Source organism: Pimephales promelas, chromosome 10, assembly GCF_988280905.1.
Source record: "Pimephales promelas chromosome 10, fPimPro1.hap1.1, whole genome shotgun sequence".
NCBI lineage: Eukaryota > Metazoa > Chordata > Actinopteri > Cypriniformes > Leuciscidae > Pimephales > Pimephales promelas.
Window position 1 is genome coordinate 16,106,803 of NC_142778.1, and position 59,930 is coordinate 16,166,732.

General features: G+C 40.5%; 2 protein-coding genes, 1 long non-coding RNA gene and 1 pseudogene across 4 annotated transcripts; 1 reads left to right on the forward strand and 3 right to left on the reverse strand.

Moving 5' to 3' along the window:
* Nucleotides 1-14,144: 14,144 nt before the first annotated feature.
* LOC120461513 (uncharacterized) lies at nucleotides 14,145-19,399 on the reverse strand. Its single transcript, XR_016145433.1, has 4 exons — nucleotides 19,058-19,399; nucleotides 18,750-18,845; nucleotides 14,673-14,821; nucleotides 14,145-14,186 (listed from the first exon to the last, which is right to left on the reverse strand). It is a non-coding gene; the product is annotated as an uncharacterized LOC120461513 (long non-coding RNA).
* A 450-nt stretch (nucleotides 19,400-19,849) lies between these two features.
* Nucleotides 19,850-24,681, forward strand: LOC148977356 (uncharacterized; annotated as a pseudogene). Its single transcript, XR_016145434.1, has 4 exons — nucleotides 19,850-20,267; nucleotides 20,457-20,543; nucleotides 21,134-21,202; nucleotides 22,552-24,681. The product of XR_016145434.1 is annotated as an uncharacterized LOC148977356 (transcript).
* Nucleotides 24,682-33,626: 8,945 nt separating this feature from the next.
* Nucleotides 33,627-37,074, reverse strand: LOC120486010 (extracellular calcium-sensing receptor-like). The gene is made up of 6 exons (XM_039681846.2): nucleotides 36,860-37,074; nucleotides 36,369-36,660; nucleotides 35,367-36,158; nucleotides 34,957-35,184; nucleotides 34,709-34,832; nucleotides 33,627-34,534 (listed from the first exon to the last, which is right to left on the reverse strand). Exons 1-6 carry the CDS (start codon nucleotides 37,072-37,074, stop codon nucleotides 33,627-33,629), a joined length of 2,559 nt encoding a protein of 852 aa, XP_039537780.2.
* Nucleotides 37,075-49,817: 12,743 nt separating this feature from the next.
* Nucleotides 49,818-55,043, reverse strand: LOC120485910 (extracellular calcium-sensing receptor-like). The gene is made up of 6 exons (XM_039681704.2): nucleotides 54,835-55,043; nucleotides 54,394-54,682; nucleotides 53,547-54,302; nucleotides 53,208-53,435; nucleotides 50,850-50,973; nucleotides 49,818-50,734 (listed from the first exon to the last, which is right to left on the reverse strand). The coding sequence occupies exons 1-6, from the start codon at nucleotides 55,041-55,043 to the stop codon at nucleotides 49,818-49,820; spliced, it is 2,523 nt and encodes an 840-aa protein (XP_039537638.2).
* Nucleotides 55,044-59,930: the final 4,887 nt, after the last annotated feature.

The following is a 59,930-nucleotide window of genomic DNA, read 5'->3' on the forward strand; positions in this document are numbered from 1 at the left end:
AGTTTTCAGCCCAGCTCAGAAACACTCGATTTTTAATGGGCGTCTCACACTGAAGACTTGGAAGTAAACGCCCACTGCTGTGAGTGGATAACCGTTTTGCATTATAATGAGTTTGAACTCACCTCATCGGTGTACGTGGGGAAAACTGTTTTGAAAACTCCAATGTTGTAAAATGGCAACCGGAATAATTCTCCCATACATGTTCGACCCAGAGTCTGTGTGTTACACAATTGCTGTCAGATCCAATATAGACGGCACACCACCGTTCTTTACTCTTAATCGGTCTGCAAATCCAGTCTTGTTTACAATCCTCAGTGAAATGAAGCGAACAGACGGACAGTGTTTTACCTCATCAGCTGGAACGTCATGAAAAATATAGTTTATCCTTGCAGTCGTATTGGAATCCAGAGGAAGCTTATGCAGCGACTGTCTTCCACAACCAGGCACTGTACAATATTTTGTATTCCACTGTAGCTCGATCCGGTTTGTCATCACGAGGTAGGCCTATGTTATTTAGCTATGCGTATAATGCGCGAATCGGTGGGCGGGGCTAAACCGGCCGTGTTAAAGTAGGAGTTGATCTTCTTCTGCGGGGGTGGTGTTTTATAATCTTTGACGTCATATTTCGCCACTTTTTAAAATGAGTCGTTTGTGGGGCTGGTGTCAATAAAAGCTTTTATTGGACTAACAAGGACGTTTTCAGTTCTGAAACTTACAGGATACCCAGATAGCAGACTGACATTGAATCAACGTGGAAATATGACATCGAAACAACGTTGATCTGACATTGTTTTGCTCATCGAATTAACGTTGAACCAACGTCAGATGCGTCATTCTTTCAAAACTAACGGAAAATCAACTTGAAATCAACGCGTTGTTTCAACGTTATGAAAGCAAACCAATTTTCGATTTCATTTAGCTTTGAAGAATGCCGCGTCTGACGTTGGTTCAACGTTAATTCGATGAGCAAATCAACGTTGTTTCAATGTCATGAGAGACGTCGTTTCCACGTTGATTCAATGTCAGTTTGCTATCTGGGTATTCTTAATATGATGACCTTTTAGATGTTAAAAGCAGTGGTGGTAAGTAACGAAGTAAAAATACTTCGTTACTCTACTTAAGTATTTTTTTTAGGGATCTGTACTTTACTTGAGTATGTTTTATTTGCATCTACTTTCACTCTTACTCCACTACAATATTAAAGGCAAAATTTACTTTTTACTCCGATACATTTCCCCGTGCCCGCTCCGAGTATTTATTACACTTGGCTTTCCAAACCAATGAAAAACATGGTTTTCTTCTGAAAAAAAAAGAAAAAAAAGCACGCGCTCGCGCTCTTTGCCAGCACGCTCGCTCACATAGCAGTTCAGTTCGTCAATTCAGTGGATATTATTCAGTACAATAATATGTCAGCAACACGTATAAATTTTATAGTTTTGAGATAATCACGTTTGCGTGGTTTGTGAAAAAACAAAAAAAACAATTGTCACTGAAATAAGGTCATAAAACCCATACTGATTATTTAAGTGACAATACTTTTGAAAATTGTATCACATAGCCTAGAGTATTTGCTCCAGAACTATGTAAAAATCTTCCTGACTACTCATTGAGATAATACTGTACAATAAAGTATTTTAAAAATTTGCATGGTGTTTTGGGGAGGCCTTAACCACCCATTAATATTACTCCTTTAAGTCAAGTCAAGTCACATTTATTTATATAGCGCTTTTCACAATACAGATTGTATCAAAGCAGCTTCACACTGATAACATGAAAGTAGCACAACACAGATCAACAACATTGCTAAACACTAAATAACCCCAACTGAGCAAGCTCATAGCAAGCCAAAAGCAAGGCGACAGTGGCAAGGAACCAAACTCCATCAGATTGGATGGAGAAAAAACCTTGTGAGAACCCAGGCTCAGTCGGGGGCCAGTTCTCCTCTGGCTTACATTCATATTGTTTAAATATAAATATTAAATATAAATATTGTTTATGAATAAAACGGCGCCATAACATATCGCAGGCGTTGAGTCGTCTCCTCACTGGCGTTGGTCCTCTCATCGCAGGCGTTGAGTCGTCTCATCACAGGCGTTGGGGCATCCGAAATCCCCGTGAGAGGCTGGATACAAAACTGGACCTGACGAACGCCATTTTTTTCGGGACAAGCGTCCCGAGATAACAGCAGAAAGGCAGATGGGAAATAATTAGCATAGCTGATGTTCATAATGATTTCCGTTATAACTCACAAAACTCTCTGTAACCTGAACTCTCCGCAACCCAGCCATACTACCTTTACAAACACGAGAGAGACTAAGACCCTCCCTTAATGGCCCTATTAAGCCCTGAACACACCAAGCCAACGCCAGCGAACTAGTGCTGATGAAAGCCAACTGTGTTGTCGCCTCTCGTCGAGGTAAAAAGCTGCACTTGAACACACTGAGAGAACTGCACCCGACTGTCAGCTAGAATGTGCGTTCTGCGCCTGCGTTTAAATGGTAAATGGACTGCATTTATATAGCGCTTTCATAGACCTAATGGCCACCAAAGCGCTTTACATATTGCCTCACATTCACCCATTCATACACCAATGGCGGTGTCAGCCATACAAGTCGCCATCCAGCTCGTCAGAAGCAGCTGGGGTTAGGTGTCTTGCTCATGGACACCTCAACACTTGGTCAGGTGGAACCGGGGATTGAACCACCAACCTTTCGGTTTGTAGACAACCTACATGAACCACTGAGCTAACTGTCTATTTCTGCAGACATATTAGTCTATATTTGTCATTCAAAAAGGAAAACCGACGCTGCCGGCTGCAGATACACATAACGTAAACAAAGCAGTGCGTGCTTACTGTTTTGAATATCAATCCTGCTGAACACTTTCTTTATTCCACTCCACTCATGTTAACATTGAAATATTCGCCAATGAACACTCGGGTAAGAAGACGTAACATGAGAACAGCCTTCTATCTTTACCATTTTGACTTCTTTGCTTGCTGTTTTGCGTTTATTCTCATGCACTGACTCTTTCACTAAACTGAACAGCCAATCCGAGTTCTCACTTTCCCCAATGCCGATTCAACATGTCGAATCGCACGAAACAAAGCCGACAAGGATTATTTTCAGTCAACGGTACGGAACCCTGCGTAACGCACCGAGGAAACTTAGTTGGCCAACGCACAAAATCTACCAGACGGCCAACCGTCGGCTTGGTGTGTTCCGGGCTTTAGGGGCTATGGGGCCCTACATCATTATAAGTGTTACGAACACACAGTCATCAGCGCTAGACCTCGTCACTCTGCCCACTCGTTCCTCATCCCCGGAGTATTGATCACGGCCATTACTAAGCTTACAGTAAGCTTACAATTTTATGTAAATATGAACAGAATAAGCTAATAACATGACAGCAATTATTTATTTTCAACCTGTTTCATCTACATACCGAAAACTTCACGGCTGCTCCCTCCACTTGCTGGCAAAAAGCTTGCTGGCTAGTGGCGAACATGACTTCTTTGTCAGAAAGATGGGGCATTAGTGTATAGACACTTGTCAATCAAATGTCAAATGTCTGACCAATAGAGAAGCACCCGAACACTGCGGAACGTTTGTGTCTAAATCAGAGCCATATTTTGAGAGAGTTGCGACACGCTTTGATGTCGCCGACAGGCTGTCACATGGTTCATGGAAGCCCCAATAGTTCCAAAACATACGCGGGCTGTCATGTTCTCCAATGGACAGACAACAGCGATCACATTATTAAAGGGTTAGTTCACCCAAAAATTAAAATTAAGTCATTAATTACTCACCCCCATGCTGTTTCAACCCTGTAAGACCTTCGTTCATCTTCGGAACACAAATAAAGATATTTTTGATTGAATCTGAGAGCTGGATCAGTCCTAGATAGACTGCCTAAGGGACTGGCTCTTGACGGACCATAAAGTCATTAAAGAAAAGGTTTAAATATTCCATGCCTACAGCGGCTCAATTAAGCGACGAGACTACTTTTTGTGCGAAAAAAAACATAAATAACGACTTTATTCCACTATTCCATTACTTCCTTATGGGCGCATGCGCGAGAACTGAGACGAGGACGTTCTCATTCGGCTACTTCTTGTTACCGGCTGCTCACCGTTTAGGAGTTTTACCGCCACCTACCGTATAAGATGATGTGCTGATATAGCTGGAAGCGCAAAACTTTCTGTTTACAAGCAGAGGAAGATGTGCGCTGTGCACTTAAAAGCCTTTAATCTTCTCAAAAAACGACAGCGGAGCGCCTTATATATGGATCATCATTTTATACGGTAGGTGGCGGTAAAACTCCTAAGCGGTGAGCAGCCGGTAACAAAAAGTAGACGAATGAGAACGTCCTCGTCTCAGTTCTCGTGCATGCGCCCATTAGGAAGTAATGGAATAGTAGAATAAAGTCGTTATTTATGTTTTTTTCCGCACAAAAAGTAGTCTCGTTGCTTGATAAACTTATAATTGAGCCGCTGTAGGCACATGGAATATTTAAACCTTTTCTTTAATGACTTTATGGGCCGTCAAGAGCCAGTCCCGTCTATCTAGGACTGATCTAGCTCTCAGATTCAATCAAAAATATCTTTATTTGTGTTCCGAAGATGAACGAAGGTCTTACGGGGTTGGAACAGCATGGGGGTGAGTAATTAATGACTTAATTTTCATTTTTGGGTGAACTAACCCTTTAAACGGTAAACTTAAAATAAAACACACATCCAAGTACTTTTTAAGCTGTTATTGCATTTGGTTAATGTCAGTGTTGCATTTGGAGTGGCAGGGTGACAACTTCGATACATTTTAGACTATATTTTTGGAGGGAAAAGCCTAGTGTTCATGTTCGCATTGGTAGTTGGCTTTAGCGGCTCTAACTTAACTTTTCCATGTCATTCATCTGATGATGGACGTCTCATGATATGTGACCCGCTCTGGCAAAATGAGTCGGAAGTCGCAACGTTCCATTTTAAGATATGGGCCGATTATGTGGAAAAACAATGAAATAACCAAAAAAAATTTTTTTTTGCTAATTTCAAAGAACAGACATTCAAAAATAATCTCCTAAAGTTTCGTAGTCCAGATAATTGAGTAAAGGTATTTAAATGACGATTAAATTTGTCAAAGCTTTAAATTCGCTGAAATAAACATTGCTCTTCTACTTCACTTTTACTTGTTCCTATGTTCTAGCAGTGGGTGGTGACTCTGACATTACAATGAAAAAAGCTATTAATTATTTAGAAATGATTAAAATATAAAAATATATACTGTAATAAGTGATAAAAACATCTAACTACAAACTTAATTTGTCTGCTACTTTTTTGCCGACTCTTTCTCCTGGCTTTTGCACACTTTAAGGTGTTTCCTGCGTTTTCATTAAGTTTTCAAATTCATCTTATCCTTCAAGCAATAACTCTTGCTCTTCTGTGGAGAAAAAAACTGAGCACACTCTTTGGCCACGGCGAACAGTCAATATCAGCGTAGCTGATCAATGTTTCTACTATCGATACATATCTCCTTTTAACCCAGCGCATGAACGCGCAATTATCTCAGATAACTCAATCGAGCTATACTAATCATAACCGGCAGGAGTGTTCGAAGAACCCAATTAGCCGGATCATGATGAGCACGATAATATTATCTTGGATGTCTCATTTGATCTCGGATGTTTTAAGCAACGTACGAAGAACGGGCCCCTGGAACGGTTTTCCTTTTTTTTGAAAGGCATGCGCGTGCGATCGGTATTTGTGTTTGTAGCTCCGGAGAATTTCTTCACTAATCCTTGATTTTCTTCTTTACCACTCATTTAGAAACAAACACTATTTTTATGTCATGTGAACTTATCCTCGATACTATTCCTTATAAAAAACCAATTGGATTGCTTTGATATCGCTACTTATATCCAACCTTCCGAATCTCGGCTACTAGCCTTTAGCCCGCTAGCATTCCACGCGTGGCCTATCGGCCGTCTCATTTTACACCCGTTTCACTGAAAGGATACGGGTTATATCCGGCATTTCAGTCCCAAATTAGTAGTGATATTTGTATTATCACTACTAATTTACTGTTCATCTGTTATAATGGCGAACACATCAGATGCGTGTCTAACGTTACCTCTGAGTGCAGGTTAAGACACATTCGAGCTCTTCACCGTGAAGCAGGAGCTGGAATACGTCGAGAAACAGATCCGTGGTCTGCTGGTGAAGCAAGCCGAGCTGTTGGATCGGCGCTCAACGCTTGAAGCATCACGCGCCGGTGCTCACAAATCAGTGGTTAGTAACGTTAACTCTTTGACTCCCACTTCGTCCACTCCATGTGTTCCTCTGCCCAGGAGGACGCGATCATCTCGGGCTTCATTCACTCCGGCACCGACACAACACCATGGACCATGGATCACACAGCGGAAGACACGAGACAGGACCAGAGCTGCCTCTCCGCCCCTCCTGGTCTTCGAGATCTCCACTCGGAACCGCTTCTCCCCTCTTCGCGAGCCGGAACGCGACGACGCCGTGATCATCAGCACATGCACATCCATGGTCCGCCATGTCCGCGCTATCTCGGGTAAAGGTAAGGTGCACACTGTGGTGAGATCTGGTATTACCTCAGCCCTGAAGAGCGCCTGGTATCGAAGTGGTCAGGTGCCTTTTGCTGTCAGGTCAGAATTCTTGGATAAACATCCCCTCTAGCTCATTTATCCTATAGACCATTTCACAAGATGTAAACAACACTGGCCCAGAAGCACTTCCTGTTTCAGTTTTTGAACACTACATAAAAGCTAGGATAAAATACAACCAACAGAACACTTAAAACTGAATCAAAAAGTTAAACAAACATCTTTAAGATGTTTTCTTTACATGTGAAATAAAGAAAACAGTTACAAACTGAAACAGGAAGTGCTTCTGGACCAGTGTTGTTTACATCTTGTGAAATGGTCTATACCAGTAAATCTATGTGTATCCCTACACTCACGGGAACCAATAACTTATTACTACCAACAACCATCAATACAATTCATACTCACCCTCCGTGGAGATGCTTCCGTGGAGTCCTGGTGACCTCTTGCTCTCGCAAGAGTTGATCTAATGCTCTTACTATTGCTTATAGAACTGGTATTGTGACCTGAGGTAAAAAACTATACCACTTTTGTCTTTATAAAATGAAAATGTATTTATACAAACGATTATAACACTGGTTACAAAATAATTGGTAATAGCAGCAACAAAGGAAAAGGTTACAGATTATAATTCCGCAGTATCTCCCTCTAACTTAACAGGGCAGTCCTGTATAAGTGGTTCAGTCACAAAGACAGTTCAAGTCTCAAATGAAAACTTTGTCTTTGTTAAGAGCATGTTAGGTTAACATCATACAGCTAAGCAGTTAGATCAATAACTATTCCAGCAAGCTGGACTGAAGAATGATTACCTTCAGGGATGCACGCAAAAATCTTGAATCAAGATGCAACAACTAACACTGAAAAAGCAGCCTTATTTATACTGGCTGTGTGACACAATCTTTTAGACCAGGGGTTCCCAACCTTTTTTGTGCCAGGGACCGGCATATTCATTAAAAAAATTCCAGGGACCAGCTGTCAATTTGAATACCTCAATTTTAAGATGCATCGTTTGGATTCGTAACATATCACTGTGCAAAACAGGATATCATTTATTTGCATATAATGAACTAGGTGGCAACAAAGGCTCCTTGCATACCAATCTTTTTCAATTTTCAGAACAGTTCACAAAAAGTTTTTCTTTTCTCCCATTCAATTAGGTCTACTTCAAAAGCCACTCACATAGGACTCACTCACTAGCAGGTGCATAGATGTTGGAACCCTCACCCCCGGCCGCCCCCTAAATTCACATAAGGATTCAATAAGGATTATGCATTAACATGCATTGTGTATTATCATGCAATTTAGAGGCGAAAATTACTTTTTACGTGCATTTGATATGCAGAAATCTTAATAATTGGTCAGAATTATGTCGACCCATTCCAAATGTTTTCCGATATATGGTGACACAATCACTGATGGACCAAAGAGCGCACATTTCGACATGTGCAGTAAAAACTTGAATTATAAATACTCAGAAAATGCATTTAAATACTAATATATTGAAAAGGCTTTTTATATACTCCATTAATAAAGCAGTTCAGACAAAGGAAACATATCAGTCGACATGCGTTTTTATATTTAATATGAGGGAAATAGACATGCATGCGTGACACAAAAAATCTTTAACTTTTAGGTAGCAAAATATTTTTTTAGAAAATTCTAGACTAACATCACTCATAAATCCTGAAATTTCACACATCTCGAGTTTTATTAAATACCTCTAACTTTTAGGTAGCTAAATATTTTTAGTAATTCTCTCAATAAGGTTAGATTTCATTGAAGGTAAATTAGACACTGACGTGAAGTGAACGAGACAGGCTGTCCGGTACTGTCAGAAATAGTTAACTCTGTGGCGATGCATGTGCAAAACTAATAATAAAGTCAACCAGGATAAATAACACAGCCTACTAGGCCTATTAGTAACAGTTTCAGAATACAATAGCAAACACACCTTGATTTGGATGTTTGGTGAAGTGAGTTTTGACGGCTTCAGTGCTTGATTGGAGAGTTTTTCACTACAAATTACACATAACGGATTTGACGCCACGGAATCGCCTGTTGTCGTGAATCCTACCTAATGTATAAGGTATCGTATTTACGATTGAAGCTTGACTTTTTCTTTTGCTTTCTCTATATTTCACGTTGGTCATCGCCTTTCCTTTCTTTCCTTTTAATGAAATTAGCCATTAAAGTCTGCTGAGCCCGCGCTCATCTCTCCGCATACTTCTGTCACTTCAACTGCACGCATCCATGCACGCGCCGCGCTCAGTCTGTTTTAGATATGACGCGTTGCTAAGCAATCGGAAGGCACTCAAAGAAACACGTTTTAATATTTTTACTTATTTGTATTTATTTATTGTTTGTCCCTTACAAAAAATTACTGCAGTTTTGTAGAAGTAATACTACAGTTTTTTTACATGTAAAAAAAATGCAGTTTTTTGGACACGAAAAAACTGCAATATTGGAGTATGCTGTAATACTACAGTAGATGGCTGAAGTTTTACTGGGGTACAACTGCAGTATTACTGGTCCAATAAATCTAAAGTACTAGTGAAATAATACTGCAATACAACTGCAGTTTTACTGCAATACAGCTGAAGTATTACTTTAATACAACTGAAGTATTACTGCAATACAACTGAAGTATTACTGCAATATAACTGAAGTATCACTGCAATATAACTGAAGTATCACTGCAATACAACTGAAGTATTACTGCAGTATAACTGAAGTATTACATAAATACAACTGCAGTATTACTGTAATACAACTGAAGTATCACTGCAATATAACTGAAGTATCACTGCAATATAACTGAAGTATTAGTGCAATATAACTGAAGTATTACTGCAATATAACTGAAGTATTACTGCAATATAAATGAAGTATTACTGCAATATAACTGAAGTATTACTTAAATACAACTGCAGTATTACTGTAATACAACTGAAGTATTACTGCAATATAACTGAAGTATTACTGAAATACAACTGCAGTATTACTGCAATACAACTGAAGTATTACTGCAATATAACTGAAGTATTACTGCAATACAACTGCAGTATTACTTAAATACAACTGCAGTATTACTGCAATATAACTGAAGTATTACTGCAATATAACTGAAGTATTACTGCAATATAACTGAAGTATTACTGCAATACAACTGCAGTATTACTTAAATACAACTGCAGTATTACTGCAATACAACTGAAATACAACTGCAGTAGTACTATAATACAAAATACAACGACAGTAAAATGAAATGCTACAAATAAAATGCTGTACAAGTACAATATTTATTTTCACACATATGAATTAGTACAGAAGAAGAACAGTGAAACTGCAATGTAACAATTGCAACCAATTTTGGCATTATTCAGGCAGGTTTCGTTTTTTGAATAGCTTGTCCTCGTTGTTAAGCTTGGTTCGGATGACTGCCTTGAATATTAGATGTAGACACATTGAATTTCTTTTGGATGTAGTCTGAAAAAGAAAAGAAAAAAAGATTCAGAGAAACTCTCAAGTTTCAGTTACACTCTTCAACACAGGCATTAACCCTTATGCTGCATTAGGGACATTTTTGGTCTTTTGCAGTTTAATTTCTTTGACCATTTTGGCTGTTTTAATGCAAATGGTATGAAATTTGGCAAAATTTTGACTTTTTGGATACATGTAAAAAATGTGATCCCATTTTGCAAAATATGTATAACACACACTGTGTAGATCAAATAGTAACACTCAGCACCATAAAGACCAAAAATGGCCCATTGAAACCCATTAAAATGTTTAAATCTGAGGCTGTCAGTAATACATGAAACATGATTTTTGCACAAACATCCTTTCATTTTGAAGCAAAAGCATTATATTTGCATTATATAGTGTATTCCACCAGATGACGTCACTACATATTTATTCCCTATGGGTGGAAATGCACCTTATTTTAGGCAATAGGCAATGTTTAATAGGTGGCCATTTTTGGTCTCTAACGCGCTAAGTGGGATTTTTTGCAAAGTGGGACTGTGATAATCCAAATCCAAAGTTTTCTCTTTGCATTTAGTTTATTGAAAATAATTGAATTTTTGTGTGTTTTCCTCTTATACAAATCGATGGTTTCGCAAACAAAACTGGTAATTAAAGGGTTAAAATCCTGAAATTGAATACATTTTTGGTAGTTATGATGAGGACTGATGCTGGTTAAAAGATTTAACTTGGTAAAAGTGGAAAATAATAATAATATATAATATTTTAGGCAATGTTTAATATGTGGCCATTTTTGGTCCTTAATGCACTCAACGGTGTTAAAAATCTAATGCAGCACAAGGGTTAAACTGAATCTTGAATGCTGGTGTCACCAAGCAGGGTTCTCAAGTTTGAGCAAAAGCTTGGAGTGAGATCACACGTGGTTAGGGGAGGAGCCATAATGAAGCCCCGCCCCACCCATCCCCGCCCCCAATTTTACCCATTGTTCATAATTAACCAGAACAAATTAAAATTATAACAATTAGTAAATCTGATAAATGACAGAGCAATTCATCACATCAAATACTCTTTAATGCAGTATTACAAATATAGCCAACCAAAAATATAACAAATCGCTCCAAACAGTTCAAACAAATCTTTAAAAATTGCATTTTGATTTTTGAATGCGTCTTCTATCTAGACGAATGATTTATTGTGTGGTGGGACATTGAGAACAAATGGACAGATTAGAGTGCACCACCTCTTCCACTGTCTCCTCCTATAATCTGGCAACCTTTTTAGGGGGCTTACCCTTTGGTGCCCAAAATGACAAAATATCTTTCTGCATTTTTCCTGACATCTTTGAAAAATACAAATTCAACATTATGACAATGATTAAATATTACCCAGAGCAATCTGCTGTAATACATCCTTATGTAACTAGAAAGACTATTAATATTACAGTATAATATAATTTAAAATAAAATCAGTAAATCTTCATTCCTTTCCATACCCACTAACATTTCTCTTAGTTTCAGATAAAGCAAGATAGCCAAACTGAGCCTGGTTGCAAAGTAGTTGTAGAGTTTTTGACTGCATCAATAATAATGTACGATGGGCTACATATTAAATGTTCTAGCCCAAAAATGTTAGACGAGCTTCTTCCAACTTATCTTCTTCTCCATCACGACACATGTGTTCGCGCGATGTTGTTGGTTACCTAGTAACGAACGTACGGTGGCCGAGGATGTTCCGTCCATTTCCGTGTGTTCGCGCTACTGAATGACATGTCATGTATAGATCAGTGGTGCACGCAGCGCGCATATATGTTGCCTAGTAACGAACGCAATCTGGCGGAGATACGCGCTGGCGGCAGGAAACTTCACTTTGTTTGCCTGCGCCTCGTATACAACGTTAGAAAGCTTTCAGCCAGGACAACTTGGTTGGCATTGCCTTCAGCATGAGAAAAACACAGTGTGGCGTGTGAGCGTGTGAACCGGTCGAAATGCGTGTGTCTCACGGCCAATGCGTGAAACTTGAGAACCCTGCACCAAGTGTTTGGGGAAAGTATTCATACTGTTCCTAATTATTCTTTAATGGCATATTGGTCAACATTAATGCCAGGCTATGAACATTTCAAGTAAAAGAAGTTAAGGTAACACTTAACTTCTTAAAGCCTTTAAGTATAACATTAAAATACCATTCAAAATGATGGCAAGATTTTAAAAGAGTGTCTTGCAACACAATCTTAAAATAAAGTCTTCACAAAAATAGTTTTATAAACTGATAAACCTCACATATTTCAGCCTTCAAATAATCTTTTATAAAAAGATTGAGTCAAAAAAGATAAATTACTGACATTCACGTGCATCTCCCCTTATCTTTTATTAATAATAGTAAAATTCGGGCCGATTTTCCTGTTGCATCTGTCGTTGCTATGCAACCATGTACTGCGCTCTCCACAACGACGAAGAAGTTTTTTCACCACTGAGAAACGCTTGCTGTAAGTCTCCTACAAAATTTATTCACGGAGAAGAGAAAAACACCCGTGTTTGGGTGCACCGCGATCCTTCATGTTGACTGAGCTTTCAGTGTTGTTACGGAAGGGGCTGATTGGTTGGTTCTTCATGACCTGCGGTTCGTTTGCGGCATTGTGAATCTGAAATGGTGAGATTTGCGCAGATCATGCGCAGTCGTGAGCAGGAAGTAAAGCCGCTAAATCAAGGCCGCGCCCTCCTTCGCGCTGAATCAAACGCAAGCACACGTCCTTCGTTCTTCTCCAATAATGTCTGCTGATTGCAAAACCTCGTTAAAATAAGGTAAATACAACTACTAACCACATAATCAACATTATTAAAAAAAGTCCGCTGTTGGTTTCAGTGACTACCTCGCACAGAGAACCTGTCAATCATAGCTGTCAATCATGTCAGAGCACCGTTTTTTATCATCAAATAACTAACTAAAAACAAACTTATTTTAAAAACGAACACTTGAAATTACATCAACGTGATAGAAACTACAGTAAATGACAGAAACTATCTTTGGAAAAAGGATATGTGAAGTGTAATTTAATTGTTTAGTTGGTCTCGCGTCCCATTGAATAACATGGGGAGGCGGGGGTTATGAGCTATACTAGGACCGGTCACAGGGGGGCGATCGAGACGTTTTGGCTTCACTTTTGGGGGCTTGTGCGGCACGCTTGGTTTGAACCGGTTTGAACCCCTGCTCTAGAGCTCCGCTTTGTAGGCTACGACTCAATACTTTTTTGCTAATTTGTAATAACTTTCTGTGGCCAGAGTTTTGGCAAATGAACGAGGGTAAAATCTTTTTTAGACCTGACTAAATCAAATTTAAGACCTTAGTTTTTAAGGCCTTAAATTCAAAGTTGAGAATTTTAGACTTTTTAAGACCCCGCAGATTGACAGTGCACATTATAATGCATTACATATTTTCATAAATAATTGTGACTAAAGATAAAAGCTGTAACGACTCAGGGGCGGGTCTGATCAAGGGGAATTGACATGCATTATAATATTTGCAGATTCATTGTTACATCTGAAATTGGTAGTTTGTCATGTGTTTTAATGCATTTCACATTATAAAGACAGCATAAGTATTTTAATTATTATAACTGTGGTTAAATGGAAACACTTTCTATGAAGACAGTTCTTTCAACAATTCTTTAAAGGGTGTAAAAACATTGAATTAAAGTGTTTTTATTTTAAATCTTGATTTAATCCCTGCCTTACTCTAAAAGCTATTAATATACCAATTAGTAATTATATACTTGGACTGAAATAAAAAACATTTTTGAAAAATAATAAAGCAACTGATAAAAATCCAAAATATCTAGTCTTTAGAAATACATGACAAGTTAAGTTACCGATTAAGATGGACAATTTGTGAGCTGGAAGTGCCTCCTTGCTGGTCTCTGCATTGGATGCCTTTCTTCCATTTAGAGAGTGGGTGGCAAGAGTTTCTCGCCCAAAGATTACAAGGAGAAGCTCGTTTGTAAATTTTTTTAAATCTTGGGGATTGATCTTGTCAAACTGGCTTTTCTTGATCCGCACTCCTTCACCCAAATTGATGTAATCGTCTTCCTAGCAGGGAGAACAGATTTTTTAATTTTATTTTCTAAAACAGTAATTTTAATGAAAGTTGACCACCACAGTGACAGATTGTAGGCTGGTACAATCTAAAACAAAATGGCTCAGAAATGCCATTTAGAATAAATTTTCAAGCTACAGAACCAACCATAATTTGGACAATGATTCTTTTTTTTTTTTTTTTTTTTCATCACTTCTGTTTCACTTTGAAATGATACTATTTCCTGATACTACTGTGAATATTGACTCTTAGTGTTTTAATTATGTTTCCATATTTCAGAAGCTTGGTGTGTAGGGTCTAAACAGCAAAACAATTACAAATACTTATGGTTTGCCCTGTATAGAGTTAAAAACAACAACAGCAACCACAAGTTGTTTTATGCAAAAGAGGTAGATTTTAACTCACCTTTTCTCCAGAATTGAAAATTCTGATAGAAAATACAATACAATACAAAAACTGCATAATTGGGATTCACTTACCTGCCCACTTCCTTGAGCAGAGCATGGTTCTTGAATTTGAGAACCGATGTTCTGAGAAGATGAGGTCTGCGGAGTGTCAGGCTTCTGCTTTGACATCATTTTTAATTCGGCCACGGTGTCTTTTAGTTCCTGCACAACATCATGCATTTCTGGAAAACAGCAGAGCAACACAATCATGTTTAAATACTGTACAGTGAAACAAGATAACACGCTCAGAAATTACAGGCAGTCGCAATGTAATACTTCGCACTGGGTGAGTGTAAGAGTGTGGCTTAAATAGAGAGTCTGGTGAGGTGCAGGTGTGTGTGTAATCAGTCACTGGGATGAGGCATTATGGGAAATGGAGTTCTGGAGAAGTGATCAGTTCTGATGTGGAGTGCCCTCTGGTGATTCTCTGGGGCACTCCAACTGGTGATCGTCACATAGCCCCACCCCAAAGAGCGGCTTCCAGACGCTCAAAACAAACAAACAAACAAAACTGTCCAGGTGGGCGGTGGAGCAGAGGCGGATCTGGGGGTGGGATGGAGGGCCAGGTCCGTGGAGCAGAAGAGGAGCAGGTGACAAGAGCGTATCAGGCTGAGCAGGCGACCTGGGCGGAGCAGGCTGTGTAGGCGAAGGCCAGGGCGGAGCTGGACGAGGCGAAGACCAGGGCAGAACTGTCGGACCCTCAAACGTCCAAGGCGAATCAAACTGTGGGCATGACCAGGGCAGAGCAGGCTGTGGACGTGACCAGGGCGGAACTGTGGGACCCTCAGGCGGCCACGGCGGTGACGGTCCCTCAGGCAGCCACGGCGGTGAAGGTCCCTCAGGCAGCCACGGCGGTGAAGACCCCTCAGGCAGCCACGGCGGTCAAGACCCTTCAGGCGGCCACGGCGGTGAAGACCCCTCAGGCGGCCACGGCGGTTAAGACCTTTCAAGAGACTACGGCGGTGACGACCCCTCGGCTGCCCACGGCGGAGAGGACCCCTCGGGAGGCCACGGCGGAGCAGGATGAGATGAAGGCCATGTCTGTATCGCCTCCATGGCCCTCACAAGGTACCTACTGCCCCCCCCCAAAAAATACTTTGAGAAGTCCACAGGGAGTTGAAGGGCACAGCTTGAACAGAGCTTGAAGGACACCGGCAGGGCGAGGCGCAGAGGCGGGGCCGGCAGGGCGAGGCGCAGAGGCGGGGCCGGCAGGGCGAGGCGTCCTGGTATGCTCACCGAAGCCTGGCGAACCGAACGAACCCTCCTTTTCCTCCTGCGGCGGCGTTTCACTTGAACTGAAGACTTAATCACATGAACTGAAGACTCATCGTGACTCACTTGAACTGGATACTCATAATCACTCACTTGAACAGGAGATTCATCACCCGTGAGGCTTGAGTGAAGTGCAGGCTCGTCAGGGCTGACGGTGAGCGCAGGCTCGGCAGGGCTGACGGTGAGCGCAGGCTCGGCAGGGCTGACGGTGAGCGCAGGCTCGGCAGGGCTGACGGTGAGCGCAGGCTCGGCGTGGCGAGGCTCTGGAAGCTCTGCTGAGACATGGCGAAGGTGAGCGATGGTTCTCTTGATAGCACGAGCTGACATCAGCGGGGGGTCAGCCACGCTGGAAACAAGTCCTGGATGGCCATATACCGATCCGATGGCTGGATTGGTGGGTGTAGTGTGGAGAAACTCAGTCCGAGGGGATACTGTGGGTTCACGGGGTTCCTCATCTACCATACCCACCGTATACACTGAACCGCTTAACAGAAGGGCCAGTTCAATATAGCTCTCTAATGTCCCGTTAGGCTCATGCAAGGGCATGAATGAACTGAGCGGTTCTGATAGCCCTCCTCGGAAGAAGATCATCAGGCAGTCCTGGCTCATAGAGGTGAAAGGTGCTAGTTTGATAAAATCTTCTACGTACTCCTCAATCAAACGATTCCCCTGACGGAGACACAGAATTTGGGCTGATGTGTCCATGGCTGGTATCCACAGGGAAAGCCGCTGGATCCTAGTGTGGTGAAGTATTCTGTTATGAACTGGAAGACTCAAGGGGATCCATGTGCAGCTTACATTTATTGGTCAGAGTAGTCAAACAAGCTTGCGTCAGAACCAGCAGATACAGCAGTGAAGACAGGGCTAAATCGAAGTACAATACCAGGCAGATGATCAGGGCAGGCAGCAAACAATCAAGGTCATAGAACAAAGCAGAGGTAACGTAGGCAGGCAGCAGACAGGGAGATATCCAAAACAGGCAGGGTCACAAAACAATCAGGCAGAAACAAGATAACACGCTCAGAAATTACAGGCAGTCGCAATGTAATACTTCGCACTGGGTGAGTGTAAGAGTGTGGCTTAAATAGAGAATCTGATGAGGTGCAGGTGTGTGTGTAATCAGTCACCGGGATGAGGCATTATGGGAAATGGAGTTCTGGAGAAGTGATCAGTTCTGATGTGGAGTGCCCTCTGGTGATTCTCTGGGGCACTCCAACTGGTGATCGTCACAATAGGCACCATTTATTCCCTTGGTCTTTCATTAAATAGTCTAACCTTAAATCAAAATAAAATAATTGGGGAAAATATGAATATGAATTGATAAATATATTATTGGAATACAGTATATGGACTATACTGTATGTATACCAAAGTTATAACCTTCACGTTTAGGGCTAATCAACTGCTAGGTGTGCATTACATGATTTTAATACACGAGGTGGAGATAAAGAACCAATTGTGTAATGCACACTGAGCTGTTAAACCTGTGCACAATTTTACCAGAAGAGTAAAACTAACAGTTGCTTTTCATTAGTTTTTTGGCCTATGGCTCGTTAGATCTAGCTTTCTGCGCACTTTAAATCAGGCACAGCATCTTTCTAATGAAGCTGTCAATTTAATTACTCCAAGAATAGTGTCATAAGATCTTGTTGCTTAGAAATGTAATGCTTCAGTATGTGAGAGCCCAGACAGCAAACTGACATTGAATCAACGTGGAAATGACGTCTCTCATGACATTGAAACAACGTTGATTTTGCTCATCGAATTAACGTTGAACCAACATCGGACGCGGCATTCTTCAAAGCTAAATGAAAATCGAAAATTGGTTTGCTTTAATAACGTTGAAACAACGCGTTGATTTCAAGTTGATTTTCCGTTAGTTTTGAAAGAATGACGCGTCTGACGTTGGTTCAACGTTAATTCGATGAGCAAAACAATGTCAGATCAACGTTGTTTCAATGTCATATTTCCACGTTGATTCAATGTCAGTTTGCTATCTGGGAGTGCTACACGATCTCTGTGTCCGAGTGACTTGCTGTGTTTGTGTGTGTGTTCTACAATAAAAGCAGCACATCATGTTAGAACAGTGATTAAACTGACTTGTAACTACCTGCACATTCATTGTTTTAATGCACACCTTCCAGCCAATCAGAATTGAGAAGTCCAACAGAACATGGTATAATATAGACAAAGAAGAGAGTTCACAAGTAGATAATTGAGAATATTTGCTACGGTATAGCTAGATTTCATTACCTTTCGACTCCCTCATATTTTAAATCTTCCTTTAGCACTTTAATTTCATTTTTTAACTCCTCTATCTTTTCAGCCATGTCTGAACTCTTACATGGTTGAGGAGACAAAGGACTTGGTCCACTTGATTCCTCCAGCACTCCCACAGAGGTTCTTGGTTCCTGAAGTACAATATCAGTTATGTATTTTAGCTGTAACGATAATCTGCTTGTTTACATCAGGTGTCTTCAATAATGCTCAATCATCACTCAATTATTCACTTAATAATCTCATTAACTTTAACTGCTTTAGTGTTCATTTAACACTCAGCTCAGAGTTTAATTGGGCCGTTTAAAAAATTACTTAACTCCATTATGTTACAAGAACAAATTGTTTGTTTAACGTAACCCAGTTATGTGCATCCTGACCTGTTGACATAAAAAGTTAATTAAAGCCAACATATCAGAACCTGTTGACATAAAAAGGTTAAAGCCAACATATTGTTTGAGTGTGTTGAAGTTACATGAACAATTTATTTTGTTTAACGTAGCCCAGTTATGTGCAACCTGTTAACCTAAAAAAGTTCATTAAAGCCAGCATCCTGCTCACCGGTATTTGAGTGCAGCTTTGTTTCACTGCAGCCATTATCTTCTGTTGAATGATATTTTTGGTCTTCTTTTTTTTGTTTGTTACCGGTGCATTTTCCTGAAAATAGCAATCACAATAAAAAAGTATTCCAGAGAAATGTCCTTTTCTTTTCTTGCTTGTGTACAGTGCTATGGAATTAAAAAAAACTGATCTGAAACAATTTAGTACATGTACAGGCCTACATGTAACTGGATTACTTGATCTCATTTAAATACGATCTAAAATCAGGATGATATTAGTAACAAATTGTGAGTGAGCTTTGCATTTACCAGGTCCAGAAATGAAGTCTCGCCAACATCTGTTGGGGGCCTTTTCACTTTCTCTCTTCTGCCCTTTCCTAATGCTTCCTCTGTAGCAAAGAGCGGTATACTGTCAAAGGCACAGCCCTTTTCAATTTTTTTCCTCAAGTCAATTAGGGGCTGACGCTCTCCTAGAAACAAACAACATACACAATACATTCAGTACAGTTTTGTTTATTCCATTATTATAAATGTCATAGGTTTTCACTTGTATTTTAATTGATGAGCTTCAATGACAGCATATTACATTTGTCTATACACAAAGGGTTGTAACTGGTTGGAATGAGATTTTAATGATATCCTGCGATTAATGAGTCTAACTCTGTCTCACTTTATTTCTCACCATATTTGAAATTAGTACAATGGAAAGAATGGTTAGTTTACTTCTGGTAATTGTATTACAAAAAAAACATATAGATTACAGTGAATTGAATTGAACAAAATTGACTTCATGATCAGCCCTCAAACGTCTCTGTGCTCGTGCAGCATCAGAATCAGCAGCTCACGTCACGCCACCTGGTTGCGCGCTACAAAGTACAAATCAGTACAGAAGCAGCATTTTCCCCTATTTTCTTAACTGTATTTGAATAAAATTTCAATTAATGTGTTTGTACATCTCTTTAAATTAACTAACTAAAGATATGAGGACATACAGCCTACTCACCGCTAAACTGGATGACTCGACAAGGCCAACACTGCAGCTCGGCTGACGAAGTTTTCTTCCAGAAAACATATGCTTCCTCTCGTTTGTCCCACTTGTGAATGACATTGGGGTGTAGTTTGGTCATATCTTTGTGTTTTAGTTTTGAGAGTTCACATATGTGAACGGTGTTGTCTGTGAAAAAATCTACCAAAACGTATTTTATTTCCATCATAAACTAACGATGACGCTGACTGACAGTTTGCTCATCAAGGATCAGCTGCTCTCGAGACTCGTTGTCAGGGCAACGATCACGTTGGCGCGAAAGAAGATCTCGCGCTCTTGCAAATTATCTATGCGGGTGAAATGTCCAAAAGGCGAAAAAAATACAAATCTTTTTTAGAAGATGACTCTATTCCAAACAGAAAACATCCCAGAAGAAACAAGTACAAAATATTTCTGGAAAAGGATGAAGAAGAACCCCCCCGGAACACAAGTGTAAGGAGAAATACCAGCGAAAGTAATGTTACTTCATCTCAGGTAAAATCAATAAAATTCAAGTATCAGCCAATATAACCTGTAATTCAGTTCTGTTAATATATTAATATTGTTTTTAATTATTATTATTAATAATAATTATAATAATAATAATATAATAATACACATTTTGCAATACACAGAGTAGGAGAAACTAGCTATAAAGCTGGCGGGTCATTTGTTTTTCTTTAGACACACACAGAGGACCAAGTTGGTGCTGACTCTGAAGAAGACACACAACTGTTCTGCAGAGAAGAGGCAGCTAGGCAATTCACTGAGGTATTAAAAAATATTTCGTTTTCTCTCGATTTTACAGATTTCTTTATTGTAATATTATTATTATTTATTTCATTTTAATTTGAGGCTATCCATGCAGTCAATCCATTGCAGCACTTTGTAATACAGTTTAGTTAACATGAACTAAGAATGAGCAATATACTTCTACAGCATTTATTAATATTAAAATTAATTTCAATCTATTCCATCTCAGATAGGGGTATTACTTTATTTTATTTTATTTTTACTCTTAACTGTTTTTATTTATATTGATTGTCTTTGAATTTACATTGTGTATGAAATGTGCTATATAAATAAATGTGTCTTGCCTTGCCTTCAACATTTACTTATACATTATTAAAATCAAATGTTTTATTACCATTAGTGAACAGCAATGAACAGCTGTATTTGTATAAACCAACAGTATGCCTAACATAGATTAATAAATACTGTTACAAATATTGCTCATGGTTAGTTCATGTCAGTTAACACATTAATGTTAACAAATGAGACCTTATTGTAAAGTGTTAACAATCCATTTACAGTTTACTATTGTAAGAAATGTAATATTTTTCATTTAAATTTTTCTTCAGCCAGATGACATATCAGGTGGTGATATAGAAGATGAAGAGGAAAACACACAATGGTTGAACAATGAAGAGGTAACTATTACAGGGCATAGTCTAATAAATTATGTTTACTTATGCAAATGTGCTATAATGTACATATTCTGATCATTTTGGACAGTGTCTAAATTAAACATTTTTTTAAGCTTTACTTTTTATGATGAAGTCATTCTTTATCAATATGTGTTTACAGTAACACAGATAAATAAAAAGTTGAGTAAACAAAAAAAATAAATAAATAAGAAAATTAAAAAAAAACACTGCAAAGCATTTGAGTTACAACTTTCAAAAGGCTGAAAGTTTTACTGGTTGTTCATCAGTAAGTTAAAGTCAAGTTAAATCAACCTTCCCCTGGATACACTTAATGGGATGTTAGCGCCAAGTTACTGTACATACAGTTTGTCTGAAATCACATATTCTCAGAGTAGGTACTATATTTAAATTTGAATTTAATTTGCAAAGTTAAAAACAATATGTTTTATGTGTATGGTGCATGTAATCCAGACATACTACATCTGTCATGTTGTCATTATCATATGACTAATCAGCAACAGTTGCACACCCCTTCACCTCCATTCACAAATACTCTCTCCCATGGCTTCATGGAATAGTAAAGTGTCTATCAAATGCACACTTCAGAATCTCACCGGAAGTAGTAGGTCGTCCTGGGACTTATGGCCTACTGTTTTTTATTTTATTTATTTTTTTATTTTATTTTTTATATGCATTCAGACTGCTGGCATACTGTTTTTCGCTCGTTACATAGTAGGTATTAGATTACAAGTATTAGATTTCAGAAGCAGCAATAGTGCACCTTTACTAGCAACAGAGCATGTGCTAGTGTTATTAGAAATTAGCTTATCACTGCATCAGCAACTACACATTTACTGCTTTTAAATAAAACAACATGCAGCATTTAGCATCTTTTATTGGCTCATCCTTGATTTATTTACAGGCTCTAGTCTTCACCAAAACACAGACAGATACCCTTTTAAACTGCAGCATAGTAGAAAAGTAAAAACTAAGATTTCATTTTGTGCAAAAACAAATTAAAAAAACTTCATTTTAACATTTATTCTCCTGATCAATTGTGTTCACATAACTATTTTTCTACTAAGTGTGATGAACTTAATATGATGATTAACTGAGTGATATTAACTTCTATCGTTTAGTAAATTTGACTGTTTTACAGTACATCGCTGTATTTCAATTCACATACAGAGGTTTACATAGACTTGATCCTTAATATGTGTCCTTACCTAGATGATCCACAACCGTTTTCTGGTTTTGTGAAAGTTGTGCATGAGTAATGTGGACAAATGGAATGTAAAATGACTTAAAATGATCATACATACATTTATTTACTTCTCATTTTTCATCTTTAGCATAGCAGTTCAACCCATCCCGAGAATGGAAATATCCCAACCACCACTTGTATCCATGATGGAGACCAGCCTTTGTACCCTGGAGCCAAACTTTCAAAAGGTGAAAGTCTGACTGCACTTCTGGGCTACATGCTACGCCACCATGTGACCAAGGCAGGAAGTGAAGATTTACTGCATCTGCTGCATATGCTTCTCCCTGAAAATAGTTTGCCCTACACCAACTACCTGTTCAAATGTGCTTTTGACACAACCAGCTGGCAGTTGCATCATTATTGTCTGAATCCTGACTGTGGAGCTTACATTGGCACACTAGATGTAGAGAGCGTACTATGTCCAATGTGTGATACAGAATGCAAAGTATCAGAACATCTGAGTAAAGTTTATTATTTGATGTACACCCCCTTGAGAGATGAAATTAAAAATCTTTTTGAAAATCACAACCTTCATGACAAACTATCACAGAAAAACAATTCTGATTGCATTCAAGATGTCAGTGATGGTGCACTGTATACGAGAATTCCAATGCTGACAGACGAGAGCAATATATCTTTGACATGGAATACAGATGGTGTCCCAGTGTTTAACTCTTCAAGTTATTCAATGTGGCCAATTCAGTGTACCATAAACGAGGTAGCTCTGTCTGAACGGAAAAACTTTGTGTTGGTGCCTGCACTCTGGTTTGGGCAAACCAAGCCAAAAATGGAAAGTTTTCTAAAACCATTCATCGAAGAGTGCAGATCTTTAGAATCTGCAGGTGTTGTGTGGTACAACACTAAAACAAAAACTTATGAATGTTCCAAAGTTGCTGCCATTCTATGCACAGTTGACTCTGTTGCAAGGGCTCCAGTGCAAAATATCAACCAGTTCAATGGGGGACATGGCTGTAATTTCTGTACTCATTCTGGAGAGAGAGTGGAAAAGGGTGATGGGTTTACCAGGGTCTACCCACTTTCAGTACCCATTGCTAGTCTGAGAACACACAAGGGCATGATCCATGATGCAGAACTGGCCTCGGTAAATAACCCAGTCAATGGTGTTAAAGGACCAAGTCTTTTGACCACATGTCTTGAAGTCCAAATGTCTTGAAAGAGATAGACAGACGTTTGAAATCAGTGCGGCCACCTAGTGAGATAACCCGACTGCCACGTTCTGTAATAGAACGGAAAAACTGGAAAGGAAGTGAGTGGAGAACATTTCTTCTAATCTCTCCGTTTATACTGATGGGTTTAATCCCCTCACAGTACTTCCACCACTGGATGCTACTAGCCTTTGCCATTTATCTGCTAACCAGTTCACAAATTTCACATTTGAACATCAACAAAGCTCACATGGCTCTTTGTGAGTTTGTACTTCTAACCGAGTCTCTGTATGGGAAGCAAGAAGTATCTTACAATATTCATCTCCTCACCCACTTAGCTGAGAGTGTCAGAAGACATGGACCTTTGTCCTTGACGTCAACATTCGTCTTTGAAGGACATAATGGTAGACTGCTCAAACTTTTCAATGGAACACAACATGTACCATTGCAAATAACTCAAAATCTAGCAAGACTAAAACAGCTAAAGATTTTAGCGAGAGTTTACATTGCAGAAGACTCCCCGGCACATGAATACGTTTCATCAGCACTTCGGGGTTATTCCTTGTGCAAAAATGTTTCACAGGTCAGTGGCTGCAATTTTTTTGGTCATGGTCAGGTGAAAGAGCTACCACTGTCTCAGCAAATCTTACTACAGAATTCTGGAATTCATACAGAACAAAATCAAGTCACCTACTTTCAGACGTTTGTTTGTCATGGGACACTCTACTCCACTGATCAGTATGACTCAAAATACTCCAGATGTAATTCTTTGGTAACCATTGGGCAACAGGTTGCAAAAATTGAACACATCATTGTTGTTCAAACACAGACCCACCCCCAAACAACCAGTTTTACTGGTAAGGTTATCAAATCAAATTCAAGCCTTTCACAAAAAGCGAACAGAATATGTTTGCATGGATACTCTTGTCACATTCTGTGCAAGCTACAAGGCTGTACTTCCATCTGAAGTAACAAACAAATGTATAGAAATTGCAAAAAGACGAGATGGGTTTGTCATTTTGCCCTTACCAAACACATATGAGCGAGATTAACAATAATCAGAACCAGATTTATTTTGACACACCCTCTCAACGTAAATGTGATGAGGTTAAAATAAATGCTTTGAGAAAAGAATGTTTGAGGTTGAATCATAAGGACAAATTGAGTAAAATTGCATTGTGTGTGCTTACCCATCTATTAATTAAAAGAACTCCATATAAATGGTCTAGATTTCTTGTATTAACTGCATGTTTTAATCTCAGAATGTGACAAATGAAATGTGTGTATTAAACGTACAAAACGCAATACTAATAAACATGAATTGAAAATCACATGTGCAATTGCTTAATTAAAATAATTTTCTTAAGTAATCTTAAACTTATGGACTGTCACTATAACATGGCCAGAAAATAGCTTACTGGGGCATTATGGCATATTGCCAGTTTTAGACTACTAAAACACGTCACACATCATTAATCTAAAGATTTCATTTTCCCATCAAGAATGTTTATTTGCCTGGAAATGAGTTTCCCACAACAAATGGAGCATGTTTCATATCCGTTTATTCTACGCGGGAAAGGGTCACATTTCCCACCTCGTTTCTCCTCAATCTACTTTGATACTTCCTTGTGCTCTAACCATCTCCTGAGATGCTTCCCTGTCCTTTAATTATATACTTTGATTGTTCCCTGTGCTCCCGTGATGCTTTCCCAGAATGATCTTCTGTGATTCTTACCAAAACCCCATCAATTTCCAGTGATACTCCTCAGCTATATCGCTTACCTGCACACTCACCTGTACCCCTTGTGTCCTAGTCTGCTATGTCTTCATCCAGACACTGCTAAACCTGGTGTCACATCTATGTGTTATTCTTATCATCATCATCATCATACAAATACCTCCAGTGTGCTGTTGTTGTTACTCACCTTGTATATGGTGTTACAAACTTATAAATGAGCACAAAGCCAAACAGATTTCATTAGGGTTAATGTTGCATAGCAGTGGTAAATAGCTTTTACTTGCTTTACAGTAGTAGCCTACTGTTTTCACAGCTGCAGTAATGTGGTATGTATGAGTGGTAGGTTTATACTGTACATGCATTTCAGTGTTTCATTGTAAAAATGCAAAACTACATGTACTTAATTTTACTGCATCTGTACTTACAAGTACTGTAGTTTTACTGCTATTGAACTTCAATGTACTGCAGTGATTATACTTCATTATACTGCAAATCTGTGGCTGCGCTTAATTATACTGCAGTTATACTGCTTTGTACTGCAGTTTTACTGCAGTAGTACTTCAATGTACTGCAGTTGTACTGTGATTATACTTCATTATACTGCAAATCTGTGCCTGCGTTTAATTATACTGCAGTTATACTGCTTTGTACTGCAGTTTTACTGCAGTTGTACTTCAATATACTGCAGTTGTACTTCAATATACTGCAGTTGTTTTTTGTAAGGGGTGTTTTGGATTAAATAACATGACACATTAAAAAGCATCTTAAAAAGACAAATATTATTATGAAAAAAAAAAAATCTGGGAATATTTCAAGGCCCGGTACTAACGTGTTCATGGACCGGCACCGGTCCGCAGACCAGGTTGGGAATCACTGCCCTAAACTCAACAGGAAGTCGGCCATTTCTAATTTCACCGCCATTTTTGGATGATTTACTCATTACGTACTTTAACTAACTCGTCGATGGAGCGTGTCCGTGGCGTCGAAGATTCGCCATGAAACAGGAAGTTGTAGTAACTTGGCTGCAAATACCCAGATATGCACAAAATGTTACACATTTGACAAGAGTCCCGCCCTGAACAAATCTACATGCCGACATTCAACCACAGTCATAACACCACCTGCTGGCAACAGGAAGTGACCTTTAATGAAGCAGCTCCCGCCACATATTTGACTGACATGTACGAAATTTCTGTGGTACATCTACCATGTCCAGACGCACAGAAAAGTCAATTGGAGCGATGCCCTAAACTCAACAGGAAGTCAGCCATTTCTAATTTTACCGCCATTTTTGGATGATTTACTCATTACGTACTTTAACGAACTCCTCCTAGAGATTTAGTCGGATTGACTTCACATTTCTGCTGTGCCTTCTAAAGGCATTGACGATGTAAAGTTGTGCTATCTGCGCGTTTTCGTACATGGGCGTGTCCGTGGTGTCGATGATTCGCCATGAAACAGGAAGTTGTAGTAACTTGGCTGTAAATGCCCAGATCTGCACCAAATTTTACACATTTGACAAGAGTCCCGTCCTGAACAAATCGACATGCCGACATTCACCCACAGTCATAGCGCTACCTAGTAGCAACAGGAAGTGACCTTTAACGAAGCAGCCCCAGTTGCATGATTGAACGATATGTTCGAAATTTCTGTGGTACATATACCATGTCCAGACGCACAGAAAAGTCTCATGGAGCGATGCCCTAAACTCAACAGGAAGTCGGCCATTTCTTATTTCACCGCCATTTTTGGATGATTTACTCATTACGTACTTTAACTAACTCCTCCTAGGGCTTTAGTCGGATCGACTTCACATTTCTGCTGTGCCTTCTAAAGGCATTGACGATGTAAAGTTGTGCTATCTGCGCGTTTTCGTCGATGGGCGTGTAGAGATTCTGGTCGGACATCATTAACCAGTTTGCATGCAATCACTCAGAGCGTGGTTGGCAGAGACCCTTTTAACACATTCCTTCGCATATGTGTTTTAATTCAACTTTGACTTTACTGCTTTAGGCGCCTGAGTGTCTAGAGGTGAATGACTTTTATTATGATGAAGGATAAAGACGGAGACATCGCGAGGCAGCGTCACCCGCCCGCAACGCAGTTAATCTGATTGCAATCAGAGCCAGCTCTCTCTCCTCTTTTGATCCTTTGACACCTTCGAAAGCGAGGGAATGCTAGAGACAAACCAGACTTCGTTTGTTCTATCGCAATATACGTGTGACCCGCTGACCCACACCTACGTGCAACACGGTCACACACACACACACATCAACGCGTCCGCGCGCTAAACATTCCTGCACGCACACAAACACGGACATCTCTGAAAAGCTTGTAAAAGGGTTACCAAAAATATCTAGTATGCTGAAATACATGTAAAAGAACTGTAATTCACTATTTCAACTTCAAGTGTACTCACGAGTGACAAAGAAGTTGAAATACCTGTAATACAATGCTTGAAAATGTAACTCAACAATGCTGTCAAAATAGTTAAATGTGTTTGATGTCTTTGTAATCCTCATAGCATGATCTGTCTTTTAAACTGTATATCGATATTGTGAAATGTATACCATTATGTATACGTTTGTTTTCAAAGTTAGCAGAACTTTTCCTTTGTCTTAAAGGGTTAGTTCACCCAAAAATGAAATTGAAGTCATAAATTACTCACCCCCATGCTGTTCCAACCCCGTAAGACCTTCGTTCATCTTCGGAACACAAATAAAGATATTTTTGATTGAATCTGAGAGCTGGATCAGTCCTATATAGAGTGCCTAAGGGACTGGCTCTTGACGGCCCATAAAGTCATTAAAGAAAAGGTTTAAATATTCCATGTGCCTACAGCGGCTCAATTATAAGTTTATCAAGCGACGAGAATACTTTTTGTGCGAAAAAAACATAAATAACGACTTTATTCCACTATTCCATTACTTCCTTATGGGCGCATGCGCGAGAACTGAGACGAGGACGTTCTCATTCGTAGGGGGCGGTAAAACTCCTAAGCGGTGAGCAGCCGGTAACAAGAAGTAGACAAATGAGAACGTCCTTGTCTTTAAACCGTATTTAAACCTTTTCTTTAATGACTTTATGGGCCGTCAAGAGCCAGTCCCTTAGGAAGCCTATGGAAGAGTGATCCAGCCCTCAGATTCAATCAAAAATATCTTTATTTGTGTTCCGAAGATGAACGAAGGTCTTACGGGGTTGGTACAGCATGGGGGTGAGTAATTAATGACTTAATTTTCATTTTTGGGTGAACTAACCCTTTAAGAACCAAGATTAACAACGTGATGTGTTAATCAAGTGGGCGCGCGCTCCTTCATTTGTGTGACGCTCATTGGCCATCTGAGTTTTAGAGGGAGTCCCGAAACACCCTTGAAAAACTCTCGCCACAGAATCATCGCTCTCTTACATCATCCCTCTTAGGTCTTATTCTCTTACACTCTTGACCTCCTTCCGGAATCTCCTTGGACCATCTCGTAGTCTTCTGAAGCTTTTTAAAGTTATCAGTTTTCGTTACTTTTACTTCATTTACTTTTGCGAATAGCCAGTTAAAGTTCGTAAGTGTGTCTTCTCCAACAAGAAGACAAACATCCAGCACGAACTCGCTTTGAACTCCCGCAAAACACACCCACGTGGGAAGAACAAAGGAATCTGGTTCCAGCCTCCCGGACAAAGGTCTGAAAAGCAATTTGTTCCATCAAATTTGAGACTCAAAATATAATCCTGTGGTTGTCTCTGAAGGTTTAAAGCTGTGCTAGTAACTGTAATTTTGTTGAGTGCACAAAACATTGTCAGAAAATTAAGCTAAACAGATCAACTGACTGAGAAAACTGTGTAATCCTTGTTGTTTTAAAGATCAAACAGCCCCGATTTGTGGAAAATATATGCTCCAAATTAATCATAATTCGTTGTGTTTAATTTCGTCATATATATACCTGAAGCAGACGTGTGTTGTGAAACACCCCTCTTAGGGTGATTTAATATATGTGAGAAACTCGGTTTAAGGAATATTCTATGAATTATTGATCCAGATCATTAATTTGGAATATTCTTCCCCTGAATTCAAATTGAGCTATAAACCTTAAGCCGAGATTCTCTACAGGCGTGTCCGTGGCGTCGAAGATTCGCCATGAAACAGGAAGTTGTAGTAACTTGGCTGCAAATGCCCAGATCTGCATGAAATTTTACACATTTGACAAGAGTCCTGCCCTGAACAAATCTACATGCCGACATTCAACCACAGTCATAACGCCACCTGCTGGCAACAAGAAGTGACCTTTAATGAAGCAGCCCCCGTCGCATGTTTGACCGACATGTACGAAATTTCTGTGGTACATCTATGTCCAGACGCACAGAAAAGTCTCATGGAGCGATGCCCTAAACTCAACAGGAAGTGGGCCATTTCTAATTTTACCGCCATTTTTGGATGATTTACTCATTACGTACTTTAACAAACTCCTCCTAGGGCTTTAGTCAGATCGACTTCACATTTCTGCTGTGCCTTCTAAAAGCATTGACGATGTAAAGTTGTGCTATCTGCGAGTTTTCATCGATGGGCGTGTCCGTGGCGTCTATGATTCGCCATGAAACAGGAAATTGTAGTAACTTGGCTGTAAAAGCCCAGATATGCATGAAATTTTACACCTTTGACAAGAGTCCCGTCCTGAACAAATGTACATGCTGACATTCAGCCACAGTCATAGCGCCACCTGCTGGCAACAGGAAGTGACCTTTAACGAAGCAGCGTAGCAAATACACAGCCGCAGTGGCTGAGCTGCAGAAAATGCAACGCGGCTGCTTCAGACCCCGACGTGCTACAGGTGCGAGGGCCTGCCCATCGCTGCTTGCAGCTTTAATTTTAAGACTGAAATTCGGCATAACCTTCCATTAAAAGCTCTTGCTCCGCATGGGAGAAAAACTGGGCGTGTTCTTTGGCCATGCTGAACAGCCAATAGCAGCGTTGCTGATCACTGGTTCTGCTGTCGATACATGTTCCCTTTTAAACCAACGCGAGAACGCGCAGTTATCTCAGATGACTCAATCCAGCGATACTAATCATAAACAACAGGTGTGTTCGAAGAACCCAATTAGCCGGATCATGATTAGCACGATGATATCATCTTAGATGTCTCATTTGATCTCGGATGTTTTAAGCAACGTACGAAGAACGAGCCCCTTGTCTTCGGCATCCTGTGCAAACCTGACATATACTCTTGATCAGCTCTAACAAACATGGATTTTTTTCCACTAAGAAACAAACATTGTTATTATGTTTTGATTGATACTCAAAAGCTGCTTTTGTCACGTTGTGGGTTTTGTTTTGCTTTGTGTATCACGTGTTTCCTTGTTTGTCATGTGATCCTGCCATGTGTCTTGTCTTTTGTTATGATGTTGCTCAGTGTCCACAGGTGTTTCTTATTTACCACACCCCCTTGTTAGCTTGATTAGCTTGTTTGTCTGTGTATTTATACCCCTGTGTTTCAGTTGTTGGGTGTTGGTTGTTGTTTAATGTCACTCGGTTCCTGCCTGTTCATCTGTCCTGTTCTGAGGTCCCTGGATTATCTGTTAGTGTAATTAATAAATGCTTGCGATTGGATTCACTCTCTGTTTCGTTCCTGACCGGATGTGACAGAACAACCAACCTCCAAATGAATCCAGCAGCACAGATTATGTGTCTCCGTCAAGGAGATCAGTCCTTAGGGGAGTATATTATGGACTTTATTAAGCTGGCACCTGTCTCATCTTTTGATGAGGTATGCCTGATGGTATTCTTCAGAGGAGGGCTATCCGAGCCACTCTACTCCTTTATGCCACTCCATCACCCTAGCTGTAGTCTGAAGGACTATATCATCCAGGCTGTTTTGCTGAACGATTCTCTGTCCGCCAAGACCGACCTGCCGGAGCTCAGCCCTGCCGAGCCTGCGCTCACCGTCAGCCCTGCCGAGCCTGCGCTCACCGTCAGCCCTGCCGAGCCCGAGCTTTCAACGCTGGTTTCGTCCAGCTCTCCAGAGATTGAATGCTCTTCACCGCTGGTTCCGTCCAGCTCTCCAGAGATTGAATGCTCTTCGCCGCTGGTTCCGTCCAGCTCTCCAGAGTCTGAATGCTCTTCGCCGCTGGTCCCGTCCAGCTCTCCAGAGATTGAATGCTCTTCACCGCTGGTTCCGTCCAGCTCTCCAGAGATTGAATGCTCTTCACCGCTGGTCCCGTCCAGCTCTCCAGAGATTGAACGCTCTTCACCGCTGGTTCCGTCCAGCTCTCCAGAGACTGTATGCTCTTCACCGCTGGTTCCGTCCAGCTCTCCAGAGACTGTATGCTCTTCACTGCTGGTTCCGTCCAGCCCTCCAGAGACTGTATGCTCTTCACTGCTGGTTCCGTCCAGCCCTCCAGAGACCGTCCAGCCCGTCCAGCCAGAGACAGTCCAGCCCGTCCAGCCAGAGACTGTCCAGCCCGTCCAGCCAGAAACCGTCCAGACCGTCCAGCCAGAGACCGTCCAGACCGTCCGGCCCGAGACCGTCCAGACCCTCCAGCCCGAGACCGTCCAGACCGTCCAGCCCGAGACCATCCACTCCCCATCTGCCCTTCACCCGGGGACTCAACCCAAATATTTTTTGGGGGGGGGCCCAGTGTCCCAGCCACGGCCGCCTGAAGGGGTCTCACCGCTGTGGTCGCCCGAAGGGCTCTCACCGCCGTGGCCGCCCGAGGGGTCTTCACCGCCGTGGCCGCCCGAGGGGTCTTCACCGCCGTGGCCGCCCGAGGGGTCTTCACCGCCGTGGCCGCCCGAGGGGTCTTCACCGCCGTGGCCTTCGCCTGGTCCTGCTCCGCCCTGGCCGTCGCCTGATCCTGCTCCGCCCTGGCCTTCGCCTGGTCCTGCTCCGCCCTGGCCTTCGCCTGGTCCTGCTCCGCCCTGGCCTTCGCCTGGTCCTGCTCCGCCCTGGCCTTCGCCTGGTCCTGCTCCGCCCTGGCCTTCGCCTGGTCCTGCTCCGCCCTGGCCTTCGCCTGGTCCTGCTCCGCCCTGGCCTTCGCCTGGTCCTGCTCCGCCCTGGCCTTCGCCTGGTCCTGCTCCGCCCTGGCCTTCGCCTGGTCGTCTGCTCCAAGTCTGGTCCTGTTCCCCTGCACAGACTTGGCCCTCCTTCCCTCCCCCAGGACCACCTCCGCGTCACCACCCTCCTGAACTTGTGTTTTGGGTTTTGTTTTGGGTGTTACACTAGGGGCGTCGGGAGCCGCCCATAGGGGGTAGGCTATGTCACGTTGTGGGTTTTGTTTTGCGTATCACGTGTTTCCTTGTTTGTCATGTGATCCTGCCATGTGTCTTGTCTTTTGTTATGATGTTGCTCAGTGTCCACAGGTGTTTCTTATTTACCACACCCCCTTGTTAGCTTGATTAGCTTGTTTGTCTGTGTATTTATACCCCTGTGTTTCAGTTGTTGGGTGTTGGTTGTTGTTTAATGTCACTCGGTTCCTGCCTGTTCATCTGTCCTGTTCTGAGGTCCCTGGATTATCTGTTAGTGTAATTAATAAATGCTTGCGATTGGATTCACTCTCTGTTTCGTTCCTGACCGGATGTGACAGCTTTGATGCAATCTAATTTTTCTATTTATATAGAAAAGTGCTATATAAATATACTTGACTTGACAATGTTTTATACTTTCAATATTTATTCAATTAAATTTCAGTATTGTGATTATGAACTATATTAACTACGTTTCACTTGAATTGATCTGCTACCAGCTTTCAATCGCTCTGACTGAGCCAGGGCGGCAGGTTACGCAATATAGAATAAATGGACACTTTTCAAAGCCTGTTATTGTAGTGCCTCTTAGCAGTAAAAGGCAGCAAATACACCCCCACATTTTACCACCGTGGCAGAATGGCGGTGGTAAAAGTATTAATGTGGTTGAGTACCAACTGTATATGTGAGTTAGCTAGACATCACTGCTGCTTTTGCAGGCAGTCCAGAATGCGGCCGCTAGACTGTTGACAAATCCTCGCAAGCATGTGCATATCCATACCTCTGTCTCTTTGTTTCCAGCCTTCTTTTGATTCTGCCTTGGTCTTCCGTGTTTAGTTCCTATTTTCTTTCCATTTCTAGTTTGCTTCCATAGTTACTAATGTTATTACAATATTGACATGACTAATATTAACATTTCTATTTGTTATATGTTAGACATTTCATGTTACAGTTTATCTATGTATTTGTTACAAAACACAAAGTTGCAGTAAAGTGTTCTTTTATAAAATCAATTTACAGACAATGTCAGTCAGTCAGTTTGATGCCATTTTGCCCATTATATGCTTTTTGGAATTCTTCTCTGGTTTAAGTAAAATCAGATAGCATTTTGGGAGAAAAATGCAGAAAAGTAAACCAAAACTTGAAGCTAAAATCGCAAATATCTCTACTGCCACAGTAAATTTTCCAGGAGAGCTTACATAAGCTGGAATAAAAGCAATCCATACAGCACAGAAAATGAGCATACTGAATGTGATGAATTTGGCTTCATTGAATTTATCAGGCAATTTACGGCCCAAAAAAGCCAAAACGAAACACAAAAGAGCAAGAAATCCTATATAACCTAGTACAGCCCAGAAACCTATAGATGAACCTACATCACATTCTAAAATAATCTTTTCCTTGAAATAATTTAGATTTTTAAGAGGAAAGGGTGGAGAAATTGTTAACCAAAGCACACAGATAAGTACTTGAATGAGTGTGAAACCAAGAACACTGAGCCTTTGTTGAGGAGGCCCAAACCATTTCATGACATTACTTCCTGGAAGTGTAGCTCTGAAGGCCATTAAAACCACTATAGTTTTCCCCAGAACACAGGAGATACAGAGAACAAAAGTGATCCCAAACGCTGTGTGGCGCAACAGACAGGACCACTCAGTGGGCCGACCAATGAAAGTAAGTGAACAGAGAAAACACAATATCAGTGAAAACAGGAGCAGGAAGCTCAATTCCGAGTTGTTGGCTTTCACAATTGGGGTATTTTTATATCTGAAGAATATGAATGCAATTATCATTGTTAAAAATGCACCAACAATAGAAATTATTGTAAGCAAGATTCCCATGATCTCCTCAAACGACAAAAATTCAGTCTCCTTCTCAACACATCCATCTTTTTGCAGATTTGACCAGAAGTCTTGATGGCACCGCAAGCATGTTATAGAATCTACATTAGGTGCGATAAATAAAATAATAATATTTAAAATAAATGTACCACAAGTAAAGATGAGATTGATTCAGCAATTTTCTGAAATTATTCAATTGGACATTTAGATAAATTTGCCTAGTTGTAGCTATATTTACTCCATCCTTTTGGAGACCATCCTTTTTATTCATTTACCTGTAGTGTTACTGATCTCTCCCTCTGTGCATGGTATGCAGTCATAACAACATATATGTTTTCCTTTCTTCACAGCTTTCCTAGTGCCAGGGGGGCAGCTCTCACTGCACACAGACTCCGGGACCTGTAACATATTTCAATTTTACATACTTTTAGAAAATATTACTGTATGCATACAATTATAAGATTCATTATTATCACCACAAACAATTTACTTAATTTTATTACATTTCACATTTTATCCTCACCTTTGTTATATTATTTGTCCAGACAATTGAAGCCATATTCACTGCCAAACGATCTTCCATGGGAAGAGAGGCATCATAAAGGCCAACAGTGACAAATTCATCATGTTTTTTTGTACTTGGTTGCCAATTTACCACCTCATATTTTGCCACTACCTCACCATTCTTATCAAAGTAAATCTCTTCGCCATCTTTGGTTTTGAAACGCACCTTCCGTAGGTGCTTCAGAAACTGACAAAAAAATACAGTATTTAAAAATGTTTAACTAGTCGTTGGCTGAAATGTTTAATTCAAGAAATCATTGGAGTTCATTTTAACTAAATTTAATTTCAAGTTTATACAATACAAGTGTATAACAGTCCATCCAATTTTAATAAAGTTCTTCACAAAATATTAACTTAGTGTTAACCCACTTTTAAATGATCAAGCTGTTTCTTTGAGGCACATTTTTCCTTGCAGCCAAGAAGTTCATGCAGTGTATGAGCAACAGCATATACTCCTTTGTAAACATTGCTGAAGATGGGCATTAATGACATGTCTGTGAAAGTGTTTTGCATCTGGGATAGTTCCTCCTTTCCTGTACACGCAGTCGTGGACACTGAATCATTCTTGGTGGAGTATTTACACTTGAAAAGGGCTTCCCAGACCTCAGTAAAAATAGCACTTCCTGAAGACTTCAGTGGCTTAATATCTAGAATAAATTCCTTTAGACCGGTCACCTGTGTTTTGGGTATTGCCAGACCAATGGCCCCTTGTAGAATGTGGTGGTTATCCATACTGGCAATGACAGAATCAGAGATCCAGCCCTCTGTACCTACCCACTGGTAACCAGTAATATTGTATTCAACAAATTTATGCAGCAGAACTTCCAAATCCCAGTGCACAAGAAATCCCACAATAACTCGTGAAGTAGAGCTTTTAATCTGCTCAATTATTCTCATTACTTTATCTTCAGGATAGGTTCTAAAAAAAGGGAGAGAATATTCCAAACAGATACCCATCTGTTCAGCCACCTTTGTAAAAGTGGCCATCCCATTATTACCATAATCATCATCTGTTCTTATGGCTCCCACCCAGGTCCATCCAAAGTGTCTAACCAGTTCTGCCAGTGCCCTGCTCTGGTAGTAATCACTTGTAATAGTTCGCAGAAATGAAGGATATTTGGTTTTGTCACTAAGACACTCACAGGTGGCATAGTGACTGATCTAAGAAACAATTAAATAGTGTGACATGTTATTTAGTAATCATGAGTGGCTTACATTTTCTGAATGAAAATATATATCTTTTTTAATAAATTTACCTGCTGCTATTATTATTAATATTAGTGGTGGTGCTTGTTATAAAAACCAACAATACTTAAATAAAATAACTTGACTGCCATATAGGTACTACTTGTCAAAAAGAGGAATTAATACCATCGGAAGTCTGAATGGTCCAATACTTTTTGCCATCGCCATGCATGCTGATGAGGTTGTGTCTCCTAGTATGGTTTGTGCATACGTTTGCTTCGTGCAGGGTCCATCGGAAGTTGTGTTCTCGTGTCCATTAGCAAGAGCCATAGTTACTCTGACAGCCATTGCCATCGAACCGCATGTGTCATAGATCTTGTAGCCTAATGAGACCCCAGGTAGCAAAGTGGAACTGTTATTGATTTCCTCAACAGCGAAAAGCATGGATTGCACATACTGGAAGTCTCTATAGTTAAGACTTTGTTAGAAAAAAACAAACAAAAAAAAACATTCATTACATTTGGCTGAATCATAATATTATATTTCAATATTCTAGTTATATAGTGAGACTTTTAGTCATGTCTAAATTTTGTTGATTTGTTGAGAAAATTTATGTTCAAAATGAGCCAGAAAGATTTTAAAAAGATTTGAAATACACTGTTTTAGGCGTTTCCTACCTGACACACTTCAGTGGAGGTGGTGTAACAGAATATGTTGGTTTTCTGATCTCCCAGCTGCTATGAAAAGAGAAAACACCCCCAATTATTATGTCTCCATCTTTCCATAACTGAGGGTATACAGGCTGTCCTTGCAGAGTACAGGTAGTTTCTTTAGCTCTGGTGAAAGTAAGGATGGTCATTACTACGTGCATGCATGCAAAGAACTGCTCCATCCACCCACTGAATAGATGAAACTCGGAGACGTAGCATATATAAAATTACAATGGGTTGAACAGGAAGGATATTTGTGATATTTATAGCAATGAAAGGTACTAAACCTCATTGGGACAATAGTTGGACATTTTATGAAGGAGGTGCTTTATCCTGACATGAAGGAAACTTGTATAAAAAAAATCAAGCATGTTTTACATTTACAGTGTTTTTTTTTAGTCTAATCATTATATTTTTCGATAATTATGTAGAAATTAGAGTTTGTTGGCATTTAAGCAGTACACTTTCATTTTTATCGCTGATGTTGGCCATTATTAACATTATGAAGTTTTTAGTTTGGTGAACATAACCAAAAAAACATTATCTTTGTTTAAATCCTTTCACAATTGTACAATATACAAATATTTGCTAGAATAAAATAAATACCAAATAAAAGTAAATAAATTACATTTTATATAGAATGTGTTTGTGCAGTAATATGTGTCATTCTCTAAACATAGGCAGCCACAGGTTCAAAACCTGCATACGTATACAACTTGAATTAAACCAATCAAAACAATTCTTCCTTGTTGGCCTGAAACGAGACTTCAATACGATTTCCACAACGCATGCGCAAGAACTGAACTGAAGTAGTTGAAGGAGATCGCAATTCTCGCGCATACGTCGTGGAAATCATATTGAAGTCTCGTTTCAGGCCAACAAGAAAGAAAAGGAATAGTCGAATAAAGTCGTTATTTTTGTTTGTTTTTTCGCACAAAAAGTATTCTCGTCGCTTGATAAACTTATAGTTGAGCCACTGTAGTCACATGGAATATTTAAACATTTTCTTCATTGACTTTCTGGGCCGACAAGAGTCATTCCCTTAGGAGCCTATGTGGTAGTTATACAGCTCTCAAATTTAATCAAAAATATCTTCATTTGTGTTCTGATGATGAACGAAGGTCTTACGGGGTTGGTACAGCATGGGGGTGAGTAATTAATGACTTAATTTTCATTTTTGGGTGAACTAACCCTTTAACCCCCGCTTTGACTGTTGAAGAGAAGTGTGCTGAAGAGCTTGCATCAGTGAGGGCTCTGCAATACATATATATATACAAGGGTTGGACAATGAAACTGAAACACTGGCCAATGTTGGAGGTTTCACATCTATATGCCTGGCGGCCAATCTTCAGAGTGAAGCACGGGTGGATCAGTGATGGTTTGAGCTCCAATATCATGACAATCCTGATTGTATTTGATGGACACGACACTGCCGAGGACTACCAAACCCTTTTGGAGGATCATGAGCACCTGATGCTGAAACCGTGTATCAGCATGTTCATGCACCAACACACACAGCAAGACTTGTGACAGAAAGGTTTGATGAAGATGAAAGTGATGTTGAACATCTCCCATGGTCTGACAGTCACCAGATCTGAATATTATTGGGGTGTTGTGGAGGAGCGAGTCCACCAGCATCATATAGTGACCTGGACACTGTTCTGGAAGAGGAACAGCTCATAATCCCTCTGGTCACTGTGAAGGACTTCTATCTGTCAATTGGTGCTGTATTTGGATGCAAAATGAGGCCCTCACCATTCTAACAAATTATTGTGTAGTAAAACCAGGTGTTTCAGTTTTTTTGTCCAACCCCTGTACATACTGTACAAACACAAACACACACACACACACACACACATATATATATATATATATACATATATAAAGACAGAGAATATTACTTGCTTTACCTGATTAGAATGCTACCTTGAAAAACAAAATTAATTAAATCTCACCCAACAGAGAAATCCCCCTGCCCACTCCCCACACAGGATTGTCCTCAAACAGAGCACTAATCTGTTTATTTTTAAGTTACACATTCTACATTGACTAAAAACACGTTTGATGTTTCTTTTTTAATCAGAGTATTATTTTACAGAAAAATAATATTTGTAATTCAGATGAGAATGATGTTAGTGTTTTACAATATTAAGGAAAGCAAATATATTGAAATATAGCACATGAATTTTAAATTCATTCAGCCTCAATTACCAATTTGTAGTTTACCAATTTATCTTACTTTTATTTAAAGCAAACTATACATTTAAAAGATTAGGGTTATATGCATATTTTGTCATTAAAGAAAATACAAAATTGTTATGCAAAAAGACAAGGACTTGCAGGAAAAATCTACAGTCAGCCACACACACACACACACACACACACACACACACACACACAGACACACACACAGAGAGAGAAACATGATTCTAATTTAAAAAGTAGGCTATTTTGTGTTTACAGACACTAACGCGATTAGAACAAAAGACTTACAAAATTCTCAGCTCCTCGCTCCTCAAAGTGAAAATAAACCAGCACTTGTTCTGAGGTAGGTAAATGTCCCTGGATTATTCCTCACAACCTCGCAAGACGACAGTAAATTAATCTGACTAAATGTAGTGTGTTTATCGAGTTTATGTGGGCGTGTACACATCTCAGTGTGTTGCTTCAAATTATTTGCGTTTGAATTGTGCGCGCTCTCCGTGGGCGTGTCACATTAGGAAAATAATGAGCTGAGATAACGATAATGAGAACGGCTGACATGTCTCTGTTTTTATATAGATTACATAAACAGAATATTTATTTTAGTTTTAAATAAGATAATTTAAAAGTGCAAACTTAAATGATTATAAACATTGATTATGCCTGGATGAATAGTATTCGCTTTAGTTTAGAGATGTGCTCTAGAAAAAAAGTTCATGGAGATGGAGAGGCAGAACGCACACCATGTTTATTTTCTTTATTTTACAAAAGCACAATATTTTATTTCGATTGTAGGAGGGCACATAAAAAGTAGACATTTAACAGTTTATTTTTACATATTTCTTAACTCTGTATGACCAGAAATGATGGAGTACTTAAAGTCTGTTTTTCTGCTATGTGAAAAAAATCTGCCAAAACGTGCCGGCACGTTTGCTAACCTCAGAGGGTTAACTGGGTTCAATGCCATACCTAACCTAACCTCTTAAAAATATTTAGTTTCTAGGAGAGTTTCTAGGACTCTACCACAGGCCTGGGAAAGCTCTCCTAACAGGGACTCACCAGCGAGGACTCTTCAGGAGACTTATAAGGTCCGAGAACCGAATTTGGGCTGGCCAGTATGGAGCTACAAGGAATAAACTCACGCCGTACCTCCTGACCCTTTACAGAACCTCAGGGAGCAGAAAAGCGTACAGACGTGACCTCGACCTCGTCTGTATCATGGCATCCAGGCCCAAAGGAGCTGGTTGTGAGAGAGAGTACCAGAGCCCAGAGCAGGCAATGAGTTTACTGACTGAGCCAGAATGAACCAGTCTATACTTATATGATTTAGAATACGGTTCCCCTGAAGTCTCAATGGAGCAAGAGCAGCATCCATACATTTAGTAAAGGTTTGACTGACATTCGCTATCTTGAATCTAAATCCCCTTGGAGGTTGATGCAGTACCCGGAGATCCAAACCCAAGCATAACTCCCCCTCCCTTCACAGGAACTATGAAGTGCTGACTGTAGAACCCAGGCTCGCCTAATAAAAGAAGAGCCCACGTTGAGGTCTCCTATGTTAAGAGGGACTAGACTTCCTGTTCCAAGAACCGACCCTGCTCAGGGCATCTTAACCCGAGAGACAGTCCTCAGACCTGTCTTCGGTATGGAGGACTTTGTGCAAGAACGTTTCCTCTGGCCCCAAGCCTTATATAGGGGGGGAACGAGAGGCAACCTTCTCGAAATAGATGGTTAGATGGAATTAGATGGAATAGATGGAATTCTCCCATATCTGATTGTCGCTCTGCCTCCTGAAGCCTCTCGACAATGGTTCTTGCCTCGATCCCCAAGTGATTTAGCCATAAATTTCTCTTTGAGATGACTAGTGCTGCCATAGAACGGACAATGGCACAGGCCGCCTCTTCAATAATACGAGAAATAAGTAAGCTACTAAATTCAGTAATACCGTCAAGTGAGAGCTCCCAGTTATCATCCACCTCTTTGAGGTCAGCCTGGTATGCCTTTAACAACCCCATCGTGTGTAGGCATGCACCGGCTTGACCCACTGCAATATATATGCTTTCCCTAACAAATTCGATGTATGAGATTTGGAGGGAATTGTCTGAGCTATCAGTGGTGACAAATGTCGGAGAGAATATATTTCTTTAGTCACTTCCTGCTTATTAAAAGGCCATTCAACATTTAATTTAGCCACTGCCCTGGTTAAAACCTCCAGCAACCTTTTTTTTTTTTTTACGGGAATATGGCGAACCTGTATCTAACTCCTCGGAGCCAGATATATCAAACACCGGGTCTTTAACAAGGTTGGAAGAAGGTGCCGCGCGGGCTTCCGAACCATGCGCGAAACCAGTGGAGCTGGTAAATAAACACTGAGAAAGGGTCGCAACCATCTTAGTATTATATGCAGGCCCCACGTGTGAATCCCATGCTTACAAGCGGCGCAGTGCCTCGACAGCCGCAAGACCTGATGCACTGTGTTGTGTTCTCTATTGCATTGCTATTATGTTCACGTCCACTAGGTGGCACTGATATGTTACATGTAAGAAACGGACGCAAGAGAGAAAAGAGAAGAAAAAGTAAAAGAAAATGTTATGCTACTACTCGCGTCTGTCTGTGTCTTATACGATCATTCTTCAATATAACAAGTGGCGACGAGGATGTTAAGATGGCCCTGCTCTCTCTACAACCCCCAGTATCATTCCTGGAATGCCCAGGTGAACCAAAATTGTCTTTTGATGCGTGGGAGAAGTTATTTCAGAACTATCTGCTTGCGATCGGCGGAAAAGAGTTTTCTGCCGAGAGAAAGAGAGCACTGTTGATACACTGTTTAGGAACAGAAGGGCAACGAATCTACAATACATTGCCTCTTACCGCTGATACCTACGATGGATTGTTACAAGCACTGAAACAGTTTTTTTCTCCTAAACTGAATGTGGTTTCAGAGAGATATCGCTTCAGACTACGCGCTCAAGCCGTGGGTGAGTCCACTGATCATTACGTTGCAGCACTTCGTGAACTAGTGAAAACATGCGCTTTTGGTAATATTGAGCATGAAATGATCCGTGATCAGATTGTGGAAAAAACATCCATGCCTCGAATCCGTGAAAGACTGTTACTAGAGACAGAATTAACCCTTGACAAGACGAAGACAAATTGAAGCGGCAGTAGCAGATGCTAAAGTCATAGCTGAAGGGGAATCAAAACAATGTGGCGTTCTAAACCAGGACAGACTAAACACCGACTACGCCACTCTGGGAATTTCACCCAGAGAATGATTTTTCTACCCAAGCTCTATAAATCCAACAGCTAAAGACACACAGATTCGTGTACAATAGAGCCAAAGACAGTGTTCAATTTTGAAAGCACAGCATTTATTAATTTCAATAATTTAACAGTTTAAAACAATCATCTCTCGGGGAAGAGAACACAAAACAAACAAAAAAAAAAAAAAATAAAAATTGCTGAGGCTTACCGATGGAGGCAAAGTATTCAAAAGGTGGTAAAAGATCCCAGAACACCCCCCCCAGTAAACACACAAACACCCCCAATAATAGCAAATGCAAACAGGGAAGTCCACAGCACTCCAAACGGGGACAACACCACCCAGACACCAATACCTCCACCGGCTCTCAGCTACTGCAACAGAAAAAAAAAAGAAAACCAAAGAAGTACGCAAATAAAACACACTCTTTCAACAAAGATTTACCAAAAAGAAAATACAGAAATCAGAAAATCAATATTTTTCTTATCACAAAATAAACAATAACTGCCAGAACCAACTAAGGCTCTAAAGGGGCAGTAAAAATATCAAAAGAAAATAAACAAATAAATAAATGTTCTCAATTCAATAATCAAAGAAAATCAAAATCAAAATAACCTTCACAAAATATAAACAATAACTGCCGAAACCTACAATGGCTCTACAAAGGCAGTAGAAATATCACAAGAAACAAACAAATAAATATTTCCCGATTCAGTAAATCAAAATAATAAACTTAAAACACAAAATGACTGCCAAAACCAACAATGGTTATAATACGGCAGTATTAAGAAAGATATATATATAAATATATATATATATATATATATACACAAACCCAGTAAATCAAAAAATATATAAATCAAATTGAAGTATAAATGCAACTTTAATCTAAATTGGAATCAAAACAAACAAACCAAAAGAAAGCAAACCCAGAAAAACAAAATTCTTACATTGACAAAATTATAATATAAAGCCCCAAACCCCTTGAGCTAGTCACGTATCATAAAAAACAATAGCACTCACGAACCAAATGCCACATACTCTTGGCCAGACAGCCGTAACTACCCGGTGGCCGTGATCGACGAGCATACAGCGATCAGTCGCTGATATGCTATTTACACCAATGAGGCGGTGGCCCGGGCAAAGTGGCACATGTGGCAAACGGAGACATAAATAAAACACGGCAATGTACAGCACCTTAAACACAGGCAAAAAAGGCACTATGTAGTTGTCAGGCAAATAGGCAAAAGCAAAACAGCAGCCAGCAAATCGGTCCTGTGCAGCTAGTGATGATCTCCGGCTAAACTGGCCTCATTCCTGTTAGCTACACAAAGAAAAACTACCATTAACCCCCAATTAATAAGAAACTAGATATAAATCCCACGTCATCTGAGATACATACCCATCGTTCAGACGTACCCGAGGGAGAAAGCTCGACGAGTGCCCACGGCACTGATAATGCAGTGTGTTCAGTGGTTCAATGAATTGAACGACGAGATGAGAGTTCGTCCATCCGGCCGGAGATCTACGAACGCCAGTAACCACATAATACTAGTAAGCAAGACGGCAGGAAACAATGTTCGCACGGAGACAGCAAAGCCACTACCCTACCTGTTAGCGCAACAACGCACACACGGAGAGAGGGACCCGGACGCACAACGCAACTTCCGGTCACCGATGAGCAGGAGAGGGCGTCAGAAGGATTACGCGCTATTTATAGGAGGGAGCTTCACACGGGGAGTGACCAAGGGAACACCAGCTCATTAGACTAACTCGTACTGCCACAACAAGTTGCAGCGATCCAGAGGCAAGAAAAGACGTGAATGCACAAAAATAAAACAAGGATTAAGTCGAAGGGGGATAAGCATCTGAAGGTACAGCAGCAGTGTTACCGCTGTGGTTCTGCTAACCACCTTGCAAATGATAAGTCCTGTCCTGCTAAAGACTGCAAATGTTGAACATGTGGAAAAGTCGGACATTTCTCAAAGGTGTGCAAGACAGCATCAAAGTCAGTTAATGAAGTATGCTTACCTGAAGTGACAGTACTGCGTGTGAATGATTGCCATACAGATGATGGAGCTCCAGTGGGTACTTTTAGCATGGTTACACCTACATCTCCTACACAGACTTGTACCATTAGAATGATGGTGGATACAGGGTCTGGTGCATCAATTCTACCACAACACATATTCAAAAAATACTTCAGCTCTTGTGTTCTGTCACCACGGAAAGTGCAGCTTTTGACCTACTCAAAGGAAAACATACCTGTGTGTGGTTCCGTGATATTAAATGTGACATATTATGGGAAGACTGTTACTGGTGAGTTTAACATTGTCAAAGCAAGAACTCCTCTCATTGGATGTGACTTATGTAAAGCACTGGACATTGAGATTAAGAGTGGTAGCTTGATTGAACCTGCTACTCACTGTGCAATGAGTCAACCGTCCAGCATTTCACTAGTTTCTGCTGATAGCCCTGTTCTCATACCAACTGTTGCTGGATTTGGATGCGCTAAAAATTTCACACACAAAGTGAAGATCTGCCCTGGAGTGAAGCCTGTTCAACAAAAATTCTGACACTTACCTTTATCAGTGCGAACAGCGGTGTCAAACGAACTCAAGATGCTGGAGGAGAATGGCATAATTGAGAAGATTGATTCATCTGAGTGGGTTTCTCCTATCGTGCTAACAAAATGAAAAGAACAACACAATTCGAATGTGTGTTGATTTACGAGAACCTGACAAGGCTGTGGTACAAGACAGTCATCCTCTACCACTGATCGAAGACATACTGTCAGAATTGCATGGATCAGTGATGTTCTCTTCTCTTGACCTCAAAAATGCATACCACCAAGTACAATTACACGAGGAGAGTAGAGGACTTACTGCGTTCATCACCCATGAAGGCCTATATCAGTTTTGTAGAGTACCATATGGACTGTGTTCGGCACCATCTGCTTTTCAACGAATGATAACCATGATCTTAACAGGCCGTGATGGTGTACAGTGTTATTTGGACGATGTGATTGTCCATGGTGCATCCGAAATCAGTCATAATGCAAATCTCAAAGCTGTTCTGCACAGGATTAGTGAAGCTGGGTTGAAGCTGAATACAGAAAAGTGTAAGTTCAACTTGACGACACTTAGCTTTCTTGGATACAGACTCTCAGCTGACGGCCTGCACGCAGATGATACTCATGTTACCGCAATTACAAACGCACCCCCTCCTACTGATGCAACTAAACTACTGTCGTTTCTGAGTCTTAGTGCCTGGTACAGTAAGTTTGTGCCTGCCTATGCTACTCTGGTCGAACCAATGAGAGCCTTACTCCGTAAAGACTGTGAATTCCACTGGACTACTGCAGCATAAGAAAGTTTTGACATTGTCAAACAGGCAATAGTGGATAGTCCTGCTCTTTCCTTATGACGCTTCAGACTACGGCCTAGGTGCTGTTTTGACTCAGCTGGATGACACTGGAATAGAAAGAACCATTGCCTTTGCCTCACGTTCATTGTCTGAGGCTGAACGAAAAAATTCTATCGTCGAAAAAGAAGAAGATTACTTCAGCAAATGGCCAGAAGTCGCTTTTGCGCCTAGAGTTGATACGTCTACTGTTAAACAGTTCTTGAATACTGTTTTTTCTAGAGAAGGAAATCCAAAGGAGTTGGTCTCAGACAATGGACCTCAGTTTATCTCAGCGGAGTTTTCTGAGTTTCTGAGAGAGAGAAACATACGTAGTTTCAGATCTGCTGTGTATTATCCACGTGCGAATGGAGAGGTCGAGAGGTTCAACAGAGTTCTGAAAGATTGTCTACAAACTGCTTAAATTCAACGAGAACCGTGGAAGAGGTTCATTCAAACATTTTTGATGGACTATCGAAGTACTCCTCATGCTACTACAGGAGTTACACCATCTGAGTTACTACATGGTCGATGTATGAGAACCAAGTTACAAATCATGGACTTTCCGGTAAGAGAAACTGACAGAAACGCAATGCGAGAACATGTGAAAATGAAACAAAACAAGGTTAAACTTTATACTGATGTCAGGAGAAATGCAAAACCTTCAAGATTCCGACCTGGTGATCTAGTTCGAGTTAAAAAACCTTGGATGGTAAAGAAGGGTGACTGGAAGTTCACACAACCAAAAGCTGTGGTACAGAAGAAAGGTGAAGATTCTTACCTGCTTGATGATGGTAAGGTATGGAATGCATCACGTCTTGCTGAAATACCAAAATCAAGTGGAACTGTTACTCCTACTGAGGTGCAACATGTAACAACATTAAGTTCGTTGAATAGGTCTGTTAGAGTTCGACAACAACCCGTCTTGACCAAGGACTATGTGTTAGATATGTAAAGAAATGAAGAACTTGAGATAGCAGAGGTGATAGTTGAATGAAAAAGACACGAAAAGTTAACACCAGTTATTTCGTTGTGTTAAAAATATTTGTTTATTGTTTACTTCGTTGTGACATACAGCTGGATTCTTTCAGAAAAGGGGAAGATGTGTTCTCTATTGCATTGCTATTATGTTCACGTCCACTAGGTGGCACTGATATGTTACATGTAAGAAACGGACGCAAGAGAGAAAAGAGAAGAAAAGGTAAACAAAAATGTTATGCTACTACTCGCGTCTGTCTGTGTCTTATACGATCATTCTTCAATATAACACACTGGAAACGCCTGATCTATTTGATTAAACAGGCTCAAACGCGAGTGGAGCTCTTTCATATAAAAAACAGTTTTCGCTCGCAGACAAACCACAGAGTGAGTATGCGTCACCCTCGCTTAAATAACGCTGGCAAGGGGACACTGACTGAATATTTTCTCCTTATTGTTCATCATATATATACATACTACTGTATGTGTGTATGTGTATATATATATATATATATATATATATATATATCAGAGTGACAGCTTGATGTAGACCAGAAGATGACGCTCTTCTGATCCGGCGTCCTTTTATAGATTCCGCATCGCCGTCACATGTTTGACAGATTCAAAGGAACCAGATTGATCAGAAGATTAATTTGTGAGCTGGATATTCCTGTCAATCATCCATATGTGACCTGAACCAGCAAAATGAGTCACAGTGACCCAAATTTAAAAATACCAAAGATTTTGGTATTAATGGAAAGATGACACCATAAGCTTTCAAATGACATTTTAGTCAAAGTCATACCTTGAATGGTTGTAAAGATATACACATTTGAATTATTGTCATCTGCCCTTTTTTTCCAATTGAAAACCTGAGAAAATCGCTTTTTGAAGTTTTTTTTGCCCGTTTTTTTGTTGATATCTTTCAAAATCCATTGCATTTTAAGAGATAAACTATTTATTTTATAGCTTAATTTGACCAAACACATTAAAAAATATAAATGCGATTTAACCAGGCTGAAGCTCAAATTATTTTAAAGTTTTTAAGGATAAATAATTAAAAAGGCACTTTTACAAAAATGTTCTAAAATCAGAAAGATTGAACAGAGGTGCCAGAGAGAAATTCACTTTTCATACGGATTAGCCCACATAAGCAGAGAGCAGTCTCTTTCGTTTTTCTTTCGTTTTGAATGGTTCTGTTTAAAAGTAGACATTTCATTATAATAAAACTGCAAATGGATCCTCATTCTCCTGAAGCTTTATTACAGGTTCATTCCCCTGCTTGTGCGCGCTAGCGAAATTCAGTTTTTTGAGCCTGCAAGGTGGGAATGTCCCGTGGAAACTAAATGAACTGCGACACAATCAGAGGTTCTGAAAGTGCTGTAATGTTTGTGTGATCACTGTTTACAGAAGGTTGTGACAGACCCAAATCACTGCTACTTATTGTATTTTCCCATTTGCCAAAATACAAATATCTTAGTGAATACTTTCATTTCTGGTGTTATGGCATTCCTGTGTTGTGTTGGAGATATTAGCGTTTCTCTAATAAGATCAATCACAAACATTTATTAACTCACTGTGCAGCCATTGTATGCAGCACATTTCTTCTCCTTCATCGCTCTGGCATTTTCTCTTCTGCTAAATAAACTCTTAAGCCTCTTAAAAGTCATCATCCGTACTCCTAACAATTTTGAACTTAAGACCTCTTTTAAGGGTTAAGATACTCTCTGAATTACTTTTTTCTTTACTAGGATCTTTTCTTTAATTTTAAGAGTAAACTCTAAGAATTTTCTTAGAATTTAGTCACTAGGAGCGACTCTTTGCACTAAAATTCTTTATGGATATGGATAAAGATTCTGAGAATCCTCTCAGAGACCTCCTAACTTAACCTAAAAACTCCTTGCCAGGAGTTTTAGCTTAGAAGTGATTCCAGAACATTTTCAGTGAACTCTGAGCAAGGAATGGATGGAAAATCCTATCTTAGTGAGGAGGTGTGGTTGACCCCATTGCTAGGTATGAGTCATCATTTCAAAAGCCATGATTGGTTGATCCTACGAATTTGATGAAAATGAACTTTTGGTGACAATGAGCAAAGGATGTACCCTCAAATCAATAAACATAATTATACACTCTAATCTTATGCAGACTGTAATTGTAAATAATATTTCACATTCAAGAAAATATCTGGAAAATGAATAGTAAGCTGTAGGGGTTATAGCCTAACATTAGAATCTATGTGAAAACTTAAGCTCATTACACCCTGTTCAAATAATGATTTGTCTTATTTGCTCATATTAATATCCTAGCTGGTATATTTTGTACTTTCACTCCCATATGGACCCCATTGAAAACAAGATCTCAAGGGGCTGTCCTTAATGAAGTAGAAATTGCAACATTACAACTCAGTGTGGTCTTAAAGAGGGTAACACGGCTCAGCTTTTATCAATGTCTGTGATTGCTGGCTGGTCTATTTATGAAGGCTTGTTAACATATATCCTACAAACACAGAAAGCTCCTAAGCCACTAAAAGTCCTCTTCCCTGCTCTTAGCAGATCTCGCCTTAGGAGCCCTTTTAAGCGCTAGGAATCTTGAGGAATAGCTTTTATATTAACTGGGATTTTCATGTCACTTTTAGGGGAAATTCTAAGAAAACGGCATGACTCTGAGAATTTTCTTAGAATTTGGCCACTAGGAGCCACTTTTTGTACAATAATTCTTTAGGGATACGGGCCCAGGTGTGTAAGTTGATGAAAACATGAGAGTCAGCTGATGGTAATGAGAGGAAGGGATAATGGGTGTGTGGGTGTGTGAAAGGGGAAAGAAAAGAAATGATGTAGCATAACCAGCAGAGGGAGACAAAGGAAAGAAAACACAAGGAAAGAACCAGGATCACGACAAAGACAGTGTATGTAAGGTGTTCACGTCAGCATTTTTTTTTTAAGTCTGTATTCTGTTATATTTTATATCAGTATATCTGTTATAATATATTTGTGAATTTAATAAATCAGTAACAACTTTTTCTTTTGTCTCTGAATTAACAATAATAAAAACACATTTCAATGTTAATAGAGAGATGTTAGTTTATTTCTCAGACTTAGATGTTGTTTTTGCAATCATATTTTGCTTTGTATTTTGTTCAGGATTAAACAGGATGACATAACATTTAGGTGCAAATATGCAGAATAGTAAACCGAAGCTTGAGGCTAAAATGGCAAATATCTCCACAGCCACAGTGAATTTTCCAGGAGAACTGATATAAGCTGGAATAAATGTAATCCATACAGTGCAGAAAATGAGCATACTGAATGTGATGAATTTGGCTTCATTGAAGTTATCAGGCAGTGTGCGAGCCAGAAAAGCTAGAATGCAGCACAAAACAGCCAGTAGACCAATATAACCCAGCACAGCCCAGAATCCTACAGTAGAACCCAGGCTGCACTCAAGAATGATATTTTCCTTATGATATTTCATATTTTTGTGAGGAAATGGAGGGGATATTGTTAACCAAAGAACACAGATAAGAACCTGTATAAGTGTAAAGGCAAGAACACTGAGTCGCTGTTGTGAAGGCCCAAACCATTTCATGACATTACTTCCTGGAAGTGTAGCCTTGAAGGCCATTAACACCACTATTGTTTTCCCTAAAACACAGGAGATACAGAGGACAAAGGTGATCCCAAACGCTGTGTGACGCAACATACAGGACCACTCAGTGGGCTGACCAATGAAAGTAAGTGAACAGAGAAAACACAGAGTCAATGAGAAAAGTAGCAGGAAGCTCAGCTCTGAGTTGTTGGCCTTTACTATGGGGGTGTCCTTCTTGCTGTAAAACAGGATGGCCACCATCGCAGTTAATCCTACTCCAAACATTGAAAAAAAGACTAGCAATATACCCATAACTTCTGTGAATGACAGAAACTCTACAGTTTTTGACACACATTCATTTTTCTCAGCATTAGACCAGTATTCAATTGGACACCGCTTGCAGTTATTTGAATCTGAAAAAAAAAGTTGTAATTACAAGTCAGAAACAAAAGGATAACAATTTCAATAATGAGCTGTAAAAGAACAACCAATCAATTTTCTTTAAACCCGAGGAGGACTGAATATTACCTGTCTCATTGCTGATTTCTCCTTCTGCACATGGAATGCAGTCATAACAGCAGGCAGGTCTACCATTCTGTGCAGCCTTTCTAGTGCCTGGAGGACAACTCTCACTGCACACAGACCTTGGCTTCTGCATCCAAAAAAAAAACAATTTACCTTGATATATTTATACGATTTATAAGATTAATCTCTTACTTATCATGATTACAGAATTTTGTGACTTTGATTCATAGATTATGTATTGTGAATGCTGTGGAAGTGCTATTATAGAAATTGAGCACATTTTTGTCTGCTTGGCATTTTTCTGTCACTTAGTTTAAGATATGTAGTTAAAACATTAATGATAGCTTGTTTCAAACTACATACACAAATTTAATTTGAATATTTTTGTGTTGTGGAATCATATTATATTTACTTAACATTCAATAAGTGCAGAGCTTTCAGAATATGTTTTTATAAATAATTATGTGTCCGTCATGCCTTTCATAAAGATATATAAGTATTTCCTTTTTTGTATTTCGTTTTTCTTATTATGTTTCCTTAGTTTAAAACCCTTAATTGTCACTAGCGGGATGCCTGGTGCTCTTTTTATTGATCACTTTTTTTTCATATTGTATATTTTAATAATCACCATAATTTGAAAGCTTGCAAACTCTAAATTCCTTCTGGAAAAACGGTTTAGAAATTGGACGTTGCATTATCATGCAAACGGTACACAATAAATTCTTTTAGCGGGCTCTTTCCTTTGTGGTGCGGCCTCAGGCTTCATATTACAAAATGTATTTTAACTACTTAATAATCAAAATCTTTTCATATTTCAACAAAACAAATATCGTTGGAAAGGTCGGAGTCTCAAGGTTCTATATTTTGGCTGGTCAGTCTTAGCTGGTTCCTGGAGCGTATTATTACACCGGTGTGATTGACGTGTTGTAAATCCAACAGATCTGATTCTCTGAACTGCAAAACAAACTAAAATGGCCCCGTCCCTTTGTGCATACAGCTCAACTAACGCGATCATTATAAAGATGTTTAAACAACAAAACCCATCCACTTGCACATATTTGACAATCAGAATATCAGTGTTTCATGCTATAGCTAATACATTTGTGAATATTTTCAATAAAAAGGGAAAAATTACATAAAAGCAGATCATCATTCATTCAGCGCTGTGTTGTGGTTGCGCTGTGTCACGTGAAAAGTAATGACGCGTCACCATGGAAACATTAAAGTGACAAGTTCTTACTAACGGTCGCTTTGAAAAACTCACGCTGGGGGTCAGTTAGAATATTTTAAACTTACGTGTGAAAGGGTTAAGTGCAATAATTTGCTGAGTAGCTTTAAAACCAGACCAAACTTTGGCCTATATTCTAAAGCATTCTTGATTTACAGCCATTTAACCCTTTCACACGTAAGTTTAAAATATTCTAACTGACCCCCCAGCGTGAGTTTTTCAAGGCGACCGTTATTTAGAACTTGCCACTTTAATGTTTCCATGGTGACGCGTCATTGCTTGTCACGTGACACAGCACAACCAGAACAGAGCGCGGAATGAATGATGATCTGCTTTTATGTCATTTTTCCTTTTTTATTAAAAATATTCAAAAATGTATTAGCTATATCATGAAACACTGATATTCTGATTGTCAAATATGTGCAAATGTGTGGGTTTTGTTGTTTAGACATCTTTATAACGATCGCGTTAGTTGAGCTGTATGCACAATGGGCGGCGCCATTTTAGTTTCGTTTTCAGTTCAGAGAATCGGGTCTGTTGGATTTATAACTTCAATTCATCCACTTCTCACGAAATACATGATAGTAAATGGCTGGTGAACTGGGAGAAGAATAGGATCAAATGTTAAGCTACTTACACAATGTGTATCTGATATGAATAAAACGTGTCGTCTTATTATAACTGAAAGGATTATTATTGCCGCTTCTATAGACATCTGTGTGTATTTTACAAACTCAAAATCATTGTTTTGCTAGTACATACGTGTATTTAAATGTCTGAAACCTAAAATAAACATTATGTGGCTGAAAACACTCAATAGTTGTGATATATGACAGCACTGAGTGCGTCTGTCTCTGGCTCAGCGCCAGCCAACGCGCGAGAGCAAGTTTGAATTTAGCAGTTGCTGACGTGTGCACTGAACGTTCTAATCACACCGGTGTGATCGTACGCTCAAGGGACCAGCCAATACTGATCACACAACGGTGTGATCGTACGCGTGAAAGGGTAAAGTTTGGATAGTGCATTTTCACATCTATTCTTAATTTTAAACTACTTTTACTACTAGTTCTACTTTTTAAAGGGAGGTGACAGTTTAACAAAGCCTGTTGGACAAACAGATTACTTGCATTTACCTCTATCTGTCCTCCAGCCCATATTATGTTTTCAGTGTTAAGCACAAAGCGCTGGTCAGGGGGCAGTGAGGCATCATAGTATCCCACTGATTTAAACTTTATTGATCCACCTGAGTCCTGCTGCCAATTGACAACTTCATATTGGGCTACTGCGCCACCTGTGCTGTCAAACCACACATGATCTCCCGTCTTTATAGTGAAATTCACCATTTTCAGAGCCTCAACAAGCTAGCGGAAAAAGGAAATGACATTATCACTGAGTCACAATTCACAATTTTAATATATTGTTCTCTCATTTTCCTAATTTTCATTCAAATGTTTTTTTTTTTAATCTTTTACTTGTTGTGGTTGTATTGTGAGGCCTTTTTCACAACCTTCCTGTTCTTTGCACTTAAGTAGACTGTGTAGTGAATGAGCCACAGCATAAACTGCTTTGTAGACGTAGCTTGCATATCTTTGTTCAGGCACATCTTCATTGTAATTTTTTAGCAATAGTAGATCTTCATATTTACTGCAACTTAAGGCATATTGAGAATAATTCCCCTTAGTCTGTGGACATGGAAAGGCTGTATCCCAAAATTCTTTAATGACATAATCTGCAAACCCGGCAATGTCGATTTTTCTCACTGCCAACCCCAGTGACCCTCCAAGCACATGGACACTGTTTGGAGTGATCAAACTCTTTACAGTTATCCATGACTTCACACCAATCATTTGGAGGCCTGTAATGTTCTGAATACTTAACTGATCAACAAGCAAGCCCATTTCAGGAAGTGAAACAAATGCAACAATAACTTTTGCAGTGCTTTTTTTGATCGTGTCTACCACTTTCTTAAGTTTTTCTGGCTCTGTTCGGTAGAATTTTTCAGAGTACTCCACACAAATCCCCTCCTCCTGGGCTATTTTCAGAAAAATGGCCATTCCATAGTTTCCATATTCATTGTCACTGTTCACAGCTCCCAACCAGTACCAGCCTAGGTTCTTGACTATGTATGCAAGTGCTCTGCTCTGGTAGTAATCACTAGCCATAGTCCTGAAGAATGAAGGGTAATATTTCCTGTTACTGAGGCATTCACACGAAGCAGAGTGACTTATCTGAAAAAGAAAGCACAGAAAACATTGATTACACAGTTATTAGTACATTAATCTGTGATGGAGTTAAACATCAAATTGTATTACTCGTTACCACTGGAATCTTAAAAGGTCCTGTAGTTCTAGACAGAATTACTGTTGGAGAAGACTCTGATTCGCCTATAATAGCATGTAAAGGAGACTGTCCATTGCATCTGTGTCCTGGTACAAACTCCTGACCATTCATTAGTCCCATAGTTGCACTCATGATAGACAGTCTTGAACCACAGGTATCATATATTCGATAACCAATAGAAACATTTGGGAGCAAACTTTCACTTCTGTTAATCTCCTCAATGGCAAATATCATGATTTGTGCCAGTCGAAAATCTCTCAGATACACACTGTGAAATTAAACATTAAATGGTGAAAAAACATTATGCTTGAAACGCCATTTTATTAATAAGTTGCTCTTGAAATTAATTGATGATGCATTTTAATTGAGTCTTTTTGTTTTACATACATTATCTTCTCTAATGTTTTAAATATAACAAACCTGGAGCATGATAGTAGCTGAGGTTTTTGCGTAAACTCAAATGAAGGTAATATTTCTATACTGTGGACAGGAAAAAGTCCTCCAATGATTGTGTCTCCATTCTTGGAAAGCAGTGGATACTGAGGATCTCCCATTATTCGGCAAACAGTGTTTCCTGCCTTGGTATGAAGTTGATGGAAGAGCAGGAGTGTGTAAAGAAAGAGAAGCATCCCAAAAATGTAGCTCAACTGTAAATGCCAAGTACATATGACTTGATACAGTATTTGCACTTTTATAGACATAATTAGTATGGATGAATGATTGAGAACATACCAATAATGTTATAAGGCAGGAACATGAATCAGATCAAGAAGGGGTGGAACAAAGTCAAGCTAATTAGTCTTATTTCATACTGTCAGAGGGTAATATATGTGACCTGATCCAGCAAAATGAGTCACAGTGACCCAAATTTAAAAATTGAGATGATATCTTAGTCAAAGTCATACCTTGAATGGTTGTAAAAATATACACATTTGAATTCTGGTCATCTGCCCTTTTTTTCCAATGAAAAACCTAAGAAAATCACTTTTAAAGTTTTTTTGCCAGTTTTTTTGTTGATATCTTTAAAAATCCATTGCATTTTAAAAGATAAACTATTTATTTTATAGCTTAATTTGACCAAATACATTAATATATATATATATATATATATATATATATATATATATATATATATATATATATAAACATATGAAGAGTTCAGATGCAAAAGCCTCTAAATGCCATTTGAAATTTTCTTCAAGAATGTTAATTTTTATCAAGCTTGTATATTTAAGTTCAGTAATTTCACTTAAATGGCAATGAAGATTACCTATGAATTGCCATTTACGTGACATTACTGAATTTAAATATACAAGCTTGATAAAAATGATTATTCTAGAAGAGAATTTCAAATGGCACTTAGAGGCTTTTGCATCTGAACTCTTCATATATATATATAAATGTGATTTAACCAGGCTGAAGCTCAAATTATTTAAGTAATTTGGAATAAATAATTAAAAAGGCACTTTTACAAAAATGTTCTAAAATCAGAAAGATTGAACAGAGGAGCCAGAGATTAATTCACTTTTCATACAGATTTGTCACAGTGTCTGGTTGTGTTTCCTTGTTTGTCCACTAGATGTCCTCCTTCCCCGGTGTCATGTATTTCTGGAACTGCATTTCCCAGCATTCTGTCTGTCACTGTCACTCATCAGTTCATTGCACTCAGCTGTTCCCTGTAATCATTGTTCCCAGCTGTTCTGTGTTAGTCTTGTTAGTTCTGTGTATATATTCCCTGTCTGTGTTAGTTTGTGTACGGATTCGTTGCTGAATGTCACTAACACTTCCCAGGTCTGTTTTCTTGCCTGTTCTTGTTTTGTTTCTTGTTTATTTGTTTATTGGACTGCTAAAATGGATTTTGACCCCTGTATGGATGACTATGAGTTGGATTGCCCTGATAATAAATATGCTGCATTTGGATCCACCTGTTTCCCTGTGTGTTCCCGTGACAGGATTAGCCCACATAAGCAGAGAGCAGTCTCTTTTCTTTTGTTTTGAATGGTTTTGTTTAAAAGTAAACATTTCAATATATATATATTTCTCAAGTCTGTGAGGCAAGTAGGATACCTTATACGCTGACTTTCGGTTCATGAGACGAGCTTCAGCTTCAGTGCTGCCGCCTCCGTGTTGTGATTAGGCCTAGCCTATCCTTTGTCTGCAATTTATTTTTTCTTATTATTAAATCCTGGTAATTGGTTGATGAAACATTGATTTAAATTAAGATAAAATTATTTCCAAACAAAATTCAATTTAAAGAAATGCTTTGTGCTTGCTTTCTGTTTAGGCTCTATGAAAGTTTTAGTGCTGCTTCCAGAGAACGGTCACATCTGTATCATTGTTTTTTCCTCATAAATGTGAACAAGGAAAATAAAATAAAAGATTTTAAGTTCTGGGGAGAGTCAACCCTTCTTCATCTGGTGGATATTACTTTTGGTTTGTGCAGTGTGGTTCACATCGGCCTATTTAAAGATTTAATTATCTGGGAATTATCTCCTCCACCACGCTGAAATTGCCCAATTTCAAACAATTTAGTAATAATTTAACTAGTTCCCTTTCGTAGTCACTCCGAGTTATGTCAGGAGTGACGGAGAATGGGGGTTTCACATAGAAAGCCAATCCTCTTCGAGTATTTAATAACGAGCCAATGGCATGAAAATGCCTTGGGGCTGCGAAATTTGCATAGCGTAACTCCGCCTCACCTCGTGGGTATAAAAGGAGGAAGTGAACGCAACCGCAGTATGTTTTCGCTTCGGAGCCAAGAGACTTCTTCACTCCTCAAGCCATTCTCACTGATTCAAGACTCTTCGAGACGAGCGTCCTCTTCAGTGTTGGTGTGACGGCGGTACCCAGCGAGACTCTGCATTGCCTGCGATCTGAGCAGTGGTCTGGCAGACTTTGCGCTTCTCCCTGGTCGCCTCAGCGCTGAAAGAGTGAATTTCCTCCTCTCTATTGAAAGAGCTGCACGAGGCACGTCTTTTTAAAGACGGTTCGCCCGTGTTCTTCTGGGTGCGGTCGATTCATGTCATTTTCTGATGGTCACGATCGCTGCTCTGTGTGCCTGGGCTTCAGCATGCAGTAGCAGCGTTCGTGGATGACTCATGTTCCTTCTGTGGGAACATGATCATCTCTACACTGGGATCTAGACTCAATGATCTGATAAAGTGAGAGTCCCCGTGTCCGCTACTCGTTCTGCTTCTTCTTCTAGAAGCTCTTCGACTCGCGGACAGGGTGATATGACGATGATTGTGTGGCACAACCCCCGACGCTAGCTCCTCGGGACACACCCACCGCTCCAGTGTTAGAGCCAGCGAGTGCTGTATCGCATCAGGCGTCTGCCTCTTCTCGGGTAGCGTCTGTTTCATTCGGTGCTCCAGAAGATGATCCGATGACGATTGCAGCATCACAAGGCGGGCTTGATTCCTCGGGAATTGAGGATGCGGCTTCGTTGCCTCCCTCGGGAGCGTCAGCATCACCGTGTCTGATCCCGAGATGACGGCCATGCTATCTCGGGCCACCGTGAGCATCGGGTGGGAGTGGAACTCCGCCCCGGTCCCGATCTCTCACGGTTGGATAATTGGTTTTTGGGTAAAGCTGCCGCCTCACGGCCACAGCCAACCCCAATTTCCTTTTTCCCCGAGTTGCATGCGGAACTGACACGCACTTGGAGGGCCATTCGTCCTCCCGAGATCACGCTTCAGCTTACCCGCCTTTCCTTCCCTCGGCGGCCGGTTGCCCGTGGGTACGCTGGGAATCTCCCGGTGGAGCGCTCTGCTGCGATGCTACTGCGTCCGCAGAGCGCGTCCTCCCGTGGTGCTCCCAGGCGCCCACCCAAAGCCTGTGGGTTCTCGTCGTCTATAACGGCGTGATCCTATAGAGCGGCGGGACAGGCAGCCTCCGCCCTGCATGTGATGAGCACCTGCAAGCTGCTCAGGGATATGCATGAGGGGGGGACGGACCAAGTGAGCTGCGAGCTGCCGCCGACCTCGGTCTCAAACAGGCGACGGAAGTGGCCACTCGCTCCCTTGGTCAGGTGATGGCCACCACTGTGGTCCAGGACTTTCGGCGGTGCGGTCCAGGACTTCGCCCAGCAGTTTTCGACCGCCCAGGAGCAGACGGAGGCGGTTATTCACTTCTGCCCCGACGGCCAGCTGCTGCCTCCACCCAGCCGTCGGTTCAGACGCCTCAGCCTGCTCGCCGCCGAGGACGCTCCCCTGCATCTCCCTTCCCTCCCACGCGGCCCCAGCAGCAGCCTTCAGCCGGTTCGCGTCGTGGAGGAGGCCACAGGCGAGCCTCACAGCCCCCTCAGGCCGCGTGCCACGCTAACGCCAGGCGAAGCGGTGTCCCTGAGGCGGGCTGCTCAGTGATAGTGTCACGGTTTTTCACAGGAGGCGGTAGCAGGGCCCCTCCTTCCCCCGGTGGAGGGCCGGCGGAGAATTTTTTGTTCCCAGCTCCCCGCTGCTCACCCACGAGTGGGCAGCGCCCTGAGTTGGTTGAGAAGGACTTGACACTATCACTGAGCACACAGACAGGAATGAGTGTGCTCGACGTCCCGGGGCGTCGACCCTCTCATTCCTCTCTGTCTCTGAGGGTGCGGAAGGGAGTGTGTGTCGTCCCTCGACTACGCCACTCCCCTCCCCCTCTATCCCCAGACCCCCGGCAGAACAGACCCTCGTGGAACGCTGGTCCTTCCCTGGTCTCTTCTGTCGGGGAACGGGGCTCGACTGTGCATCCGCACGGGGTAACTCCTGGGCGCATGCCGGTCTCCCCGTCCCGCTGCCCCTCCGGGGGGACGTCTGTGGTTCGCATGACCCCGCCGGTTCAGTTCCTGGGAGCTTGGTTAGAGCTCCCTGGCCTGTCCCGCTGGGTCATCAGAACGATCAGATTCGGCTACGCGATTCAGTTCGCACGATCTCCCCCCCCTTTTCAGGGGAGTTCGCTCCACTACGGTCGGTGGCAATGCCCCAGTCATGAGAGCGGAGATTGCGACCCTGCTGGCGAAGGGTGCAATCGAGACGGTCCCTCCAGCCGAGGTGAGGTCCGGGTTTTACAGCCCCTACTTCATTGTCCCCAAGAAGACCGGTGGGTTACGACCGATCCTGGATCCGCGCATTTTGAACCGTACTCTCCTTCGGCTACCGTTCAAAATGCTCACAGCCAAACGCATTTTCGAATGTGTCCGGCCTCAGGATTGGTTTGCAGCGATCGACCTGAAGGATGCGTACTTTCATGTCTCCATTTTGCCTCAACACAGACCGTTCTTCGGTTTGCTTCGAAGGCCAGGCATATCAGTACACGGTTCTCCCATTCGGGTTAGCTCTGTCACCTCGCGTCTTCACGAAGATCGTCAAGGCAAAAAGAAAGAAAGAAAACCCTTGTTACCCTTCGCGAACACCGGGTTCGCATCCTGAACTATCTCGACGATTGGCTGATACTGGCACACTCTCGAGAACAGGTTTGCGAACACAGAGACCTGGTGCTCCGGCACCTAGCCCGTCTGGGCCTTCGGGTCAACCGGG

What these genes read in the sequence shown, in the direction of transcription:
- LOC120485910 (XM_039681704.2), bottom strand. Translation starts at nt 55,043, where the DNA reads ATGCTTCTCTTTCTTTACACACTCCTGCTCTTCCATCAACTTCATACC. An exon ending in CAGCTACTATCATGCTCCAG is followed by an intron (nt 54,683 to 54,834) that starts GTTTGTTATATT and finishes TTAATTTCACAG; the next exon opens with TGTGTATCTGAGAGATTTTC. An exon ending in GACCTTTTAAGATTCCAGTG is followed by an intron (nt 54,303 to 54,393) that starts GTAACGAGTAAT and finishes TTTCTTTTTCAG; the next exon opens with ATAAGTCACTCTGCTTCGTG.
- LOC120486010 (XM_039681846.2), bottom strand. Translation starts at nt 37,074, where the DNA reads ATGGAGCAGTTCTTTGCATGCATGCACGTAGTAATGACCATCCTTACT. An exon ending in GACCATTCAGACTTCCGATG is followed by an intron (nt 36,159 to 36,368) that starts GTATTAATTCCT and finishes ATTGTTTCTTAG; the next exon opens with ATCAGTCACTATGCCACCTG. An exon ending in AGAGATCAGTAACACTACAG is followed by an intron (nt 34,535 to 34,708) that starts GTAAATGAATAA and finishes CACCTAATGTAG; the next exon opens with ATTCTATAACATGCTTGCGG.